The sequence below is a fragment of the Heptranchias perlo genome, chromosome 36 (assembly GCF_035084215.1).
Source record: "Heptranchias perlo isolate sHepPer1 chromosome 36, sHepPer1.hap1, whole genome shotgun sequence".
NCBI classification, from domain to species: Eukaryota; Metazoa; Chordata; class Chondrichthyes; order Hexanchiformes; family Hexanchidae; genus Heptranchias; species Heptranchias perlo.
Window position 1 is genome coordinate 13,143,840 of NC_090360.1, and position 70,778 is coordinate 13,214,617.

At 41.5% G+C, this 70,778-nt stretch overlaps 5 protein-coding genes across 9 annotated transcripts in view; 1 reads left to right on the forward strand and 4 right to left on the reverse strand.

Moving 5' to 3' along the window:
• kat6b (K(lysine) acetyltransferase 6B) overlaps positions 1 to 10,952 on the forward strand; it is a 212,973-nt gene extending 202,021 nt beyond the window's left edge. Inside the window, exons 16-17 of the mRNA XM_067972576.1 lie at positions 3,592 to 3,898; positions 7,188 to 10,952. Of these exons, the coding sequence (XP_067828677.1) occupies positions 3,592 to 3,898; positions 7,188 to 9,616 (2,736 nt within the window). The 3' untranslated portion in view covers positions 9,617 to 10,952. The remainder of the gene's footprint in view (positions 1 to 3,591; positions 3,899 to 7,187) is intronic.
• Positions 10,953 to 16,677: 5,725 nt separating this feature from the next.
• Positions 16,678 to 29,928, reverse strand: LOC137304094 (dual specificity phosphatase 29-like). 3 transcript variants are annotated; one of them, XM_067972570.1, is made up of 5 exons: positions 29,819 to 29,928; positions 27,531 to 27,661; positions 26,746 to 26,970; positions 23,299 to 23,519; positions 16,678 to 18,937 (listed from the first exon to the last, which is right to left on the reverse strand). In XM_067972570.1, exons 3-5 carry the CDS (start codon positions 26,922 to 26,924, stop codon positions 18,705 to 18,707), a joined length of 633 nt encoding a protein of 210 aa, XP_067828671.1. In that variant the 5' UTR covers positions 26,925 to 26,970; positions 27,531 to 27,661; positions 29,819 to 29,928; the 3' UTR covers positions 16,678 to 18,704. The 3 variants fall into 3 exon arrangements, with proteins under 3 accessions (XP_067828671.1, XP_067828670.1, XP_067828669.1); XM_067972569.1 differs by having other exon boundaries at positions 27,531 to 27,666; XM_067972568.1 differs by lacking the exon at positions 27,531 to 27,661 and having other exon boundaries at positions 26,746 to 26,975.
• A 3,574-nt stretch (positions 29,929 to 33,502) lies between these two features.
• dusp13a (dual specificity phosphatase 13a) lies at positions 33,503 to 43,007 on the reverse strand. Of its 3 annotated transcripts, none has more exons than XM_067972574.1 (4): positions 42,750 to 43,007; positions 40,908 to 41,043; positions 39,755 to 39,981; positions 33,503 to 34,419 (listed from the first exon to the last, which is right to left on the reverse strand). In XM_067972574.1, the coding sequence occupies exons 2-4, from the start codon at positions 40,976 to 40,978 to the stop codon at positions 34,220 to 34,222; spliced, it is 498 nt and encodes a 165-aa protein (XP_067828675.1). In that variant the 5' UTR covers positions 40,979 to 41,043; positions 42,750 to 43,007; the 3' UTR covers positions 33,503 to 34,219. The 3 variants fall into 3 exon arrangements, with proteins under 3 accessions (XP_067828675.1, XP_067828673.1, XP_067828674.1); XM_067972572.1 differs by having other exon boundaries at positions 40,879 to 41,043; XM_067972573.1 differs by having other exon boundaries at positions 40,879 to 41,057.
• An 86-nt stretch (positions 43,008 to 43,093) lies between these two features.
• LOC137304096 (dual specificity protein phosphatase 13A-like) lies at positions 43,094 to 47,532 on the reverse strand. Its single transcript, XM_067972571.1, has 3 exons — positions 47,234 to 47,532; positions 45,726 to 45,943; positions 43,094 to 44,244 (listed from the first exon to the last, which is right to left on the reverse strand). The coding sequence occupies exons 1-3, from the start codon at positions 47,401 to 47,403 to the stop codon at positions 44,009 to 44,011; spliced, it is 624 nt and encodes a 207-aa protein (XP_067828672.1). The 5' UTR covers positions 47,404 to 47,532; the 3' UTR covers positions 43,094 to 44,008.
• Positions 47,533 to 58,288: 10,756 nt separating this feature from the next.
• On the reverse strand, positions 58,289 to 68,972 carry si:ch211-223p8.8 (dual specificity protein phosphatase 13A family protein). Its single transcript, XM_067972575.1, has 3 exons — positions 68,701 to 68,972; positions 65,204 to 65,421; positions 58,289 to 58,941 (listed from the first exon to the last, which is right to left on the reverse strand). The coding sequence occupies exons 1-3, from the start codon at positions 68,868 to 68,870 to the stop codon at positions 58,742 to 58,744; spliced, it is 588 nt and encodes a 195-aa protein (XP_067828676.1). The 5' UTR covers positions 68,871 to 68,972; the 3' UTR covers positions 58,289 to 58,741.
• Between the last annotated feature and the right edge of the window lie 1,806 nt (positions 68,973 to 70,778).

A 70,778-nucleotide genomic window follows, 5' to 3' on the forward strand; every position in this document is an offset into this window, starting at 1 on the left:
TGAAAAAGGCACCTGCCAGAAGTAGGTAAATGCCAAATAAATATAGGCGAATGGGGACCCCATTATGTCATTGGGTCCCCACACTATTTTAACTGGATGGGACGGATGTGGCCCATCCAGCAGCCAGCCTACTCTGTAAAACCTCATGGGTTAAGTCTCAGAAACTGACTGACCAGAGCTGCTACAAAAAATTAAAGGGGAACTTACCTAAAGCCAGAAGATTCCCAGGGCATTGGTAAGCTACCACATTAATTTTTTCTCACTTGTTGACTTCACCCATCCTGAATAAGCACTCTCTGCTTGCAATGGGTGCCACTATTGTTCATGTACTTTGCTTGGAGGGACATTTGGAGGAACAGGAGCAGTACCAGCCTCAGCAACCAGAACAAGCAGCAGATGGGCCTGTTGGAACACAGCAGATGAAGAGGGCGGCCAGAGAGACCAGGGATCAGTTGAACAGAACAGAAGCTTTCTTGTTGACCTTCTCAATCTACTCACTTGAAGAGTGACAAGAAGCCCCTCTGCATTAACAGTCCTTATTAGCCCCTTCACCACTTCCTTCATTTTACATTAAAGAACAGTGAGATTGAATTTAAATCTTTTGACGCCCAAGTGCTCAAACCATAGTGCTTTTCTTAACACAAGGTTTCCTCACCTAGGAACAGGAGTAGGCCATTCAGCCCCTTGAACCTGTTCTGCCATTATATTAGATCATGGCTAATATGTACCTCAACTCCATTTATCCGTCTTTGATCCATATCCCTTGATACCCTACTACCCGAAGGAGATGCTCTCCCAGTTGCTTCAGCAGTGCTGGTAGAAAGCTGATATTGCTCATACGTGGACCATTGAGGTGATTGTGGCTGGTGACTCCTGGGTGCTTGAACTTGAGAGGGCCAAGCTGCAGACTGCTGCACTTCTGGGGCAGTCTAGCCCAGCTGGCATCTGGCACCGTACTGGTTGAGGGGGTGGTGAGGGAGCAAACGTGCTGACATCCCGTGCCACTCCCACTCCTGTGGATCTGAGGCTTATCACTTCCACTGATTTGCAGGAGGACAGACTGCAGAAGATGAGTGACTCCTTGAAAGCCCCTATCCACTTGCTTCATCAATATCACCAAGGTAGCTGTCTGTCTAGCCAGAGCAGAGCTCAGGTTTGAGCCCAGAGTCTGCATAACAGTTGTTTGAGTTTCCACCAAAGCTCAAAGTGTGTGAACACTGATTCCTGTGGTGAGAGCCCGACTGCAGCGTCCCTGGAGGTGGCCACACTCCCCAAGGTAATGCCATGTGACATCGCACCACTCAGGCTGGAAGTGAACTCCACACTTTCAACCATAGTAGTGAAACTCCTTGGCAGTCTTTCCAATACCGGATATCACTCCTTGTGTGAAGCAAGCAGTTTTCTTCTCATTGCTGGGCCCATGAAGTCCATATCTCTGTCCTCCTTAGCAAAGCTGGGAGAGGACCTCGCCCTGCGATGAGCTGTTTCCTGGGCTGTCCCTGCCACCAGTACCTGCTGCTGCTCACTAGTGCTGGGTGTTTTACCACATGCAATCCCCTCTACCTCACCCTCTAAGCCAGCTGCGGTGCCAATCTCTGTGCTGGTGCTTGGGAATGATGCAGTACATGACATTGCTTTCTCAGAATGATTCTCCTCCTCTGAGGTGTCATCAGAGGCTATTATTGCTGTGCAGGACCGAGAGAAAAAGAAGTTGGTATGGCATCGGGAGGCTGCACAATTGCAAAAGACGAGTATCACAATTTAATTTAACGTTGTGAAGCTGGCTGGCTATGTGTTTTTCTAGTGCTTAATGAAGGGCTACAAGTACTTGGCAAAAACCCTGTTCAGTGAAGCCCCCAGCCTCGAATTGCCCGATGTGCACAGCTCTGACAGGCCCACAAATTTCCATGGCTAACCGCACCAGCTCACTCAGGATCATGAGTTTAGCCGGTAGTCCCCCAGTTGTGCTCCTCTCACAATTGTAGTGTACCGTTTTGTCCTGCAGGAAGAAAGAGCGAGAGTTAGTGAATGGATGCTGAAAAGAAGAGTGCAGGTGTGTGGGGCTTGTGCTGGTCGAGGGAAGGTAACTGTTCAGAGTGCTGGGGAGGGGGTTGAAGGAGTGCTGCCACGTGTTCTAGAGAGCGAAGGATAAATGAAGAGCAGTACTCGTCCTTGGTACTCTAGTGAGGTCCTTGAAGCGCGTCCTGCACTGTATCCAGGTCCTGGGGTTGAGACACCTGGAGCTGACGACCTCCGCAGTCTCTCTATGCCTGGTGATCATGTTTGTTAATCCTCCTGGTACTGCTGGTGAACAGGAGTTCCTTCCTTGCCCTCACCTCTTCCAGAAGCACCTCCAGTGAGGCTTCTGAGAACTTTGGCGCCTGCCTCCTACTCTTTTCTCAGAGGATCCTTCTTCCACTACCGTGAAACAAGTCACAAGGCAAGGCAACCTCACTTTAAGAGGTGCATTCCCGCTTTAATTAAGCTTCAGGCCGACCCGCTGGAAATTACAGAATTGAGCGGTTTTCCCGTCTGGTCATAGGAACAGGTGTAGGCCATTCAGCCCCTCGAGCCTGTTCCGCCATTCAATCAGATGATGGCTGATCTGTACCTCAACTCCATTTATCCACCCTTGCTCCATATCCCTTGATTCCCTTACCTAACAAAATCTATCGATCTCAGTCTTGAAAGTTTCAATTGATCCACCATCCACAGCCTTTTGAGGGAAGAGAGTTCCAGATTTCTACTACCCTTTGTCTGAAGAAGTGCTTCCTGATTTCACTGCTGAATGGCCTGGCTCTAATTTTAAGATTATACTCCCATGTTCTGAATTCCCCCACCAGAAGAAATAGTTTCTTTTTATCTACTCTATTGAATCCTTTTATCATTTTAACACCTTGAGTAGATCACTCCTCAATCTTCTATATTCGAGGCAATACAAACCAAGTTTATGCAATCTGTCCTCATAATTTAACCTTTTAAGCTCTGGTGTCATTCTGATGAACTTGCGCTGTCAGCCCTCCAAGGCCAGTATATCCTTTTTGAAGTGCGATGCCCAAAACTGAACACAGTACTTCAGATGGGGTTTGACCAAGGCTCTGTACAATGAAGCATTACTTCCTCCCTTTTGTATTCCAGCCCTCTTGAGATAAAGGCCAATGTTCCATTTCCTGCTTTGATTGCTTTTTCTACCTGGGCACTAGCTGTTAGTGATTTGTGAATATGGGCACCCAAATCTCTTCCACAATTTAGAAAATGCTCTGATTTCCCTTTCTTCCATCCAAAATGGATGACCTCACACTTCTCCACATTGAACTCACATTTGCCACAGTTTTTCCCACTTACTTAATTTGCCTATGTCAGCCAATTCAGTAGGAAACCCACCAGTCACATTATAATGAGACCTGGGAGTTAACATACCCCGGGCCTGTTCTCAGCAGGAACAGGTGAGTTTTGAACTCTCCTCGCTACTAACCGGCCCGGAGTTAAAGTTGTTCTTTTCTGTATTCTTTTGCTGTGCTTTTTGTTTTCTACATGAAAATGCCGCAAATAAAATTGTTTTAATACTTGCTTTTTCCTTTGCTGTTTCAGAGGCCACTCATACACAGGAAGAAGAGGGGCCGCAAGCGCCGGAGACATAACAGCAGTGTTACCACCGAGACTATTTCTGAAACAACTGAGGTACTGCATGAAGCCTTTGAGAACTCTGATAACGAGGGGCAAATGCCCTGCTTGGAAGCTACTTGTGAGGAAGAGGAGAACGATGAATATGATGAAGTAAAGAATTATTTCAGGCATCATTGTGGCAGTTTGGACTTAAAAAAGAAGAATCAGTCAGATGAGGGAGAAGAATGCTGCAAAAGTGCAGATGAAACTCCTGAGAAAGAACAGCATACAGGTACAAAACTATCATGACTAAGTGTTAACATAATTCTCCATATTCAGAATATTAATAACAAAGACTTCAGGTTTTAAAAAAAGATTTAAAAGCTTTGAAGTAGCTTGTGGCAGTGAGAGAGAGGGCTGGGACTCTGGCACTTGGGACTTAAATGAAAAGGAAAGTGGAGGGGGAAAACTCCCCCGTTTAATTCATGTTTTGAAAGCAAACTTTTGGATGACATTCTAACTTTTCACTTCTGTTTTTGAACTGTATGGAAACCTACTATTTTGGGTCTCTTTGTTTAGCTGATGTCAGCAAGCAGCTACATATAGAATCCCACAGATCAGCACCCAGACCAGTCCTGGTCAATCAGGAAGCAACCCAATCAAAATCAATGCCAGCTGCATACACAGCAGAACTTGGCTACATTTGATGTTATTCAAAGCACTCTTTTTACTTCCTTCTTTATACACATATACACACATATACCTTCTCATACATACACACATATATCTATACATACATACACACCCCTCACATACACCCCTACGCACACGCACACACATACTATATACTAGCTTTCCTTCACCATTAAGAATCTATTACTATTTCCATCAGCTGCCAATTAAAATCAATCTTTGGACATACCACAAACCATTCCTGTCAGCACAAATAAGACCTTGAACCCTCTGCTGTTTGCTAGAGACTACAGTTTGGGGGTTGCATTTTTCACGTTTTCTGATTATATACAAAGATCTAGCCCTATTGGAATCTAAAGGATCACCAAGTACTCAATCAAGCCAGGCTCAATACACTGTCTAATAGGCCAGAGTGGTCTTCCTGGAACCAGATATGGGGAAATGCCTCCATGAAATTAAACTTGATGCACTATAGAAATTAAACTTGATGCACTATAGCCCAGTCAATATGCATGAGGAACATGCGCCAACCCACCTGCCCATGGAAATTCACAAACTAAAGTGATGCAGGCAAGAATGACCATTAACATACCTGCAAAGCAACACCATTCAGCAGAACCAGCCCACTGTGCCATCCGTACGCCACTATGTTAGGCTCGCTCCCCACCTCTGTGCATCTTACTGTGCACAGTGTATACTGTACTAACAATGTATAAATGAATTGCAGTGTACACTGTACTCACAATGTATAGATGTATGACAGTGTACACTGAGCTAATAGTGTGTAAATGTATGACCATGTACATTGTACTAACATGTATAAATGTTTGATCATGTACACTGTGCTAACAATGTAGAGATGTATGACAGTGTGTACTGTGCTAACAATGTATAAATGTATGACTGAATTGTAACTGTGAGTGGTTGCAATTTTAAAAAATAATGGGATTTGCAAAGGTCAAAATGATGGTCTGAAGAACAGTGCAGTACTGCAAGAAACGCAGTCAGGTCCATTTTTTTTAAAAGTTAATTCATTCTTCAAAAATGATTTTTTATAGAATTGATTTTAGATGCAATAGTTTTGTTCTTTTAGTGGATTTTCTCCCCCTTATATATCTGACAGTTTTGTCCCGTTTTGTGGTGGTGCGTTCAAAGATCTAACACATGGTGGAGCCGCATACAGTGCACCACGCGGTGGTAGGACATGGCTTTTCCACATGGTTCCCTCACAATCTGAATTCTAAATCGTAGTTTTGCCTCTGTGGGAAGGTGCTAAGCAGAGGCAAAGTGCTTTGCCATGGAGAGAGGAGAAATTGGAGGAAGAATCTATCTGGGCCACCATTGTCCACTTCTAAACCAGATTAAAGAGGCATCAGAGACCTCTGTTTCATTTGGGTAGTATGATGTGGTGAGAAAGTGAAGAAAATACCTTTTTTAAAAAAAAGGTCTTTTCCTTGACCAACCAAATATGCCAGTCCATATCCAAATATGTACAGTTTGAAATATCTTGTCCAGTAAACCCTGAGTTAGTTCAGTGGCATTGTCTCAGGCGTGTCCTCAGCCATGGCAGACACATGGGCCCCTGGAGCCCATAGGAACGGAGAAAATAGAGGAATTCACACCTTTGCCAAATGATTATTTTGATAGCTTAAATTTAACTAGCGATATAGAAGGAATGAAGCACTCAATAAATACATGAAATACCATCAGAATGTATCAAATAAATTCATGGATGTTATTTAGTCAGAGAAGACAAAATAATGGTGACTGAACATATGATTTTGTACATTCTTTACATAAAAGAAATCGGTACAAATGTCAACTCCTGTTGAATGATATTCTTGGATGCTTTTAAAATGTTCATTAGAGCTTGCATAATTGGCTACATGTACATCTTAAAAGAGAGTTATTACCTTACACATTATAACAAAACAAGCATTTATGGAAGTGAATACTGACTGCTTTTAGGTGTTTAGTTATTTTTATCTTGTCCTACTTAATGAAATATATTAATTTGCATTTGCATTGTATAGTACAGTACTTTTAATTATGTATAAGTATTCACCTCAGCCAAATATGACTTTCAGAAGCCCAAGAAGAATAATTACATTTGCATGTAATGCCAATGAACAAAAATATTTTTTTTCCTTTCTTTTTCCCCTTCCCTCCTTTTCTTGCGAAGGCATTGATCTGTTGGTGGGGTATGGTTTCATAGGACAGAGCAGCCTCTGGTACCTTACCCAAGAGAACCTGGACAGTAACTCGACAGGCTATCGAATCACAGTGGAGGGCAGCACAACCAAGCGATTCCTGTCTTAACCCATGTCCATACCACACTTCCAGCAGAAGTCACTGGATAGTGACCAAAAGCAAGAACCATGACCGGTCTTTTTTTCCTTCCCTAAATTGGGGACGCTGAGGATAGTATTGGTGCTCCCATGACTTAGTCAACAAAAAATATATTAAACAACCAAAATAGACAGATTCTTTGTAACTGATTTTAACAGGTCTGAATGGAGAGACTGCTTTACTTAATTTACTCCTTACTTTAGTTGGTGAACATCATTTAGCTTCAGCAGAAGCATAATGAATTTAGTGAACCGTTCGTTAAACTTTTACACCATTAATTGAAGTTGCTGGTCCACTTTTACGTAAGCCACATATAAAAATTTATTTCTATGTGAAGCGTAAAACTTCACACAGTTATGGTTTACCTTTATCTGAGCATAAAGTACTTTTTCCAACAATGGATTGTTTTTGTTATTCCTGCAAGTAATGCTTTATTTTAACTTACTACGTTAACATGAACTGTAGATATTTTAAGCACCGATGTTATTCAACTGGATAGCAGTAAACACTTAAAACAAGTTTCTTTTTTTCTTGCCCAGATAAAGCAAATACTGATATCTCTTCAAAAGAGAACACTGAGGAAAACTCTGTTGATTCTGAGCCTATAGCAAGAGTTGTGAAACGCAAAAAAGGTTGGCCAAAAGGAGTGAAGCGTGGTCCAGCTAAATGGAGACGCAAAGCCGAGAATAAAACTGGTTTTAAACTCAACCTGTACACGCCACCAGAAACTCCACTGGAGCCTGATCAACCGGTCACAACAGAGGAGAAGCAAGTAGTGACTGAGCAGCAAATTGTAGTTGAGAAGCACAATGATACAGCCCCTGCAATAACAGAGGAGGATGAACTTGAAAATGAAGAAAAACCAGAATCCCCAGATAAATCTACCTGCAGATTGAGTGAGGAGAAGGAACCCGTGGAAGAACCAACTGAAAAAGAGCATGACCACGTCAATGGAGTTCCTGAAGATGAAACTGATAATCTTGAACATGAGGAAGAGGAAGATGAGGAAGAGGAAGCAAATCAAAATGAGGATCATGATGCAGATGATGAAGATGACAGTCACATGGAATGTACTGAGATGGAAAAAGAAAATCCAGAGGAAGTATTGAAAGAAGAGTCCCAAAGCCAAGAACCATTCTTAGAGTTAAATGTTCCAAGCAATAATACAGAACAGAAGGATGAGATGGATCATAGTGATGACCCTGTGCCAGATTCTGATGAAGACCAAAACAATGATCATGAAAGGAATTCAGAGCACATACCAGATTCAGATGAAGATCACACAGATAACCAGAATCATAAGGACAATGGCAAGCAGACCCCAGAACTAACAGGGGGAAATGTAAATGCAGAACCTGACATAGAGACAGTCCAAGCTGTTCAATCATTAACACAAGAAAATGGTGAACAAGAAAATAGCGAGCAAGTAAATACATACCAGGACTGTGCAGAAACCATGGAGGCGTGTAGGAACCTGCAGAGTTACACACATACAGAGCAGAGCCCACAAATGACCACAATGGATGACTGCCATCAGTCTGACCATAGCAGTCCTCTTTCATCTGTTCATTCTCATCCTAGCCAATCAGTTCGTTCTGTAAACAGCCCTAGTGTGCCTCCCATTGAGAACAATTATGCTCAGATCAGCCCTGATCAGAGTGGTATTTCTGCACCATCTTTACAGAATGTAGAGACCAGTCCAATGATGGATGTCCCTTCAGTTTCTGACCATTCACAACAGGTTGTGGACAGTGGCTTCAGTGACCTGGGCAGCATTGAGAGCACAACTGAAAACTATGAGAATCCAAGCAGCTATGATTCGACTATGGGAAGCAGCATTTGTGGCAACAACTCGACACAGAATAGTTGCTCTTACAGTAACATATCTTCCAGTAGCCTTACTCAAAGTAGTTGTGCAGTGACTCAGCAGATGACTAACATTAATGGTAGTTGTAGTATGATGCAGCAAAATAGTATCAACTCTCCACCAAACTGCAGTGTTAAATCTCCCCAAAATTGTATAATTGAAAGACCTCCCAGCAACAATCAACAGCAGCAACTGTCACAGTGCAGCATGACCACCAGTTTCGCACCAGCAATACAAATGACAGACATTCCAGAAACTGGTAACTCAACCATCAGCATCTATGAAAGGATGGGCCAGGGTGACTTTGGAACTGGGAGTTATTCCCAGCCATCTGCCAATTTCAGCCTGGCCAAACTACAACAGCTAACTAATACAATCATGGATCATCCATTGCCTTATAATCATTCAGCTGCTGTTACTTCCTATGCAACAAGTGTCTCCCTGTCCAACCCACACACGGGCCTTGTCCAACTTCCACAGTCGCCTCATTCCTTATCTGGGGGAGCCCAAGCACAACCTACAATGACTCCCCCACCTAATCTTACTCCTCCACCAATGAATCTGGCATCACCACTTCTACAGCGCAGTATGGCAGCCCCAAATATTGGAATCCCTCATACCCAAAGATTGCCAACACGAATGGCAGCCAAAGGCCACGTTGCCATACGTTCCAAGTCGGTGCCCGTACCACCTGCTGCTGCTCACCAGCAGCAGATCTATAGCCGTGCCTCACCAGCTGTGGCCATGCAGCCAGCACCGCGGCCTCTGACCATGCAGCGGGGCATGAACATGGGTCTAATGCCAGCACCAACTTATAATGTCAATTCTATGAATATGAATACATTGAATGCTATGAATGGGTACAGGATGACTCAATCCATGATGAACAGTGGTTACCATGGAAATCCTGCATACATGAATCAAACTGCCCAGTACCCCATGCAAATGCAAATGAGCATGATGGGAAGTCAGCCATACACCCAGCAACCGATGCAAAGTACTCCACATGGTAACATGATGTACACGCCCCCAGCTCACTACAGTCACATCAACACTGGCATGTCTAAACAGCCTTTGAACGGCTCCTACATGAGGAGGTAGATTTTGCTGAGCATATAAGGTACTAAAAGGAAAATCTGCATAGCTGGAAGCAAATCCATCATATAAATAACTGGGTGTAGGGTGATCTACTTTCAAGACCAGCTATTTGGCTGAACTGTCATGATTAAAATAATTTTGAAGAAATTATTAATGGCACTTTGCATTCAATCTGTTGACAGAAGGAAGCCTTATTTATTTTTTTTTAAGTCAAGTTGGGTGGGGATTGTTTTCATCTTTGTACATTCGTATTTTTCCTTTCTGTGTTTGGCCTGGACAGAGCACGTCTTCGAAAGAAGTATGGAAACTGAGGTAGTACATTCATGCGATAGAAACTTTAAATGTGCCTATTTGCCCATGGAAAGGATTTTGCAAGTTATAAAATAGTGAAGAAAAAAGCCCAAATGGCAGACAGCTTAACCATACCTGGAGCTGGGATTCTTTTGTTCCTTGGACTTCTGTTATTATACAATACAAGTATATTTGATTTTGTTAAGTTGATGCCTAATTCAGCAAGCAGAAGAACATCATTGGAGAATTTGTTTGTGACAGTGTGTCCTTTAGTAAAACAAAAATGTGTTGTGTTTAACAGCAAGCCATTTGTTATGTTTTGCCTTTATTAGGTTTTACTAGCTTTGAAGTAAAATGAAAACTATATTTTTGTTAATTCTGAGACTGTAAAAAATTGTAAAAGCTAGACCTTGAGTTCATTTGGCAGTTTTGAAGAGGTTATTTGCAAAAATGTTTAGTGTATAATTGAAACATTTCTTTTTTTTGTAACTAATTTCTTTCCTTCAGTGAGGCAGCTTTCTGTTTTATAAATGCAAAGTATTCTGTTTGACAAATGAAGACACACATTCTGTTAACAGCATATCTGAATATTTGTACCTGTCAGTTTCATATAAAGCGTAGCTTTTTCTCAAATAATATCAGCAGCAAAAGTGCTGTCCAAGGGTAACTGTTCAGAGTTATGTTGGCCCAATGATAAACACCTTTAACTATTCATTGGCATTCCATCAGTAGATTTTTCTATCTTTAGAGAATATTGAAGTTATATTTTAAAAAAATCTTAGAACTGTAGTGTGTGAATAGACCAACATAAGCTTACAAAACGCATGTAAAAAGCAAAAGTATTTGTGTCTGTTTATATTGCTTACTTTTTGTAGCCTTTGTACTTGTACATGGTGACTGTAAGGACTGAGAGGAAAAAGCTGGATACATGTATAAAATAGGACACAAACAAGTGGGACACCCTTGTATTTATCAGTTATCCTTCTAGTCAGTCACTTCAAAGGACGCTGTACATTTTAACATGGAATAAATTATGTTGAGCCATTTCCAGATTTCCTACGCTCTGAAATTTTGGAGAGTTATTGATAACTGTTCATTTTTTAAAAAATTCTTATTGGTAGATAACATCAGTTTTGGGAAAATGGCACTCAGAGTCTACTGAATGATTACTGTTGGTCCAATCCTGCTGCTTTTTTGGGAAATCCTGTTTATGTAAATGGCACCTCATGGAAGACATCTCAAAGCACTTTACTGGGTGGGAAAATAGGGCACTAAGCAGGAGTGAAAAAGGGAAAACAAAACAAAACTTAGACCTTGGCCAAATCAAGGGTTTTTATGAGACTTTTGAAAGCAGGAAGGGAAGTGCTGGCAAGCTTGGAGGATTTTAGTAGAAAGTTCTAGAAGACAGGGACAAAGTGCTGAGAGCAGTAACTGGTGGGTATTGAAAAGGGAGAGGGGAATGTGGAGTAAAATGGTGTGAGAGAAGGGAGAGTGCATGCAGCGATGTATAACTGGAGGAGCTTGCTGAGATCGGGTGATGCAAAGCCGTGGAGGGATTTGAAAGCAAGGACAAGGATCTTGAAGGTGTGTTAAACCAGTAGAGCTTGACAAGGACCGGGGTGCTGGGAGTGCAAGCAAGACGTGGGCTGCAGCATTCTGAATGAGTTGTAATTTGTGGAAAGTAAAGGCAGAGGGGCTGGCTAGGAGAACTTGGAGAAATCAGCAGCAATGGAGTGCAGGGGAAACTTAGTACTGGAACCAGGTTGATGCCAGTCTTGTTATTTTAAACCTCATTTGTGAAAGAAAAAGTGCCATTTATTTCTTTGTATATGTTGCATCAATGCTGCTGGAGAGATTTGATATATTACGACTATTTCCACTGGAGCAGAGAAGGCTAAGAGGAGATTTAATATAGATTTTTAAAATTATAAAGGGTTTTGATGAGTGTGTAGGGAAAGACTATATTACTTTTGGCTGGGGTGTCAGCAACAAGGGATTCGTCAATTTAAAATTGTCCCTGAGCGTGTGAGAGGATAATAAAACTTTCTTTACACAAAGGATTGTTGGAGCATCAAATGCTTTGCCACAGTGATGGTTGAGGCTGAGACCATTGCAGCTTTTCAGCGAAAATTGAAAAATATTTGAAGCAAAGGAAGATAGAGGGTTGGGGGATAAAGCAGGGCAGTGGGATTAGATTTAATTGCTGTAGCATAAGGTCGGCACAAACGCGATGGGTCACATGGCCTCCTTCTGCACCATAAATGTCTGTGGTTCTGTAAATGTGGAGAAGAAAGTTCAATTTGAGGTTAAGCAGCTTAACTAGGTTCTACATCTCCAAAAACTTTAAGAGACAATATTCCAGGACAAAATTAATTGGCACTTGGAAACGTATGGGCTAATAAATTAAAGTCAGCACAGTTTTGTTAAAGGATAATTGTGTTTGACTAATTTGATTGTTCTTTGATGAAGTAATGGAGAGGGTTGATGTGTATATGGACTTTCAAAAAGCATTTGATAAAGTACCAAGTGATAAATGTAAGCAGAATTAAAGCCCATAGGATTAAAGAGACAGTGGCAGCATGGATACAAAATTGGCTAAGGGACGGAAAGCAGAGTAATGGTGAACGATTGTTTTTCAGACTGGAGGGAAGTATACAGTAGTGTTCCCCAGGGGTTGGTATGAGGACCACTGCTCTTTTTGATATATTAATGACCTGGACTTGGGTGTATAGAGGGTATAATTTCAAAGTTTGTAGATGACACAAAACTCGGAAATGTAGTAAACAATGTGGAGAATAATAATAGGACATACAGACTGGTGAAGTGGGCAGGCACATGGCAAATGAAATTTAACGCAGAGAAGTGTGAACTGATACATTTTGTTCGGAAGAATGAGGAGAGGCAATATAAACTAAATGGTACAATTTTAAAGGAGGTACAGGAACAGAGAAGTGGGACTAATTGGATAGCTCTTTCAAAGAGCCAGCACAGGCATGATGGGCCAAATGGCCTCTTTCTGTGCTGTAACATACTATGATAAATTTAATCAGGAAGGTGGACAGAGTCGAGCTCAGAGATGTGCAAGTGTCAGTGGAAGCCAAAGAGGATGACTTTGGTTTTGCCAATAATGCCTGGAAGAAATTTCAGCTCATCTAGATGTTAATGTCGGTCAGGCAGTTGGAGAGTTTAGCAACAGCTTGTGATCGATGGAGAAGGCAGGAAGTTGACCCATTGTTTTCAGATGATATTGCCGTGAGATTTTATATAAATGACAAAGAGGAGGGGACCAAAAATGGCGCCCTATGGTATATCAGAAGTAACCACGAGAGCAGGAGAAAAAGCCATTGGAGATGTAGTGTGTCTTCATTGCAGTGGGTATGAGTGGGACTGAATGAGAATAATGCCACTAAGATGAAATGTGGAGGAAAGATACTGGAAGAGGGTGGAATGGCCAGTGATACCAAAGGCGATGGGAGGAAACTGTGATCTATGGTCCAGATACATAGAACTTTCTTTGTTTCTTTCACCAGTGCAATCTCTATGCTGTGGGTGGGGCAAAGCTGGTTTGTAGGGACAAGTGGGAGTTTAGCTACTATATAACAGTTAAACTTCAATTGAAGTAAGCAGTAGTTAACTAGCTCCCAAATAAGCAGCTGAACGCTTCAATTATCTTCTGCATACTGTAGGTATAAGGTATGCAACCAATACATTTATTGGATGCCTGTTTTTTTGAGAGAATTTGTGGCTTTACAAAGGCCACACTTCCAACAATTCTTCTTCTTCTCTCTGCCTAAGTCACTGACACTCCTGTTCCTGTTAGAATTGTCAATGAGACTTGATCTATAGCATTGCATTTGATTGTTTCATGAAAAAAAAACAACTTCCATTTCATTCATTCATCACCATTGCTAAAGAACAAAGATTGATCTGAAGAAATAAGATGATGGTGAGCAGTCTGGATTTGTGTACAAATACCTAATTATGGCTAAACATGAGCTCAATAACCGATTTAACGAACAGGCAAAACTCTGCCTTTCTCTTACCAGGCAACAATGTAAAACAGCTTTTTCCCTAGCGGCCAAATATTTTTCCTGATTATTTGGGATATGCCTTTTTCTGGGAGTAAATTAGCTTAAATCGTATATCAAATTCTGAGTCTATAATATTTGTACTGCGTTTCCACATTGCCATTGATCATTACAGTTGATATAACCTAAAAGTCTTGTTATTTTAAACCCCATTTGTGAAACAAAAAGTACCATTTATTTCTCTTTATGTTTGCTTAGTGTATGTTGCATCAGTGCTGCTGGATAATTGTTCAATAGCACTATTTTTAGGTATATGAATAATCCAGGGAAATAACTGGTAACATGCACTTAGGCTGGGTGTATATAAAAGATATGAAACCCTAAGTAATGTTTGGCGTCATTAGTAAGGGACTGGTCTATTAATCAGCAGTTTATTTGGAACCAAGGACAACTCAATTTGCAGAACATGTCCATTTATTGTGCTTTTAAGCTGAGTTGATTGCATCTTTACAGGCTGCCAAAACAAATTATAGACTTCTTTGATAATTCAGACATCTGTAGGCTTATTTCCTATTTTTGCAGGAGAGAATGTGTGCTGGTAAATAATTAGTTGTGCAAAAACGGTGAGGAAATCCAAAATTAATTTGAAAGATATTCAAAAATCACACCAAACCGGGTTTTCTTCAATATATGTAATGAATTATGTAATTAGATGAGTATATTACTGCATGTGAAATATGTGCAGTTTTTATAAGCTCACTCTTTTGTATCTTACAGCTGCTGTGGATACTGTTGTGGCTTTATTGTGCAACATAACCACGTTCCTCTCCACTTCTAACCAATAAAGACGCATATATTAGAAAGGGGAAATTTATTAATGTAGCTCATGTCATCTCAGGTGAGCTATGGCTAATGATCCTTTGAGACCTCTGCAGTAGAGATACGGCAACATGAGCAAAAATCTTGAAAGGTGTTAAATATTTATAGTCAAATCCATGCTGAGCACTGGGGAAAATGGAGAACAGATTTGTTTACATTTTTTGCATGCTGTACATTTCAATTCAGAAGTTTTGTCAACAGTGCTTCATGCTCATTGGAATTCAAATGGCAAAACCTGTAGCGAAATATGGTTGAACTACATGAGCAGTGATTCAGAGTAGAAGGCAAAAAATCCCATTTTGGGAAATCTGCCCTCCCAGTGTAATTTTGTTTCCATTGTCACTGCAAATAGTGCCTCTACAAACTAAGGACACAATCTCATTTAGACCTGAGAATCGTGTTTTTGGGAAGATTAAGACATGTGGGTAAACAAGCATTTTCTGCATTTTTCATGGAGCTATTTTGTGCAAGTTTTGCTTGAAGGCATTTCTGACAGTTTCCTGATTGGTTACCAGCTGAGGTGCTTGAGAAACAGAAAAGTAGCATTATTACAAGGAGTTCCTGATTGGCTGCTTTTTGTTAATACCAGTTCTCTGAAACTTTAAGTAAAATTGCCTACATCCAGCATCTTGATTTGGGTTTGTTATTTTCTACAGTGTAAACCCAATTAACCCTTTCCTTGTTTAAAAGGAAAATTATGTCCTTCACCATCATTCAGGCATTCCTCACAAATGGTAGGAACTTGTCCAATCTTGATTGATTCTGAGAATTGCATTTTTTTTTACTGGTCCTGATATCATTGCACCCACCCTCCATGTAACCCCTGCATTTGTTTTGTGTCAAGACCCAGGACCTGCGCCATAGTTTTCCCCTCTCTCCCATATCCCAGGTTTTGAGACCTTCTCCAAGCTTCCAGGGTCACTCTTATTTGACTTCCAGAACCAGGCCCTGCAGTTTTTAGTGAGTTTTAGGAGATATAATTTTTCGATCTTTTAAGTACTTGCTATACTTTTAATCTGTTTTACCTTGTGCGTAAGTTCCTTGGGCACCGGTGCTATCATTTTATGCCTGGAATTTCCGCAGGGGATTCTCCCAACAATCCCAGCTGTTCACACCATTTCTCTACAGTTTCCAATAATCGGGAGAACCCCCCCTGGGAATTCTCCCCATTGTCCTTTTTTTTAAATCTGATCTGGCAAAATTAGCTGTTTGAGAACTGATAGACTGCTATGTCCTTGTGCATTCAACACTGCTCTGACATGTTGGACAGTTATTTATCATGGATACTCAGTCTGGTTATGAACTAAACCTTTATATCCCACTTTAATCTAACAATTTGAATCTAAATATGGAAACCCAATTGATTCTAATCAAATCCATCCAGGTAACCTGACCATGTAAGAACCAAATTCTGGTTGACTTATTTACAGAATCAAAAATGTAGCACTTTGTGTGCGCTTTTTAATTAATTAGTTAGGTGGTGAACAGATTATGTTATGAATTTGAATCCTTTTGGTTGTTGGGAGCACGGACGGATTTGAAGGAATTGTACTGAAGCACCAATGGGCATGAAAAGATTTTCCACAGCCTAATGCCTGTCCAGAAACTTAATGGGTTGAATTTAATGGGCTTAAACAGCTCCTAGCATTTTTATATTCTCACAGATCAACATAAGCTGACAATGTATCTGGTTTGGTTGTAGAGCTTTATGTATTGTATCTATCCATGTGTTTGTTAGTGTGAGAAAGGAATATTATTCTGAAGTGCTCAGCACAAGTCCTCGATCAATATTTCAACGTGAGCAAGAAGATTTGAAGGTACATATTTTTCAAATGAACCATTCACACAAAAAGCACGTGCACAGGCTACCAAGTGATAGTATTGTTTATTTAGAATAGACGGAGATTCATGTAGGAAAACAAATTGCTGTTAACCTTTTGGGACTGCAAAACGCTCAAATTAGCAACTACAAGTCATTACAAAATACTTGTGTTTGCGTAAGAAATGGAAACTTGTAACTAATTTTATAAATCATTGTGTCACAGGTGACCAATCAAAAGCAACTTTTAGTGATGTCTGATAGTGGTATTCGACCCTTGTTACACACGCTGACCTAGGCTCTTCCCAGCCCACCAATTTTTCACAAATCTGCGATAGGCAGAGAGGGTCTCCCCCACAAGCTGGTCCCATCAGGCTGAGCTACATGTTCCAATGAATCCACGTCTCTGCCATTGTTCCAACCATTTGTGCCGACCGGCCTCCCACCTTGCGTAAACTTGAGCTCATCCAAAACTCTGCTGCTCATATCCTAATGTGCTCGCTGACCTATGTTAGCTCACAGTCCGGCAACACCTTGATTTTAAAAATCTCATCCTTGTTTTCAAATCCCGACATGGCTTTGCCCCTCCCTATCTCTGTAACCTCTTACAACCCTCCGAGATCTCTGCACTCCTCCAATTCTGGCGCCTCATGCATCCCCGATTTTCATCACTCCATCATTGGCGGCCGTGCCTTTAGCTGTCTAGGCCTTAAGCTCTGGAAGTCCCTCCCTAAACCTCTCAGTCTCTCTACCTTTCTCTCCTTTAAGAAGCTCATTTTAAAAACTACCTCTTTGACCAAGCTTTTGGTCACCTGTCCTAATATCTCCTTTTATGACTCGGTGTAAAATTATGTTTGATAATACTCCTGTGAAGCGCCTTTGGACGTTTCACTACGTTAAAGGCACTATATAAATGCAAGTTGTTGTTTTCTGTTATGCACCTAAATGACCTGTTTTGCCGCTAATGATGTTTTGGGTGCAGTTTATTGATACTGTAGGCACACCATGCCTCTCAGTTGTTTCATGCCATTATTTAGCGCTGCCAAAAATTGTTTCTGGTTGGTCAAGAAAGAAAACTATTTATAAAATTGGTTTTCATCACAGAACCCTTCTAAATCAGTATTTCATTTTCCCTGCCTCTTTGCAAGTCTCCCTGATTGTTGAATTAGAGCACTAGGCTTTTACTTTTAAGCCCCTTCAACTTAGGCATAATTAGTGCTGTTGTTTTGTCGATGCTGTTTTAAATTAAGTTTACAGTTTAAAAATAATATCTTTTATTGAGAGTGTAGCCCCAAGATTTGTGCAATAGAATCAGGCAACGTAAGTCAAGCAGGTATCGGAGGAAGTAATGAGCTAAACACTTTCCAGCTGATTTTATCACATTCTATAAGTTGTCTTTTGTTAACTGCAATTGGGACTCAATCAGACCAAGCATGAAGTAAAAAAAAATACCTCCTTATCATTTTTTTCCTGTTGCCTTGCAGTAAGTTATCAATACTTTGTTACCTGATGCACTTTATCTTCATGTAACTTTTTTGAAAAAGTTTGTAAGTAATAGCAAACAAAATATAATTTGGTTGCACAAAAGTTGCTTACATAAGAAATATTACAAATTCTACTGCACATTCAATTATGTAATTCTGTTCTATGTATCTGGTTTAGACATAATTTTCTTTGAAGACTACGAGTTACTTTGCGGATTTTTTTTATCATTGCTGGAGTATATTTGAAACTTCAAAGCATAGACTGCTATACTTTTAGAGGATGTTTGTCGACTATATGTTATATTTTAGTCAAAACACATTCAAAAGTAATTTTGTCCATTTTGATTACTTGTTGGCATTTGTTTTGTTTCAGGATTTCCTGAAATTCTTTCATATTATAAAATTGTGTGCATCTTTGGTACTGTGAGATGCTCATATTAGGAACTATTAATCTGCTTAACTTGTTAAAACCTTCCTTACATATCAGAAAATAAGTATTTATATTTTTATATTTACAGCCGAATGCACTCTTCTATATAAAAAAAAGTTCTGTTGTGTCTGTGTAATGAAAGAAACGTTAACAGATTTCTTTATCCATCACCATTTGGGCTGATGCCATTCTTTGCAACACTTCTCTCCATCGCCAGCTCGATATCAAGTGCTCTCAGTTGCTTCAGGAAGCCACGATTTGGTAAAATGCACCGGTGTTTAATTACTTGTTGAACTGCATCCACCACTGTCATATTCTTGTAGATCATCAGGTAAGCCAGGACAAGTGAAGCTGACCGGCTCCGTCCCATTGCACAATGGACTAAGAGCTTAGCTGGATAAGCAAAAAAAAAATTATATTACTTATAGGATAAATTGTTTTTAGCTATTATAAGCTTAGTGGAAGATCCCACTGTAATATCAAAGCCACTGAATCCACGTGCACCAAACAGATCCCAAGCAACCAGCAAGAGCTACAGACCAAATTCATGTTTTTTTTAATGCCCACATATGGTATAGAATATTTCGACCTGGTTTTTTAACATTCATATTTAAACTTAACATAAGACTGCCATCTCTGCTGCCTCTGATCAAACAATTTGCAATTGCTGACAGTCTAGGCTCACGCATGAAGAATAGCCACTTGATTGGGGTCCAAAGGGCTGCCAGTATCCATAACCGCCATAGTATCTGACACACATGGTGCATCAATCAGAGGATAGACATGCTGATCAAGAGCAAGACCGATTGGTACAATGCAGAAAATTCAGAACCAGTTCTGATGAAAGGTCATCAACCTGAAACGTTAACTGTTTCTCTCTCCACAGATGCTGCCTGACCTGCTGAGTGTTTGCAGCATTTTCTGTTTTTATTCCAGATTTCTAGCATCAGCAGCATTTTGCTTTTCGTACAAAGCACTTTGGGATTCTAGATAATTATATCCTGCCCTGGCCCCATCAAAAATTTAAATTTCTGAGCGATTTTGGATGGACAGTTATCAAAAACACATACCCCAGAATGTCAAGACCTTCATTTGAATAAGCTGACTGCAAAATTTAATGAAATGTTACAGGTAACAACATTAAGAGCTTCTTAAAGCATGAATGTCAAATACTGGCAAAACTAATCTTGAGTTAAAGTTAAAGCTGAATCTAAACAAAATTACTACGCAAAAATTAATTTGGAACTCAGTAAACGAAGGATAACCAGTCTAGAGAAATTTAAAAACATGTTCCTGGCCTTAACATTTCAATCTGTGTGCTCTCTACTAATGAATGATATTTCTAGTATCTTACACTGTCAATGATATAAGTTACCATTGTAGAATCATAGAAAATTTACAGCACAGAAGGAGACCATTCGGCCCATCGTGTCCGCGCCGGCTGAGAAACGAGCCGCCCAGCCTAATCCTACTTTCCTGCATTTGGTCTGTAGCCCTGCAGGTCACGGCTCTTCAGATGCACATCCAGGTATTTTTTAAATGAGGGTTTCTGCCTCTACCACCCTCTCAGGCAGTGAGTTCCAGACCCCCACCACCCTCTGAGTGAAAAAAAATTTCCTCTTCTCTGCTCTAATCCTTCTACCAATCACTTTAAATCAATGCCCCCTGGTTATTGACCGCCCCCCCCAGCTAAGGGAAATAGGTCCTTCCTATCCACTCCATCTAAGCCCCTCATAATTTTGTACACCTCAATCAAATCACCCCTCAGCCTCCTCTGTTCCAAGGAAAACAACCCCAGACTAACCAATCTGTCATCATAGCTAAAATTCTCCAGTCCCAGTAACAACCTCGTAAATCTACTCTGCACTCTCTCTAGTGCAATTACATTCTTCCTGTAATGCGGTGACCAGAACTGTGTGCAGTACTCAAGCTGTGGCCTAACTAGTGTTTTATACAGTTCCCGCATAACATCCCTGCTTTTATATATGATGCCTCGGCTAATAAAGGAAAGCATTGCATATGCCGCCTTAACCACCTTATCTACCTGTTCTGCTACCTTCAGGGACCTGTGGACATGCACTCCAAGGTCCCTCACTTCCTCCCATTTATTGTGTATTTCCTTGCCTTGTTTGCTCTCTCCAAATGCATTACCTCACACTTCTCCGGATTGAACTCCATTTGCCACTTTTCTGCCCATCTGACCAGTCCATTGATACCTTCCTGCAGTCTACAGCTTTCCTCCTCACTATCAACCACACGGCCTATCTTTACGTCATCTGCAAATTTCTTAATCATGCCCCCTACGTTTAAGTCCAAATCGTTAATGTATACCACAAAAAGCAAAGGACTTAATACCAAGCCCTGCGGCACCCCACTGGAAACAGCCTTCCAGTCACAAAAACACCCGTCAACTATTACCCTTTGCTTCCTGCCACTGAGCCAATTTTGGATCCAATTTGCCACATTCCCTTGGATCCCATGGGCCTTTACTTTTTTGACCAATCTGCCGTGTGGGACCTTGTCAAAACCCTCGCTAAAATCCATGTAGACTACATCAATTGCACTACCCTCATTGGTCCTCCTTGTCACCTCCTCGAATGATTCAATCATGTTAGTCAGACACGACCTCCCCTTAACAAATCCGTGCTGACTGTCCTTGATTAGTCCGTGCCTTTTTAAGTGACAGTTTATCCTGTCCCTCAGAATTGATTCCAATAATTTGCCCACCACCGAGGTTAGGCTGACTGGCCTGTAATTACTCGGTCTATCCTTCGCTCCCTTTTTAAACAATGGTACAACGTTAGCAGTCCTCCAATCCTCCGGCACTATCCCTGTATCCAGTGAAGTTTGGAAAATGATTGTTAAAGCCTCCGCTATTTCCTCCCTGGCTTCTTTTAACAGCCTGGGATACATTTCATCCGGCTCTGGTAACTTGGAACCTAAGGGCTTTGAAATGTCTTTCACCAGGGATGGCAAGATCTGCTTAATGGTTTACTGCTGCTATTAATAACCGGGTTATGCTTCTTCTGGCCCTTAGTCATCTGAATGGACTTTATGATTTTCCAATGGGTTGCCAATGACTCACCTCTCGGGTAGTATCATTTGCTATTGGAAGCTGACAAAAGTCCCATTACTGGTCAGTATTTATAGATTATATAACCAATTCTGTGACTCTCACTGGAGTAATGTTACATTACTGTTGAAGGTTGCTGCAACACGACGACAACAACAACTTGCATTTATATAGTGCCTTTAACATTGCAAAACGTCCCAAGGCGCTTCACAGGAACATTATCAAACAAAGTTTAACACCGAGCCACATAAGGAGATATTAGGACAGGTAACCGAGAGCTTGGTCAAAGAGGTAGGTTTTAAGGAGCGACTTAAAGGAGGAGGGAGAGGTTTAGGCAGGGAATTCCAGAGCTTAAGACCGAGGCAAATGAAGGCACGGCTGCCAATGGTGGAGCGATTTAAAATCGAGGATGCGCAAAAAGCAAGAATTGGAAGGGCGCAGAGATCACAGAGGGTTTTAGGGCTGGAGAAGGTTAGGGATAGGGAGATGAGGAGAGGCGAGGCCATGGAGGGATTTGAAAACAAGGATGAGAATTTTTTTAATTAAGACGTGCCTGGACCGGGAGTCACACATCAGATTAAAGCATAACTGATGATAGCTATCATTTTATTATAGGTTTTGGGTCATGATGTACCTAACTACTTGAGAATATTGCTGAAGATTTCAATTTGTGTGGAGACCAGGACAACTAATGCCTCAACTTCCATAACTGTGTAATAAAGTTACAGCTATTTTTAGGACCAATATAAAATCACTTCAGTGCAAACAACCCGAAGTTGGTATTATTGGCTGTAGAACCCAGCATTTGTGGTTTGTGAGACAGAAGATTGAGACATCGAATCATACAGCACAGAAGGAGACCATTCAGCCCATCATACCTGAGCCGGCTCTTTGAAAGAGCTATCCAATTAGTCGCACCCCCCTGCTCGTTCCCCATAGCCCTGCAAATTTTTCCTTTTCAAGTATATATCCAATTCCCTTTTGAAAGTTAATATTGAATCTGCATTCCAGATCATAACAACTGATCGTAAAAAAAAAAGTCTCCTCATCTCCATTCTAGTTTTTTAGCCAATTACGGTAAATCTATGCGCTCTGGCTACCGACCCTCCTGCCAGTGGAAACAGTTTCTCCTTTGTTACTCTGTCAAAACCCTTCATAATTTTGAACATCTCTTTTAAATCTCCGCTTAACCTTCTCTGGTCCAAGGAGCACAATCCCAGCTTCTCTATCTCCCCACAATAAACAATAAATGAAAAGAAAGGTAAATGAGAAGCATAAACACTGCCTCTCATTCATCTTGGCAAGAAATACTTCGTGAAAGTAGAGAATTCTGAAAGCAGAGAATGCACAAAAGCACAATGGGCAGGAAGCTTTAATGGAGCAGTGGAAGATAGACGGAATTTTTGACCCAACATTTGCAAGTTTACAGCAATATAAATTGAACTTTAGGCCGTATGTGTAAGGCATATCAATCACCGTTTTTAAATAACTTGTTTGAAAATATTCATTTTTTTTTATCATTTCAGTTACTTTTGATCAGTGTTCCTTTGAGGAGTTGGAAAAGTGGAGGTAAGTTAATTGAGGGCAGTTGATGGCGCCATGCCAGTGGAAGGATATTTAATATATCCTGTGAGATTTTAGTCTGCAGTGATTGTAGTCAAAGATGTCTGGTGTCACTTACATTCTGGTGTGCTTAGTGCTCTGTCAATGTACTGGGCAGCTGGATAGAAGAATTCGCTCAGATCAAACCTTGGCAGGTCTTCAGCCTCGACACCATAGTAATCAATAGGCATGTCCCTATAGTATTCAGATCCTGTGTCCACATTCCAGCGACCATGGGCTGCATTTAGTATGTGAGTGAAACCCATCTTTTCAATTGTATATCGATCCAATGCTGTCACTCTGTGATAAAATATACAGGATTCATCAGTTTTGTAGACTGGAGATATATTTACTTCGTGGAAAATGTTTAGGTTTTTAAAGCAAAACACATTTTGCTTCCTCCAACTTAAAAAAAAGATTTGTCTCCTCTTAACCATTTCTTCAGGATGTATCATCTGGGTATGAGTGTGACTACTCTCAGATCTTTATAATTAGTCGATAGGAATGCACCAGAGCAACCAAATTTGACTCTTCCACTTGCACTCCCCCCTCCCCCCCTCAAATTGGGAGCTGCCTCACCTACATTCTGTGCCTGTCTTGCTGGCCCAACTGAAATGGGGAAATTCAAGGTGCTTTTATGACCAGTAATGTTTTTTTGAGGGAAAAAACAAACATTTTGTAAAAAAAAAGTACTTGTGTTCTTTGTAGAAAACAATAAATAACTTTCAAAAGGGAATTGGATATATACTTGAAAAGGAAAAATTTGTAGGACTATGGGAAAAGAGCCAGGGGAGTGGGACTAATTGGCTCGCTCTTTCAAATAGCCAGCACAGGCACAATGGACAAAATGGCCTCCTTCTGTGCTGTATGATTCTATGAAATGTAATGGATGGAATTGTCCAGATTTAACTTCAGTTAGCTGAGCGGAGGTCATTTCACTAGTAACCAGGAATGTTCCTAAGTCGATTTAGTGTTCTACATTTTATTGAATATTTCCTCTTGATACTTTTAACAAAATGTGAAGGTTTAATTTTAGCCAGACAGGGTTACCCACTGTAAATTACATATCAATATTTTTCCCCAAAAGTAACTAATTGGGTCTAGCTTGTGATCATTTCAACACTGATCTGTGTTTTGAGACACAACTTGACACACCATAGAGAACAGACAGAGGTTCACTGCTAATACCAAGAGATTGCCTTAACCTGTGTAAGCCTCCCTTTGCAACACTGACAGAGCTAATTACAGTCATTAATGCTAAATCTCTGCTTATCCAGACATGAGAGCAACATTAGAAAATGCTGGAGTGAGGCAGTGCCCTCTCGTGTGTTGTGTCCAGTGTGTTGGGTTCTGGGCTTGAACCTGTTTACCCACACCTTGGCTTCCTGTTCTCAGGCCAGGTACTATCCCATTGGAAGGGAGAACACTTCTCCTAGCAGCTGGCCGTACCGTGGCATTACTGGGGTCTGGGAGCAAGGGTGGGGAACAAATGGCAAACTAGCATTGCACTCAAACACTAAAACAGTGCTTCAGGCTTAACCCAGTTGTTTCATACTCTGCATCCATTACCCCCCAACATCAACTATTGCTGCTTCTAAACCTTATACTATAACAACTGATAACCAATTTACCCAAAGCACAACAGTACATGAAGTTAACCTGGATTCTTGTGTCTTCCAAGCAAGAAAATAGATCTTCAAAATGATTATTATATCTATAAATGTCATAAATGTCCCTGAAATTATTAAATCATACCTAAATAGATTTACCAAATCTGAGTGGGGAATGGAAACTGTTTCATGTGGGAATGACTGTAATTCCAGTCAACATTTCTGTGCAATGCTGAGAGCTGAACTCTGCTGAAAGCACAGAGTAGTGACTGCATACTTTTGTAATGTGTTGGTCATGTGTAGTGTCAGCTGGCAGGACAGGACGACCTATACTGAAGTAATAAGTGGTCTGCATGCAGTTACAGTGTGTTGTAAACAAGAAGTTTTTGCTGGGCAGGATGCGTTTAGCTAAAGATCAGTACCCTTGGAGAGCAAGGAATGGGTTCCCACTGGGAAAAACCATGTAGAAAGTCTAAAAAGAGATGGTGCAATGCTGCACAAGAAGAACAATGTTAACAGACAGACAACCTTGAGAAGTGGCAGAGAGGAGAGCACAAAGGCAAGCTCTCTGGTGTCCATCGCCAGCCTTGTTATGACATTTGACTGACTAAATAATGATGGGCACTAACTGTTTTGTTCTGTACCTTTATTCATTTTTAAAATAATATATAGAATCACAGAAACAAGCCATTTGGCCCTCAAGTCTGTGTCAGTATTTTTCTCCATAAGCCAACCAGTTTATTCCCACTCCATGCTCACTCCCCGTACCCTTTAATATTCCCCTTTTTAAACAACTATGTCATTCCCTTTTAAAAGGATTTACAGATTCTGCTCCCACAGTAGTTTATGACACTAAATTCCACATTCTAACCAACTTCTCTGTAAAGAATTTTTTCTAATCTCCACTTTAATTCTTTCTATGTCTCCTTAATTATTTCTTATCATGTTAAGTCTATGGTGACCATAGAACAAGAAGCAAAAACAAGCCCATTCAAATGGATGACAAACCTCTGTGATTTGAGTCATATGATTTACAGTAATTCAAATTAGTGATGTTTGGTGGTTTTATTTTACTGCATGGTACAGGGCAGATATATATTTAATATAGTGTATATTATGGGCCAGAACTAGCGCAGAGCAGTGTGGCAATGATCGCCTCAGCTCCTGCGAATTAAATTAACAAATGTACTTACTGCGGGCTCTGTTTGATTTTGAACTTTCAAATAAATTGTGCGCTATCAACCCAGCCTCTGAGCAGCATAAGTTGATTCACATGGAACAGTCTGTGAGAATAGAAGACACGCTCACAAAATCTGTCAGGAAGAGAGGTCACACCCACAAGCAGGCGAGCAAACTTAATTCATTTAAAGTTAGCATTCTGGAAGTCATTGTAAATAAAAATTTTAATTTTTTTTTTATAAAAGCAAAAGAAATAATTGAATTAAAGAGACAGAAGGGAAAATTAATTTTTAATTTTTTTTAATGACCAAAAACTATTAAAATAAGGAGTAATATGAGACTCCACATTTTTAAAATTTAATTTGGCAGTCATTAAGACTAACCGCGCTTTTAAAACTTAGTTTAGACCTGGTATTTTTAAGTGTACCTGTTTGGTGGTGTAATTAGTTACTTTCCACTGGGCAGATGAACAAGTTTGCGAATTTTCTACGATTGTAGTGTGCGATGGCCCTTTAATTCGCAGCTGTCAAATCGCCAGCGAACCAATAGCAGCAAGTTCACGATTTCTGCGTTTTAGTGCGCATGTCCAAATGTGGGAACTTGCTCTTTCAATTCGCTATTAAAAACGGAGAGCACTGTTGAGCTCCTCTGTTATTTGGGGAGCAAGTACTGCCCCCCATTATACAGGGTTACCTGGTTGAATACCAGTGGGTTTTGCAGTTTAACCTGGAACTTACTCATCTCCTATGTAAAGGTCCGGCCAGACTTCGTTGACGTGAGCGAATTTTACAGAGCCTTTCCAGAAGAGACGCTCCAGTTCAAATGCCCCTGGCGTAACATAATCATCATTGGGATCCACTTTCACCGCCGAGTAGGCGTTTGTTTTCTTGCAAATCTCTGTACCTCCAGAGGACATCCTGCCACTGCGATGTTCCTGAACTAGAGAACTTCTCCGAGTATCACTGACCTGGGTGTTTGGTACAAAATAATATTCACAGAAACCTTCACACAAAGAGATGGGACCAAAACGCTGACCCAGCTACCTCGAAACTCACAGTTAATCCCTATTTTTTTTAAAAACATTGAAGATGATATTACCCATAACTACAGAAACTGATTATAATAAAGGTTCATAACAGGATTACATAATGAGTTTGGGTTTTTAACAATGCCCGGCAAGATTTCTAATATGTGTTATAAAATTATAAAGCCTTTTATGGAGAATAGGTTTAATATTTCATTATATAGGGAGCCCAGAGGAAATCTTTTCTTGCGATTCACATTCTGGATGTGCCTTAAAAGGTCTAGAATGTTCACATCCTGTTAAAAACAATCTGTGAAACATTCCCATGATAATCCTTCACTGAGCACAGTCATGTTCGAGCAACAAAAAAATAGATGTAATGTATTCCCTCATCTGTATTTTATATTTTTTAGCTCCTTTATATTTATCTATATACCCATGACTTCATCTAGATAGATATCGATCCTGCAAGTATTATTCTCCAACAGGGTATGTGACCTGACCTTTTCAATGCTCTACTTCATTGGTCCACCAGGAGTTGTGTGTCAGGAACCTGGGGTGACTGCACCTCACACCAAGACGAGAAGGGCCAGGCTTCCACTCAGTTCTTCCCATTGATGACACAGCAGCTGAACTGAGATCAGAGTATATGAACAGCCAACAGTGTCAGCCTTGGCTCAGTAATAACACTCTCACCTCTGCGTTAGAAGGTCTGAATCAGAGATGTGAGCACATAATCTAGGCTTACACTTCACTGCAGTACTGAGGGAGTGTTGCACTGTTGAAAGTGCTGTGCTTTGGACATAACGTTAAACCGAGGCCCCATTTGCCCTCAGGTGGACGTAAAAGATCATGTGGCACTATGTGTCCTGGTCAACATTTATCCTTCAACCAACACCAATCAAACCGATTAACTGATCAGTTATCTCAGTGTTTTTTGTGAATCCTTGTTGTCCACAAATTGGCTGCTACATTTCCCTACATCACTTCAAAAATACTTCACTGGCCATGGAACACTTTGGGACATCCTGCAAGGGCAAGTTCTTTGTTTTGTTTTCTTTCTATTCTTCCACTCGGTGCTTAGTGCCACCATACCAGCCTCGTTCTAGTTAACATTGTTCAAAATTAAGTGCGTATGTATTTTGTAATTACTTTACAGCAGGAGCTAAGTATTTATTTTGATGATATTCTGGAGAACACAGTGCGGAAAAATTCTTTGCAACTGAACAAACTCGATTACTTTTCCAAAAAAATTTCTATAGTTTAAAAAATGTGTTGCTTGTTTTGTGAACATAATTACTAAAGTTTTTGTGCGTCAAAGACATTTCGCCACCTTTAAGTATCTCTCACAGGAGAGCAGGGCAATTTTTGAGTTCATTATTATTTGTTTTCCCCGAGAGGTCCAAAGTGAATTTTTGTCCCCATGAGAGCAGCAATATCAATGCTGAAGAATGGAATCTTTTTCCCCAGTTTTTGGACCCAATATCGGCAGCAAGCTCTCCCAGGTCAGACAAAGCATAAATTAGATCCAGGATACATCTCTCTTCACCATGCCCTCAATATTGCACCTTAATTCAATCTCCCAATCGCTCATTACTATAAATAGCACTCCCTGAGTAAGGGTTTGACAAACAAGAAGTGTTTAATGGGGTGCTGCTCAAGAGGTTTGTTGCTAAAATTAGGGCATGTGGTATTAATGGGAGTGTAGCAGCATGGATACAAAGTTGGTTAAAGGACAGAAAAGAGAGAGAAGTGGCTAATGGATCTTTTTTAGACTGGAACGATATAAACATTGATGTTAGTGTTGGGATCATTGATCCTTTCATTTTTTTAATATATATATATATATATCAAAATTTGGATACAACACAGGATTAGGGGACATGATTACCTGTGAAGAGCACAGTAAGCAACTTTAAGAGGACATAGACAGATTAGTAGATTGGAAAGATAGATGTCAGATGAAATTTGATGTGAAAAAATGTGAGGTGATACATTTTTGCAGGAAGAGTGGAGAGAGAAAATATTCACTAAGTGGTTAAACCTTAGAAGAGCAGAAAGACTTTAGGATTAAGAGATGCAAGTCTTCAAAAATGGGAGGACAAGTTGATGAAACTGTACTTTAAAAAAAGCATATGGGGTCCCAGGTTTTATAAATAGGGACACAGAGTACAGAGTTCATGTTAAACTTATTCAAATCATTGGTTAGGCCATAGTCAAAAGATTGCATCCAGTTTTGGGTGCCTTTTTAGAAGGGGTATCAGGGACTTGGAGAGGGTGCAGAAGAGATTCACAAAGATGATTCCAGGAATGAGAGGGTTTAGTTATGAGAAGAGACTCAAGAAAGTGAGGCTCCTTTCATTAGAGCAAAGAAGGTTAAGAGGAGATCTAATAGAGATTTCAAAATAATGTGAGTGTTACAAATTTCAGCTCTACACTAAATATTCTCTTGCTTTGGTCATTGCAATAAGTAGACCCTGCGTTATAACACTATAACTAAAAACCTATCTGCAGTAAAGCAACAAGCTTCATTAAATATCATATACTGATGCATTCAGAGACAATATTTGTTTTAAAGAAACCATAAAATTAGTACACTCAACTGACTGCAATTAAAGGGCTAATTGTGACAATATTTTTTCTTAAAACCACAAAACAGTCGCCAGAAAAGAGATTGTGCAGCGACCAGTGAACTAATAGGTGATTATTTCCTCATTACTATCGTATCAACAAAATAAATACATATTGTGAAGTAGTCAAACAGAAAATCTGCCACCATTACTTACCGATAGTGCTCCACTTGGTGGGTAGGGACAAACGTGAGGTAAGAGACAGGTCCAGCATGAGGATCAGAGTCCTTTTCTCTTTCTATCTCTTCCATTCTCTGTCTCTCAATCTCTCTCGTCTCTGTATATTTAGGATGGGAGCTGCTAACTTTGACCTTTGCTGTGGGTGAGGTCAAAGCCGACGCAAGATCATCGTTGCACAGGTGCTTGGACTATTTTTAAACAGTGCCTGAAATCCTAACCTCGGGCCTGCATTCTGACTCCTACTGGCACTGCAAAAATCTACACATAATACAGCCTTAGGCGTGTCGGGGAGAGAGGGGTCCACATATAATATAGCCTGAGGAATCATAGAATCTTACAGCACAGATGGCAGCCATTCAGCCCATCGTGCCTGTGCTGGCTCTTTGAAAGAGCTATCCAATTAGTCCCACAACCCTGCTCCTTCCCCATAGCCCTGTAATTTTTTCTTTTCAAGTATATATCCAATTCCCTTTTAAAAGTTACTTTTGAATCTGCTTCCACCACACTTTCAGGCAGTATTGCCTCATATGGCCTCTGGTTCTTTTGTCAATTATCTTAAATCTGTCTCCTCTGGTTACTGACCCTTCCACCAGTGGAAACAGTTTCTCCTTACTCTATCAAAACCCTTCACAATTTTGAACACCTCCATTAAATCTCCCCATAACCTTCTCAGCTCTAAGCAAAACAATCCCAGATCCTCTACATGACAGCGGGCCCTATATCTCAGGTATCATTCTAGTAAATCTCCTCTGCACCCTCTCCAAGGCTTTGACATCCTTCCTAAAGTGTGATGCCCAGAATTGGACACAATGTCATGAGGGGGTTCATATAATGCAGCCTGAGGCATTTTGGGGAGAGGGGGGGTCCACATATAACACAGTCTGAGGTATGTTGAGGGGGGTTCTGTACATAATATGTATTACTGACAGGTCCATGACTGTTAAATGCATTGTTTATTAATAACCAATTTATAAAGATAATTAACCACCAAACTACAAAGTGATTTTAAAAATGATTATAGTTGTATTTTTGTAAACCAGTGGTTATGTTAACTATCACTTGCTGGTATAGTGTGATTACTGTATTAGACCAGCTATTGATTATTGACTTGTCGGCATACAAAGAAAGTCTAACAATGCAGAGAAATTGCACAGTGCTGATTCATTCTTCCATTCAGGTCATGGCAGGAATTTGGTACCATGTCATGACATTACAATGTGTGGAGGTGACAAATGGTATCTGCTTCCATAGTGACTGCAGACCATCCAGCAGTTTTTTATGATGATGTAATCGGTATTACAGGACACATGCAGTGAGTGACATTCCCAGAGGTTTGCAGATAGTCGTATTGAGTGGTGTGTCATTATTCCATAGTAAGCAAATCCCTACTGCTTTTTAAATACCATGCCAGTGCTGATGGAGAGTTGAGATCATCAAAAACAACTCTAGATGTCAACGCCACATGGTCAAAGATCTCCTCATTTCTTTCCCTTCGCACTCCCCTTTTCAAAAAGGATTCTGTAATTTGTTTTATAAGATGAAGTAGAGAAATTTGAGAAAACATAAAAAATCAAATAAGTATAATATTCTTGGATCAAAGAAAAATCTCAGAATCTGGTTGCATTGTGGGATTTGGTGCAGAGTTGTGATCTCACCAGCCTTGAGAACAAGACCGTGCAGGTGTTTTCACTGTTGCTCTTACATAAACACACAGCTCAGCTTTCTCTCACTTAGAATCATTTTTTTTTAATACTGCAATATTTGGCTGAGTTTCAATTAGACTAAAAAGAGGGAAGCTGAACTGAGTGAAAACCAATAAAGTAGCCAAATCTTGACTGACTCTTTCATCCCTATATTGGGTTCTAATGAGTCTGGACTATTACATTATACCATTGGTGTCTAGGGCAGTCTGTGGTGAATAAAAATATTATTGAAATGTTCAGCCTCATCATGCTCTTTTAACAGATGTTAAATTGCACAAAGTTTCAGATTTTGAGACTCCGAAAACGCACCTGTGAAACTTTGGTGTACTCAGCCAAGAAAATTTAATATTAATACTGAAATTGTGTACCTTCTGGACATAGCTGACAGGCTGCCTGAGGGAATAATCCACTTAACCTCAGATGGAGGAACCTACTTGACCTTGTCCTAACCAACCTACCTGTCCACAAGAGCATCAGCATTGACTGGATGACCACTACAGAGTCTTTGTGAAGATAAAGTCTCATCTTCACACTGAGAACTCTTGTGTAGTGTGGCATTACCTCCATGCTAAGTGGGTCGGACTAAGGACAGATCTAGCAGTCCAAAGCTCAACATCCATGAGGTGCCCTAAGCAGTCAGCAGCAGAACTGTAAACATCTACAATCTATAACCATCATAGCATGGCATATTCCTCATTTCTCCCTCACTATCCAGCTGGAAGACCAACCCTGGTTCAAGGAGGATTGTAAAAGGGGATGCCAGGAGCAGCACAAGGCCTACCTTAGCATGAGGCACCAACCTAGTGAAGCTACAATTCATGCTAAACACAAACAGCAACAAGGTTATAGACACTTCTAACTGATTTACAACAAAGGGATCAAAGGAAAGTTCTGTAGTCCTACCACATCCAGTTGAAAATAGTGGTGGACAATCAGGTAACCAAGGAGGGGGAAGTGGGTCCATGAACATTCCCCATGTTCAATGATGAGAAACTCAGCAAGGGACAAGACTCAAGTGGTTGCAAATATCTTCAGCCAAAATTGCCAAGTGGGCGATCCCACTTGACACCCTTCTGAGGTCCCCACCATCATAGATGCCAATTCACCAAATCAGTTCATTCCACATTATATTAAGGAGCAATTGAGTGTACTCAGCACAGTGAAGGCTATGGTCCTGACAACATCCTAGCTGTAGTGCCAAAGAAATATACACTAGAGCTAGCTGGCCTCCTAGCCAGGCCATTCCAGTGCAGCTATGATCTGGCATCTATCTGACAATGTGGAAAATTCCTATCCAGAACAAGCAGGACAAATCTAATCCTGCCATTTGCCACCCTGTCAACTTCTCAGCTGCAGATCTCATCATTGCTTTGATACAGACATGGACACAAAATCTGAATGCCAGAGGAGAGTTCCTGCCCTCCACATCAAGGCAGCATTCAACCGAGTATTACATCAAGGAGTCCTAGCAAAATCAGTGGTGGTCGAGGGGAAAACCTTCCAGTGGTTGGAGTTATACCTGACACAAAGGAAGATGGTTGTGGTTGTCACAGGTCAGTCGTCACAGCTACAGGACAACTCTCCGGGAGTTCCTAAGGGAAGTTTTCTTGGCCCAACCATCTTCAGCAGCTTCATCAGTGACCTTCCCTCTATCATAAAGTGAGGAGTGGGGCAGTTCATTGACAGTTCTACAATGTGGAACTCCATTCACAACTTCTCCAAGTCATGGAAATATTACCATTCCTTCATTGTTGCTGGGTCAAAGTCCTGGAATTCCCTTGTTAACAACTTTGTGGGAGAACCATCTCACGGGTTCAAGGTGAAGGCACACCACCACCACCTCCTTGGACCGACGAAAGAGAGCATTCAATGCGGCCTTGCCACATCACGAGAGCAAAAAATAAATAAATTAATAACAAAATTTTGAACTTTGTACAATAAATTGGAATTACTGAACTTTAAGGTTATTCATAACTCATTGTGATTTATTAATACTTTTATTGATAAATACATGGTACTAGTAAACATGCTGCAAACCAATTAGAAATAACAGGAGAAATATAATTTTGGACATCCTGATATTTACTTTGGCTCTTTAATACACCAGTCAATTCTTCAAACCTCTGACTCTTAATGTAATGTCTATTTGTTGACATTCCAGTTGTGTTTATGGAAAAGCAGCTCTCTCTTGGAATGCTGAGTGGAATTTCCTCACATCTCTAATCTAGTCAACATTAACTTAAAACAAAAATGACTACGCTCACATTTCTGTTATATTAACTCTGCAAACTTTATAAACAAGGAGTACTGCCTTTGATGCATTACCGTCAAACCATCATTCTCTGAATGATTTATTCCACTACATCAGTGTGCAAGAATTCTAATTGAATCCACCGGATTCCTACCCTTGTTACAAAATGTACTCTTAATACTTTCTGACTCGAGTTATAAACTTAAGGTGTAAAAACTTAAGCTTTGGTGCCAATAAAGCCATAGTAACCTGATAAACAACTGTCTATCAGTTCTCAGGTGTCCAAGAAAGTGCTGAGCTAAATTGAAGGTCTAAAGTTCATGAATGTCCATCTATTTTTGTTGTGTAGCATTCCTTTCTACAGAGTTTCTTCTTCGGTGAAGCCTCAGTGAGATGACCGCATGTTTAGCATTCAAAGTCCAGTCATCTTCTCCTTTCTTTCACGAAGGATGTGTCGAGCTCCCGGAGTTGACTGAGGAAACCGATGTTAGGTGAAATATTTCTATGAGCGCTCACAGTTTTAATAGCTTCGACTAGAGTCATCTTTTCACAGATCATTAAAAACGCAAGGACCAGAGTTGCTGCTCGACTGATTCCCATAGCACAGTGGACAAACACTTTACCTGCAAAGGAAGATAAATAGCCATATCAACACACACTGCACAGGACACTGTATATAGGAATGACTGATTTTCTGAAACGAGATGACCTATGATGTATGAGACAGTTACTTTGCCAATTTATGCACAACATCTCATAATAGTAGCATGATTGAAATCTCTTATTATTTTTAAATCTTTAAATACACAATGGGGATTTAAGTGCTGCGATGGTTTAGCTATGCTGTCCTTTCACCGCTGTGATCTGGGTTTGAAACCAGCCCAGGTTGAGGGGTAACTCTTCAGTGGGTGCAGCTGGCAGAGAAATTAGTTCAAGCCGCCTCTATCCAGTTACTAATTAGCATAGCCCCAAAACTGCCCCTAACTTGGTGCTGAATTGGTAATCTCACTCACAAAGCTCACAAGGATGGTGTGAAAAATGGAAATGTTATAATGGTGCAGTAATGGGTGTTCCTGGTTTGGATGTGGTTGCTTTTTAGGTCGGTAATTACAGAAAAGGTATGAATATTAAATTGCTGGTTACAACATTCAAACAGATATTGCACTGCAGGATACCGTGCAGTTCTGTATATGCCTATAAAGAGAGAGTGAGAGAGGGCAAAACACAAGAGTAAGATGGTACTAACTCCTTCAACCTACCTTTTTGTTTGACCTTTTGGTCCCCACTCCTAGTCTTTCCTTCTTTGGCCAGCATCGGTTTTTCCTCATGTCTCTGTGAAGCACCTTGGGACATTTTTCCATGTGAAAGGTGCTGCATAAATGCAAGTTATTGGTGCAAGGAGGTCCAGGTAAGCAATGAAAGAGCTGTAGGGTTGTGTAAGGGCTTTGCATGGACCGGCAGTAAATATGTGAAACAGAATGGCAGGTTTGTGATATACACGGTTGTGCCATCCACCTGGTAAGTGATACTGTTGTGCAGCCATACCTTGGGTGGTTTCCTTGGGGTGGGTCATCTTCTTTTCCAACTGTTCCCAGGTCCTATTGGGTAGTGGACACATCATTGACGCTGTCCACCGCTTCCTGCCAGACATGTGACACCACTATTCTCTGGGGCGGACACCCCAGTTGCTAAACAAGAAAACTCTCCTCATACGCAGCACCTCCACTTCACCAACCATCAAACAAGGAACATGGATGCTGCTCAGCTCAGATTCTGGCTCCTGCCGTCGTGTTCATTCTGCCGCTCACTGCTTTTCCCTGACAACCTTTTTTGCCTCATACAGCCTTTGTCACTTTAAAATACCAAATGCTGCCCCCTGCCTTGCGGGGGTGCATTTATTTTGTAATACCCTGGTCCTGTTAGTGATTTTCTGCCATAAACATGAAGTTTGTTTATTTAAGGGGCACTCTGGTCGTCATTCCTGCTGTTTGATAATTGTATGATAGTCAGCCGTGGCTCAGTGGGTAGCATTATCGCCACCGAGTCATAAGATTGTGGGTTCAAGCCCCACTCCAGAGACTTGAGCACAAGACCTAGCTGACACTCCAGTACAATACTGAGGGAGTGCTGCACTATCGAAGGTGCCATCCTTTGGATGAAACGTTAAACCGGGACCCTGTCCGCCCTCTCGGGTGGACATAAAAGATCCCATGGCACTATTTTGACGAAGAGCAAGGGAGTTCTCCCTTGTGCCCTGGCCAATATTTATCCTTCAACTAGCACCTAAAACTAATTTATGGTCATTGTCACATTGCTGTTTGTGGGACCTTGCTGTGCGCAAATCAGATGCTGCATTTCCTACATTGCAGCAGTGACTATTCTTCAAAAGTACTTAATTGGCTGTAAAGCACTTTGCAATGTGCTGTGGCCATGAAAGGCACTATATAAATGCAAGTCTTTCTTTCCAGACTATCAAGGGCAAAACTGCAATAATTGAAGAAGCCCACATGGTAGATAGCTCGATAGAGGCACATGGAACACTTCTGATGGTCATGCTCATGATCCTATTCCTTCACACTCCTCACAGGGTCCTGTCTTCACTCTAACTCCGTCTGTTTGCATCTGCCTGGCGATCCCTGGACTCCTGTGGGACTGATTCAGTCACTCACGCTGTGCCTTTCTCCTGGTCTCGAATTCTCCGACACATCTTACTATATGTTTCCAGCAGGTGTTATATTTACACTCGGGATCAGGCGGGCAAGTGGAGTTGAGGTCAAAGATCAGCCATGATCTTATTGAATGGCGGAGCGGGCTCGAGGGACCATATGGCCTACTCCTGCTCCTTTTTCTTATATTCTTAACAGATAGGGATCAGTGTCTCAGTAAATCTATATAGGCCCTACAAAAAGATAGCACTATATCAGTCAAGGGGTAGCACTGCCCTTTGGCCACTGTTGTTATATTCAAATAAGATCCGACTAATTGTTTTAATTGTTTTCTGGTGTGTGCCAATTCTTTCCTCTGAGTTTGGGAATTATCCTATGCTGTTTGCCCGTATTTATAATAAATGTATCAAGAAAATAGCAACCTCTCCCCCAAAGTGCATATAAAAATACATGGGACTTGCTCCCTCCCCACACTCCTATAGTGCCAGTTGCAAATTGTACTGTACGGCCTAGAAATTCGTGCACAGGGTGCAATCCCGCACCTGAAAGTTGAGGCCCGAGGTGCCCCCCGGAAAGATCGGCAGACAGAGCGCGGGAATCGTTAGCCGGGACGGGGGAGGACACTGGTAGCCAGAGCGGCAGCGGCCTGCATTTTTAAAATCTGGAGCCGGGAGAAGTATTTCTGCTCCTCCCGGCTCCACGTTCAGTTAAGTAAATTTATTAAACTTACCTTGTTGGTTGCGGCCTGGTTTTCCTGAGTGCAAATGGTACCGGCTGTCTCAGCCCAAACCAAGCTTTGCAGTGGGGGCCTCAAATAGGCGTTAGGCCCCTTATTTGCATATGTAAAGGTCGTAAGGCCTGTTTGAGGCGTGGGCACTGCACGCCAATTGTTTGGCCGTTACCAATGTGGTGGGTGGTGCACTTCCAGCTTGTAATCAGCATGCGCTTTCTGCCCGCCATATTGGAGGCTTAGTAGGCCGTGTAGCGCCCGAAAAATGGGACTGCGTGGCCGAATTTCTAGGCCTATAAAACACCTGTTAGCGTCTAAGTTCTGGAAGCAGACTGGTACAGTCACTCATCCTGCATTTTATATTCCTTCAAGTTCAGGGATACGTCATAAATTAATAAATGAGCAACTATTGTGGATTATCTGTGTGGACAGGGGACACCAGGCTTGGGTTTCATACTTGGTTTGTGCTTAAAAAGAACTCTGTTACACATCAACGCTACGATAGGTTCAGGTAAAAGCTGCTTTTATCTCCATCACCTCTCACTATGCCAGTGAGAATAGACATTTAGAGCCTGGGTTACTCCTATTAGAACAGAATCATAGAATGGATACAGCACTGAAGGAGGCAATTTGGCTCGTCGAGCCCGTGCCGGCTCTCTGCAAGTCCCACTCCCTCGCCCTTTCCCTGTAGCCCTGCAAATTTTTTCCTTTCAAGTACTTATCCAGTTCCCTTTTGAAAGCCACGATTGAATCTGCCTCCTCCACCCCCCTCGGGCAGTGCATTCCAGATCCTAACCACTCGCTGCGTAAAAAAGTTTTCCCTCATGTCACCTTTGGTTCTTTTGCCAATCACCTTAAATCTGTGTCCTCTGGTTCTCGACTCTTCCGCCAATGGGACAGTTTCTCTCTATCTACTTTGTCTAGACCCTTCATGATTTTGAACACTTCTATCAAATCTCCTCTCAACCTTCTCTGCTCTAAGGAGAACAACCCCAGCTTCTCCAGTCTATCCACGTAACTGAAGTCCTTCATCACTGGAACCATTCTAGTAAATCTTTTCTGCACCCTCTCTAGGGCCTTCACATCCTTCCTAAAGTGCGGTGCCCAGAACTGGACACAATATCCAGTGTTTTATAAAGGTTCATCATAATTTCCTTGCTTTTGTACTCTATAACCCTATTTATAAAGCCCTGGATCCTGTTTGCTTTTTTGACCGCTTTCTCAACCTGCCCTGCCACCTTCAACGAATTGTTCACATATGCCCCCAGGTCTCTTTGTCCCTGCACCCCCTTTAGAGATGTACCCTTTAGTTTATATTGCCTTTCCTCATTCTTCCTACCAAAATGTATCACTTCGCACTTCTCTGCATTAAATTTCGTTCACCAGCCTGTCTATGTCCTCTTGAAGTCTATCACTATCCTCCTCACTGTTCACTACACTTCCAAGTTTTGTGTCATCTGCAAATTTTGAAGTTGTGCCCTGTACACCCAAGTCCAAGTCATTAATATCTATCAAGGTCCTAGTACCGACCCCTGGGGAAGACCACTGTGTACCTTCCTCCAGCCTGAAAAACAACCTTCACCTCTACTCTCTGTTTCCTGTCACATAGCCAATTTCCTATCCATGCTGCCACTGCCCCTTTTGTTCTATGGGCTTCAATTTTGCTAACAAGTCTATTATGTGGCTCTTTATCAAATGCCTTTTGAAAGTCCATATACACCACATCAACCACATTGCCCTCATCAACCCTCTCTGTTACCTCATCAAAAAACTCAATCAAGTTAGTTAAACCCTATTTGCCTTTAACAAATCCATGCTGGCTTTCCTTAATTAAACCACACTTGTCCAAGTGACTGTTAATTTTGTCCCGGATTATCGTTTCTAAAGTTTCTCCACCACCGAGGTTAAACTAACTGGCCTGTAGTTGCTGGGTTTATCCTTACACCCTTTTTGAACAAGGGTGTAACATTTGCAATTCTCCAGTCCTTTGGCACCACCCCTGTATCTAAGGATGATTAGAAGATTATGGCCAGTACCTCCGTAATTTCCACCCTTCCCTCAGCAACCTAGGATGCATCCCACCCAGACCTGGTGACTTATCTACTTTAAGTACAGCCAGCCTTTCTAGTACCTCCTCTTTATCAATTTTTAGCCCATCCAGTATCTCAACTTCCTCTTTTACTGTGACTTTGGCAGCATTTTCTTCCTTGGTAAAGACAGATGCAAAGTGTTCATTTAGTACCTGTTCAGACTGTTCAGCCCACTTCAGGCTCCAAAAGATATCTTATCTGCCTTTGGGACAGAAAGAAGGGTTAAAGTAGCGCGGTTGATGGAACAGCTTTTATTGAGCTTGTGCCAGATGAAATTCCAATTTGTTTTTGTGTGTCAAGAAGGGCCACTTCCACTGAGAGGTATTTCTTAATCACTGATTCCACTGCAAATGGAAATGTGACAAAAAATAGAAAGGCCGATTGGGAAGTGACCATGTGAGGAGATAGCTTTCTGACTTTACTTTCAAATGACATTGGACATCGACTATCACAGAGCATTCCAGCTACTTACCACCAAGTGTGCTTAGTCCAGCTCTTATGAATTTTGCCGCTGGGTCAAAAAAGGTACTAAGATTGAAATCTGGGGCATCAAATGCCTCTATTCCATAGTAATGTATGTCCATGTCCATGTCCTTGTAATATCTGGCTCCAGTGTTAATATTGAAAGTTCCATCAGCAGCATTGAGGATGTGTGTAATTCCCAGTCTCTTTAGAGTCGACTTATCTCGAGCTGTCCACCTGGAGAACATTAAATGGTTATTTGAATCTTATTTGGCCCTTAAACAGGCATTAGGCCCTCATTAGCTTATGCTAGGGGCTTAACCTCTGTTTAAGGCAGCCACCAGGGACACCTGAATATCACCTGAGCCTGTATATTATCAGGTGTATTTCAGGCACATTAGCATTGGTACAACTATTGGGGATAATGCATCGAAACAAAAGTTAACACAATATGTTAAAGTATGAAAATAATGTGTAAAATCCAAATAAATCTTAGTGATAGTTTCAATTATTTCTTTAAGTGACAGTGAACATTTCTAAGGATCAGTTTTAACCCTCCCGAAGGAAACTGGGCAGGTGGGAAGTTAGAATTGAGCAGATTTCTTACCTGCTCAGACCCTGACCATTTCTGATTTTAACATGTAAGGTTTCGCAGGCAGATGAGGCAGCCGCCTAAAGCAAGTGGAAGCCTCATAAATTTACGCAAATCGGAGTCCTATTATGTCAATAGGATCCTGATGCAGTTTTCACCAGGCCTGAGCGGAGAAGCCGCCGAAAGGTAAGAGGCCTGTTCGGTAAGTTTTAAACTTTCCTTTTTGCTCTTTTGGGTTGCACAAGGAAAGTCACCTCCCCCAGACTCATTCCTGCTGCCCCCTCTTCTGTCCTGCGAGACCCTCACAAAACTCCCTGCCCACCACTTAACTGGAAGACAGTGAGCGGCCTTGGCCACCTGACCTTCCCTGCCGGCAGTGTAAGTTAAATGAAGCCCAGCGGTTAAAATCAGCGTCGTTGCTGCTGCAGGCGGGAAATGAACTTGTCACAGCAGCAACTCACAGGGCAGAGGCAGCAGCATCCACTAGTTTCAGTGCAACAAAGTTGGATCATTGAACAATATTTTTTAGGCTGTGCTCTTACGCATCTCCCAGGTGAAGGTTTGGCCAAACCTGATCCACATGTCCACAGTCTGCGTTAGTCCACAGAAGGCGCTGGAGCTCTGATACAGTTGGAGGTTCATAATTATCCTTACTTCCACTCCCCAAACCAGATCGGGATACAAAGTTCTTGTCTAATGTTTCCATTCTGAAATGCAAAGCCTGTTATATAATACGCTGTATTTCTCTGTTACTGTCGACTGTTCTTTTCCTTTTCAACAACAGAATAGATACTTGGCCCTCTATTAATTTTCTTACCAAATACCAGTAAAATGCCCTCTTAAAATTATTGATGTAATCATGGAGCACAGAGGAAATCATTCCCCAGTGCGACTTAACCTAAACTTTAGAGAGGCGCCCTCAAACCACACTATAGTGTGGAACTTCTCATTTGTCAGACCACCCATCCTTATGGGTACTCTGTCCCACTCCAGAGACTTGAGTACAAAACCTAGGCTGACACTCCAGAGCAGTACTGAGGGAGTGCTGCACTGTCAGAGGTGCTACCTTTCAGATGAGACGTTAAACTGAGGCCCTGTCTGCCCTCTCAGGTGGAAATAAATGGTCCAATGGCTCGATTTGAAGAAGAGCAGAGGAATTTTCCCAGTGTCCTGGCCAATAATTATCCTTCAACCAACACCTAAAACAGATTATCTGGCCATTTATCCTATTGCTGTTTGTGGGAGCTCGCTGTGCACAAATTGGCTGCCGCGTTTCCTACATTACAACAGCGACCACTTCAAAAAGTACTTTATTGGCTGTGAAGCACTTTGCGACGTCTTGAGGTTTTGAAAGGCGCTATATAAATAAATGCAAGTTCTTTCCCTAAAAGAGAGTATTAGTAGAGTATCAAATTATGGACACACTTGTACCCAAGTTTGGTCCCCTCCCCAGGTCTGTGCTGAGTTCGATGGTCTCAATCAGTGCTGTGGTAAGGGCCCTGAGGGCTGCTATTTATTACGTGTGAAACCTTAGAAGCCAGATCAGAGATACAGTAAGTGTAACTGTAGCCAACTGCAGTATTCTCTCCCTGACTTTAATTACCACATGCATAAAAATAAACCTGCTGTAAGAAATCTATATTCATTTCTCCAGACCTTTCTGTTGAGTAAGATATAAGCAACATTAAAAACTTGTCAAAGAATAACTTGTGAAAACTATACTAGTCATTTGTTCGTGACTCAAATTCACTCGATGAATATTTTGCTTACATGAGTCATTTTCAAGTGTATCTTGTTCCAAACCATGGATGGTTAAATGACTATTAAAGTCATAAAGACATGGGAGGCATTTTGTTCTCTCACCAAGCAAGATACCTACAGGTGCTTTTGCTCTGGGGTTTTTTTTGGTCCTATCCCAGGACCTTAACCTTGACATTACCTCTCCTTCAATTAGTATCTGTTGACACCCCAGATTACATCAGGACATCCATGCAGGAATTGAGGTGTGAACCTGCATTATGATGTTTTGTGGCAGTGTGATAGTCCATCAAATCACTGAATCATGGGCTGTCAGCATTCACTGACAAAAAACTTGGTTTATTCATTTGCTTTTGTGGGGCATGCTGTGCACAAATCGCCACGTTTGACCACATAACAACAATGACCACGTATCAAAAGGTGACTCATTGACTGTCAACGAGTGATAATAAAAAGAGGTGATAATAAAAACCAGTCTTGACCAAATCAACCACATTCAGCTTTCTATCTACAAAATCATCAAATACCTGTCTGATTAAACACAGCTACCAGCTTCTGAAATGTAGAATTGTTTCTGACAGCAGGTAACAACAATTAAGCTAACACAAACACGGTCTCTATCCCCATTACAGAGAGAAGTAATTTGTGAACTTACCGTCTTCAGTTTTTATGTAATGCTGTGAATTTTATTTTACGAGCTGTTCTTCTCTGTTAATACTCCGTTCCCCAGTTATTAAGCGACACAATGTACACTCCTCTCCGATCAGTTTACTGAGCATAACATGTGACACTGTGTCTCTGTGTGATATCATCTTCCAACCCGGACTATACCTCGGGCAGTTGCCACATTTTAGCCCTGGTTCCTGCCAGTAGAGATTCAGCAGCAGCAGAGTGTAACGTCTCCTTAAACCAGATACGGTGAGACTTTAACAATTCCTCCCATTGCATTTCTTAAAATTTCCACTAATTTTCAAGAAAAATCATCACTCATGGAAAAAGTGCTGGAAATGACTTTCTTTTTAGTTCAAGAGAGAGGACCCGGAAGAGACATTTCATTTTCATCATAATGACATTACAAGCAACTGATAATAATGGTGTGCTTTATGCCATTATCTTGTGAGTTGCAAACTACATTAAAAACATTTTGCCAAACAGCGTGGAAGGCACTGAATATTCCAACTGCCACAGAAAATCTCGGACTAAGCAATAACTGTACTTCAGGCGGGGAAGGTCTCCGCTAACCAATAAATATGATCGTTGCAGTCTGAGCAATGACAACAGCTAGGCAACATGTACAATTATTTTTTTCAGTGTTCAACAATAATGTGACACGTTCTTGAATATCGTGATGTCACTACACACTGAATCGTTCACAATAACTTGTACTTCAGTTTTGATCATTTAGTATCTCTAAGTTCCTTATCACAGCTGGGGTACAGGAGGAGGTGGAGAGGAGAGACACCTCCCTCCAGGGAGGAGGGAAAACTCAGTTTGACAGCAATGGCTGCTGTCAAACACCTCCTTGGATTGGCCTGGGATCAGACTATAGATGCTGCTCCCTTGGGTGCAGAGTGCACGGCTCATGGGAGGAATCCTGTGAGAGATGGGGATAGGAAATAAGGAGCTTCTGACCTTGCAGAGCAATGTACCTTTACAAAACTAAAAAAAGTTGGATAGATTAAAGTGACTATGGTGCTACAGAAGGGCAGATGGGCACTTTAACAGTGCAGAGGGGATGCAGATGATCATTTTTGGAGTAAGCCATTGCAAGAACTCCGCCTGCCTGGAAACTCTCTGAAAGGTTGGCAATGTCCCTTTTAATAAATATTATGATCAGGCTGTCTTTGGACTTCTGCAGTTAAGAAATATTTAAAACCTTGAACAAGAGGCACTGGTGCAGCATCAGTCGGTTGTCTAACAGCAGGTCGAGCAATATGTGGCCCCTTTTGTGGACTTTCTTTTCTTTTCGTTTAACTTTATGTCCAGGTTGCGTAACTGTTCCAGAAATCCCCGATTGGGTGAAATAGGCCTGTATAAAATGACCCTTTCGGCTGCATCGCGCAGAGAGCGATCGTGATAAATCATAAGATAGGCCAGTACCAGGGAGGCTGATCTGCTCATTCCAAGGATACAATGTACCAGGAGCTTCGCTGCAAGAGAAAAATATAACTGCTTGAGTGTTTGGATTCTTCAATTACAGGCAGTCAGAATGGTGACACATAAATTTTGCATTGTAAATTCCAAACCATTGAAAAGAACTGTACTGGGCTCCCTGATGACTAAGTGGGTAAGTGTAGCACTGATTGGGAAGGCCCAAGCTCCCATCCCATTCCGTGCTGAGTTAGCTGATTTTAGTCGAAGAGGTAAAGTTGAGCACAGTGCCCCAGGACTGGGGAGGGGAAAGGTCAGTCAGGATTCCTGCTCTCGGTTGATATTCAATAACTCATGCGAGCAGGTTTACACGTGTTGACGTGAAGTGAGGACAGGATCAGGTTCAGCTGTGACACTCTTCACAGTGGATCGACCTGCTGACAGTCGCTGTAAAGGCTTTCACATGGGGAATGGACTCTAGAGTGAGATACCACGTGGCTGTTGGCAGCTGTGAATGATGCCCAGCAAGTCCCCCACCTTCAGGGAGGAAAGCAAAGAAAAAGGGAAACTTTTTAAAAAAAAACTCCATCCAATATTATTTTGTGAATTTCTCTTTATTCACTTTATTCAAAATATCTTTGTTTAAATAGATATCTATGACATCATCAGGACAATTGTCTTAAGGGAGTTATTGACCAGATTAATCAAAACTAGCAGACATGTACGTTAACCTCTGGCTTTACACTATTTGCTAATGCAACTTCCTCGGGCATCATGTGAAGTAACTCCTCCGACTTAGATACATACTGAATTCAAAACAAAATAACAAGGGTGTTAAAATTAGTCATAATTCTTTGTCACTGATTTTTAAAGGGTGACTGATTGTGAAATCCTGATCCCAACGAAGGGATCAGGAAACAACTGGTCGCATTGAGAAAATCCCGAGCGAGCCTTCGCCTGGCGCAGCACTCCATTAATGCAAGATGCTGGGACAATAATACTTGCTTATATCTCTCTTTTCCAATATACTTACTGTGTAATTAGTGACCAGTTTGTGGTTCTAATTTGTAGTGTGTGCATGCATTGCCTACGCATACAAGGGTAATGTACACCCTTGGATGTGCTGCTGGTGGAATTTGAGCGTAGCCACTGCAAAAGGGATAATTGCAGGCCTCACAAAATTTCATCAGGCCTCTACCTCTTTGTAGCTGCACGACAGTCACTAGGGTGACTTTCCCTCTAGTTCTCCTTCCCTCCCTAAATGTAGGGAGCATTTAGCCTTTGCTTGGCTCCTCCCCTTGAAATCAGGAGCTCCATGTGCAGATGCAGACCCTCTGTATCACAGCATGTTGATGGACCACACCACATGACTGCTCCTTTTCAGAACAGTTTTAAAAAAGGTCAACGGTTATATTTCACAAACTATGACATCCTTCTCTTCTCTACTAATTGGGTGGATCCATATAATGAGCAGATTTACCTACAACTACACAGTCTACTTAGTGCATCTAAATTCAATGGACATCATAACATGCCTTACCATCTGGAGTATTCAGTGTTTGATGTATCTGTTCAGCAGCAGTGTAGAAATACGTACTCAGGTCAAAGTCTGGGGAATCGTCAGCTGCTATTCCGTAGTAATTTATTTTCTTGCCGTAAAAGATTTGATCTCCTTTGCTACCCCATTTGGAATGTGCAGCATTTAACACATGAGTGATCCCCAGCTTCCTTAATTGTTTTCTGTCATGGGCTATTACCCTATAACGAGAACAGAATGATCATGTAAGTTTTCAGTTTTAGAAGAAAATAATGTAATGTTGTACTACTTGCCATAAAGATCAGGAAAATCTCCAGCTCAATTCCCTAGTGTGTGCTGAGTTAGTCAATTGCTCAGTCAGTGATATTAGGTCCTCTGCAATTGGGAGGAATTGATCAAGGCTCTTGTTCCTGATTGTAACCCCAGTGGAAAATATTCGATAAGCTCAGGATTGGCACTGATACCTCCCTCGGTCAAATGGTCTGCTGACATTCACTGTCTCACCTCATGTATAAAATAATGGTGACTTAGCAGAATACTGGAGGACTGACACTGCCTGTGGAGCTTCCGGTTAAAGAGGGTGAAAAATGGAACAAAATTTGAATATTTTTATCAACGAATGTGTATGTTTACATTTCAAATTTGCTGTTGGTCCAGGAAATTGAAGCCTACATTTGAATCTTTACCGAGTACCTACAAGATATTGTACACACAGGTAGGATTGACACAAGGGCAGGTCTAGTCATAAGAATTGAACTGTGGTAAAGTGGTGGATGGCTTGTTGATGAATCAAGTCTGATTAAGCTATTGGGATGTTGTCCTCTCATCCCACCACAGGGAGTCTCCTCTATGGAGGCCATGATCTAACTGAATAGGCACAAGTGGCTGAATGGCCCAGTAGTTCCTACGTTTCTAACCCAGAGTTATGTATTTAAGTGCCAGATTTGGCAGATGTTTACGTTTAGTGAACCTCATTGGGAGAGCTTTGATGGATCTCATCTGGTCCACTAGATGGAGCCCTATATGGGAGTGCAGTGATATTTCACATGGAGTAAAGCAAGCAGGATCAACCTGACCTCACAGGAAAAAGGGCAATGTGCTCACACCCTCCCCCACCAATTATCATAGGTCACTGGAAACCAAATAAAGACATCTCTCCTCCCATTACCACAGACTACCTATTTAAAAAATTACTAGACAAACAATCTTATTGCTTTCATAAGTTGATCCTAGTCTCAGCCACAGTCAGCACCTTTTTGAACTGTGGAAGGTTTAGAATTTCTTCTCAATTTATTCTTTAACCTATTCATTACATCCTTCAGACAGAGATACCATCGAGTACTTCCTATTCTAGCACTGTAATGCGGTTTAAAAGAATGCACTGAAGCTAATTTCATTCCTTCCTGTTTTTAACACCAATGAAGTTGCTTAAATAAATCTGTGCTGAGTTCCTTGCCCTGTGCTGTTTGCTAAAAGTGTACTATCTCTGTAGCAGGTGCATGTGTACTTACAAGTCTCCAATGTATAGGTTAGGCCATACTTCATCGACGTGGTTTAATTGGACTCTGCTACTCTCCAGGATTTTCTCCAATTCTGTAACAGAAGGAGTTGTTGAATCACAGATTGAGTTACTATTAGAGAGATCAGGACTGCCTCCGGGTAGAGATTCTTCCGCTGACATGGGTGCACCTCAGTTTCTCCTGAAATATTGCTTTTGAAGGCTCGTCAGCCCTTCCCAACGTTCAGTGTTTAAATATTTATTGCTGTGAAAGTGATGATGATGCATTTCCTCAATCTCTCTTTGACATTTACAAACAGCTGTGATTCCTTGCTCCATTTCACACCACCATGTGTCTGTTAGGAACAGACTCCATTTTATAGAATCATGGAATATTACAGCACAGGAGGAGGCTATTCGGCCCATCGTGCCTGTGCCGGCCCTTTGAAAGAGCTATCCAATTAGTCCCACTTCCCTGCTCTTTCCCCATAGCCCTGCAATTTTTTTCCCTTCAAGTATTTATCCAATTCCCTTTTCAAAGTTACTATTGAATCTGCTTCCACCTCCCTTTCAGGCAACGCATTCCAGATTATAACAACTCGCTGCAGAAAAAAAATCTCTTCTCATCTCACCTGTGGTTCTTTTGCCAATGACCTTAAATGTGCGTCCTCTGGTTACCGACCCTCCTGCCAGTGAAAACAGTTTCTCCCTATTTACTCGATCAAAACCCCTCATAATTCTGCTTTTAAAACAAAGCATAACACAGAAGACTGAAATAAATTCTACTTTAAGTTTACAGTTTAATTTAAAACAGGTGAAAAATGCTGCAAAGGGGCAGTGTCTGCATCCACTCAAGCCTCATGGTACTCTTTCATAGAATTATAGAAAGGTTACAGCGCAAAAGGAGGCCATTCGGCCCATCGAGTCCATGCTGGCTCTATGCAAGAGTAATCCAGCTAGTCCCATTCCCCCACCCTATCCCTGTACCCCTGCAATTTTTTCCTTTCAAGTACTTATCCAGTTCCCTTTTGATTGAATCTGCCTCCACCACCCCCTCAGTGCATTCCAGATCCTAACCACTCACTTTGTAAAAAAAATGTTTCCTCATATCACCTTTGGTACTTTTGCCAATCACCTTAAATCTTTGTCCTCTGGTTCTTGACCCTTCCGCCAAAGGGAACAGTTTCTCTCTAACTACTCTGTCTAGACCCTTCATGATTTTGAATACCTCTATTAAATCCCCTCGCAACCGTCTCTATTCCAAGGAGAACAACCCCAGCTTCTCCAGTCTATCCCCATAACTAGAGTCCCTCATCCCTGGAATCATTCCAGTAAATCTCTTCTGCACCCTCTCTAAGGCCTTCACATCATTCCTAAAGTGCGGTGCCCAGAACTGGACACAATACTCCAGTTGTGGCCGAACCAATGTTTTATTAAGGTTCATCATGACTTCTATACTTTTGTACTCTATGCCTCTATTTATAAAGCCCAGGATCCTGTATGCTTTTTTAACCCCTTTCTCAATCTGCCCTGCCACTTCCAACCATTTGTGCACATCTACCCCCAGATCTCTCTGTTCCTGTACACCTTTTAGAGTTGTGCCCTCTAGTTTATATTGCCTCTTCTCGCTCTTCCTACTGAAATGTATCACTTTGCATTTTTCTGCGTTAAATTTCATCTGCCACGTGTCCGACCATGCCACCAGCCTGTCTATATCCTCTTGAAGTTTATCACTATCCTCCTCACTGTTTACTACCCTCCCAAGTTTTGTGTCATCTGCAAATTTTGAAATTGTGCCCTGTACACCTGTACAAGTCATTAATATATATTAAGAAAAGCAGTGGTCCCAGCCATGACCCCTGGGGAACACCACTTTACACCTTCCTCCAGTCCGAAAAAAAAACATTAACCACTATTCTTTGTTTCCTGTCATTTAGCCAATTCTGTATCCATGTTGCTACTGCCCCCTTTATTCCATGGGCCGCAATCTTGATGATAAGCCTATCATGCGACACTTTATCAAACGCCTTTTGAAAGTCCATACACACCACATCAACTGCATTGCCCTCATCCACCCTCTCTGTTACCTCATCAAAAAACTCTATCAGGTTAGTTAAACACGATTTGCCTTTAACAAATCTGTGCTGGCTTTCCCTAATCAATCCACACTCATCCAAGTGAGTGCTAATTCTGTCCTGCATTATCGTTTCTAAAAGTTTCTCCACCACTGACTGGCCTGTAGTTGCTGGGTTTATCTTAACACCCTTTTTTGAACTGGAAAAGCTGCAAGCTCAAACCAACCGCCTCAACCGGCCAATGGAAAGCGGCGCTTCGCATGCTGAGAAGAGAAATGAAAACTAGAACCTCTCCTCCGCTCCATGTTCACATCGATGAAACGACTCCATGTCGTGTCCATGTTAAGAAGAGTCCAAAGCCAGCAAAGAAAGTCCAGCAAAAGCTGAAAGGAGCATGGGAATGTGGGAACCTACGAGCAACCAACAAGGTGAAGACCAAAGCCCCAGTGGTGTAACATTTGCAATTCTCCAGTCCTCTGGCACCACCCTCGTATCTAAGGATGATTGGAAGATTATGGCCAGTACCTCCGCAATTTTCACACTTACTTCCCTCAGCAACCTAGGATGCATCCCATCCGGACCGGGTGACTTATCTACTTTAAGTACAGCCAGCCTTTCTAGTACCTCCTCTTTATCAATTTTTAGCCCATCCACTATCTCAACTATATCTTCCTTTACTGAGACTCTGGCAGCATATTTTTCCTTGGTAAAGACGGATGCAAAGAACTCATTTAGTACCTCGGCCCCACCCCTCCTCTTACTACCCATTTACTGTTTACATGCTTGGAGAAGACTTTTGGATTCCCTTTTATGTTAGCCGCCAGTCTATTCTCATACTCTCTCTTTGCCCCTCTTATTTCCTTTTTCACTTCTCCTCTGAACTTTCTATATTCTGCCTGGTTCTCACTTGTGTTATCAACCTGACATCTGTCATACGCCCCTTTTTTCTGTTTCATCTTACTCCCAATCTCTTTTGTCATTCAGGGAGCTCTGGCTTTAGTTGCCCTACCTTTCTGCCTCATGGGAATGTGCCTGGACTGTACCCGAACCATCTCCTCTTTAAAGGCTGCCCACTGTTCAATTACAGTTTTGCCTGCCAATCTTTGATTCCAATTGAATATTTTTACTTTAGAGTGGTCCGTGTCCTTTTCCATAGCTATTCTAAACCTTATGATCGCTGCTCCCTAAAAGGTCCCCCACTGACACTTGCTCCACTTGGCCCACCTCATTCCCCAGAACCAGCAATGCCTCCTTCCTCGTTAGGCCAGAAATATACAGGTCAAGAAAGTTATCCTGAACACATTTCAAAAATTCCTCCCCCTTTTTTCCCTTTATATTATTATTGTTATCCCAGTCTATATTGGGATAGTTGAAGTCCCCCATTATCACTACTCTATGGTTCTTGCACCTCTCTGTAATTTCCCTGCAAATTTGCTCCTCTATATCCTTCCCACTAGTTGGTGGCCTATAGAATACACCCAGTAGTGTAATGGCACCTCTTTTATTTCTTAACTCTAACCAAATAGATTCTGTCCTTGACCCCTCCAGGACATCCTCTCTCTCCAATAGTGCAATATTCTCCTTAATCAATACTGCAACCCCCGCCTCCCCACTCCTTTCTTTCCTTCCCTATCTTTCCTGAACACCTTGTATCCAGAAATATTTAGTACCCAATCCTGCCGTTTTTTGAGCCAGGTCTCCACTATCGCCACGACATCATATTCTCATGTGGCTATTTGCGCCTGCAGCTCACCAACCTTGTTTATCATGCTTCGTGCGTTCACACACATGCACTGCAAAAAAACAGTCCTAGACTTTCTTTTACTCTCTCTTAGTCTGATCCTACCTAATACTGCACTATTCCTTGCTCTAGTGCTATCTTTCTCTCCCAATCCTTTGTGCCCCTTGTTTCTCCTTTCCAGTGCTACATCCAGGAGGTGCCCATCCCCCTGCCAAATTAGTTTTAAACACCCCCCCCCCCACACACACACAGCACCAGCAAACCGCCCCACGAGGACAAATTGGTCCCAGCTCTGTTGAGGTGCAACCCGTCTGGGCTGTACAGGTCCCACCTCCCCCAGAACCGGTCCCAATGCCCCAGGAATCTAAAGCCCTCCCTCCTGCACCTTCTCTCCAGCCAGGCATTCATCTGTTCTATCCTCCTATTTCCTACACTCGCTAGCGCGTGTCACCGGGAGTAATCCTTCAGACATGCTACTCTGGAATAAGGTTGGAACATTCTGCCGAGTGCAAAAGTGAATACGGATAGGGTTGAGGCAGGAGCTGGGATTACAGCTTTGGCCAGGAGGCTTGCTTTACTGCTGTTCAAAAATCATTGCAAGTCTTGATAAATTTATTAATTAATGGCTCAAAAGTAAGTGGAAAAAAACCTGGACTTTTATTTTAAAAACCAGATGGCAGATTTTCCTGTGCTGGCATACATTCCAGATATTTCCATATTATCCAGTCTGAAGCTGGCTGGTGTCATCCCTACACAAGAATCTGCATATGATTGTTGCAAAGTTAGATGACAACAGTGGCTAATGAACGAAGACTCAGTAAATGCCCTATGTCTACACTTCCACAGCTCCTAGTCCCAGCTCAAGCACTTGTTTCTCAGGGAATGACATGAGGGGCTCGACGCTTCAGACAGTCTAAGGTCACATGATGTCACAGACGCAGGCCATGTATATTGTATCGAGTGGTTTCACGTGACATCACACTGAACCTGTGTAAGAGGCAGTGTTGATTTCTTGCACATACCACGTACAATTTTCCCTTCCATATTTTAGATCATCTCCTCGGGAAGATGATTAACCACAGGAAAAACTTCAAGACGATAATGCAGTAGTGCGATCGATGTGTATATGGACTTTCAGAAGGCATTCGATATAGGGCCACATAACAGACGTGTTAGCAAAATCAAAGCCCATAGGATTAAAGGGACAGTGGCAGCGTGGATAGGAAATTGACTATGAGACAGAAAGCAAAGAGCAGTGGTGAACGGTTGTTTGTCAGACTGGAGGGAAGTATACAGTGGTGTCCCCCAGGGGTCAGTATTGGGGCCACAACTCTTTTTGATATATATTAATGACCTTAAAATGATAATAAAATTTCAAAGTTTGTAGATGACGCAAAACTTGGAAATGAGGTTAACAGTGAGGCGGAAGGTAATAGACTTCAGGAGGACCGAGAGAGACTAGTGAAATGAGCAGACACATGGCTGATTAAATTTAATGCAGAGAAGTGTGAAGTGTTGCAGTTTGGAAGGAAGAATGAGTAGGGGGAAAATAAACTAAATGGTACAATTTTAAAGGGGTTCACGTGCTCAAATCGTTGAAGGTGGCAGGAAAAGTCGATAATCCTGGCCTTTATAAATAGAGGCATAGAATGCAAAAGCAAGGATATTATGCTAAACCTTTATAAATCACTGCTTAGTCCTCAGCTGGAGTATTGTGTCCAATTCTGGGCACCACATTTTAGGAAAGATGTCAAGGCTTTGGAGAGGGTGCAGATGAGATTTACTAAAATGGTACTGGGGTGAGGGACTTCAGTTATATGGAAAGACTGGAGAAGCTGGGATTGTTCTCCTTAGAGCAGAGAAGGTTAAGGGGAGATTTAATAGAGGTGTTCAAAATTATGAAGGGTTTTGACAGAGTGAATAGGGAGAAACTGTTTCCAGTGACAGAAGGGTTGATAACCAGGGGACACAGATTTAAGATCATTGGCAAAAGAACCAAAGGGAAGATGAGAAATATTTTTAAGCAGCGAGTTGTTATGACTTGGAATGCTCTGCCTGAAAGGGTGGTGGAAGCAAACTTAATAGTAACTTTCAAAAGGGAATTGGATTTATACTTGAAAAGGAAACATTTGCAGGGCTATGGGGAAAGAGCAGGGGAGTGGGACCAATTGGATAGCTCTTTCAATGTGCTGGCCTCTTTCTGTGCTGTAAGATTCTATGATTCTATGATAATACTCCTGAAATGTTTCCCAGATCCCTGAATGGAATCTATAGAAACTCTAGGATATCAATGCGGCACTGCAGCCACTAATATTTAATCCTGACTTTTTGCGTACAGATGACACATTGATTGTTCTAGCAACACAAATTCCATTGTATTCTACAAAGTATTTGAGCATCTGTGTCTATATTTATGTTAATGGCCTTCAATCCCATTCTTACTGGGTTCTGATGACACCCAGCTCTACCTCACCAACACCTCTCTCGACCCCTCCACTGCCTCTGATTTGTCATTCTGCTTGTCCGACATCCGGTCCTGGATGAGCAGAAATTTCCTCCAATTCAATATTGGGAAGACTGAAGCCATTGTCTTCAGTCCCCGCCATAAACTTCATTCCCTAGCCACCAACTCCACCCCTCTCCCTGGCCACTGTCTGAGGCTGAACCAGACAGTTCGCAACCTCGGCGTCCTATTTGACCCTGAGCTAAGCTTCCGACCCCATATCCTCTCCTTCACCAAGACCGCCTACTTCCCCCTCCATAATATTGTTTATTTCCACCCCTGCCTCAGCCCATCAGCTGCTGAAACCCTCATCTATGCCTTTGTTACCTCCAGACTCGACTATTCCAATGTTCCCTTGGCTGGTCTCCCACCTTCCACCCTCCGTAAGCTTCAGCTCATCCAAAACTCTGCTGCCCGTATCCTAACTCGCACCAAGTCCCGTTCACCTATCGCCCCTGTGCTCGCTGATCTACATTGGCTCCCAGACTGGCAACACCTCAAATTTAATATTCGCATCCTTTTATTCAAATCGCTCTATGGCCTCGCCCCTCCGTGTCCCTGTAACCTCCTCCAGCCCTACAACCCTCCGAGATCTCTGCACTCCTCCAATTCTGACCTCTTGCGCATCCCCTATTTCCATCACCCCATCATTGGGGCCGTGCCTTCAGCTGCCTAGGTCCTAAGCTCTGGAATTCTCTCCCTAAACCTCTCTACATCTCTCTCCTCCTTTGGGACACACCTTAAAACCTACCTCTTTGACCAAGCTTTTGGTCACCTGTCCTAATATCTCTTTACATGGCTCGGTGTCAAATTTTGGTTTTGTTTGATAATGCTCCTGTGAAGCACCTTGGGACATTTTACTATATTAAAGGCGCTATATAAATGAAAATTGTTGTTCTAAAATATCTATTGAGCTGTTTTGAAAACACTGTTTGTTACTTTTGATGGGGATCTGTCTATTCCATGTATTTACCAATCTGCCTGCGTGGAATGGATATTATAATCTGTAATCCTTTTTATACTTGCGTTCTCTAGCTCTATGGTCAGAATTTAAATAAAATAACCTGCCTGTATTTACATTATCTTGCTTTTCAGCATTTGAAAGATCTGCATTATCTCCTTCCTCAACCTTTTCTTTCCTCCAAAGAAAATAAATTCAATTCTGTGTGTCTTCATATCCCAGAATTCTGTGTTCTGGAATCATCCCTTTCACTTTTCTGTGAACAATCTCTAAAACAGTAAAGTTCCTTTGAAGGTAGGTTTTCCAAACTTGCGCACTGTGACTTCACCAAGGAGTTATATTGGATTATAATAATCTATTTCACTTATAAATCAAAGTCACTTATAAAGTAAATTTTTGTACTTGATTGATCTTTTCAAAATTTTGGTCTTGGGATGTCAGTGACATGAGCAAGGTGGCATTTATTGCCCACCAGTAATTGTCCCGAGAAGCTGGTGTTGGGCCTATTCCTTGAACCGCTCCACTCCTTATGGTGATGGCGCTCCCACACTGCTGTTAGGCAGGGAATTCCAGGATACTGACCCAGCAACAATGTAGGAATATTGTCCAAGTCAGGATGCTGTGTGACTTGGGGGCGATGGTATTCCCACAGCATTGTTGCTCTGGTCCTTGGTGGTAAGGTCACAGGGGCTGTTGAAGTCTTGCTGGTAACATCTTTCCAGTGTATGACGTGAGATTGAATGGTGTGGTGTGATATCTTATTGTAACATATTACAGGCCATTACATTGTGTTATTTGATATTGTATGGTTGTGAAAGTCAAGTGTGATAGTTGTTAGTAAATGATCGAATACTGATGTCCCTTGATTGACAGGGTGCACCAATAATGTATTAATTAACTATTTCTGCATAGTTTGCATTTTAAAGGTTTTGTGTTAAATTACTTGTTTTGGTACAATGGTCGCACCCTTCTGACAAATAGTATTTTAGAAGTTATTGTTTGTGTTTATAATGTGTTTAACCCACAATTTAGAAGAAAAAGATATGTCTGAATGACCCTAATTCAAAGGTGTAGTGTATGGATTGAATATTTTTTGGCGTGTTATTACAAAGAATTACATGGAATCTACAGCACAGGAACAGGCCATTCAGCCCAACTGGTCTCTGCCGGCGTTAATGCTCCACACGAGCCTCCTCCCACCCTGCAGTATATTGCTTTTAAAAAAATAGTCTCTGCAGCCTGTGAGTCTTAGAGGCTGAAAGTAAACATTTCTATGGAATTGGTTAATCATCTGTCTCCCTCTATGCACTTGCCCTTGATAAGGTACAGAAAATGAAAAGGAACTTCAGCGTGAGGTAGAGTAGAGAGACCCTGTGGTTATTAACAGGGTTCACTCGAAGGCTAGACTGTGTGACACTGAATCATGATGGCAGGAAGCCAAGTTTGCTGGTCATTATTTATTAAGGAAGAAAAACAATTTGAGTTGAAATGTTTTTTTAGTTGGGAAGCGCCAGGTGCTCAAATCAATGCCGGCAATTAGGTAATTTGGCGGCGATGCTTTAAAAATGTTTTCTTTCATTATTGATTTAATATATAATGTGCATTTTAATGAAACCTGATTGGAATGATATATGGAGATTGCAGACTCTCGACAGAAGCTGCAGTGCTGAGAATAAATAATCTTGCATCAGCATAAAATGACTGTGAGTTGTGTCAAATTAAAGTTCAGTGCCTCACAGATGTGTCACTAGGATCTTGGTTAGGAGTTGAAGTCCTGGAGCTGCCTTGAATCTTGAACCAGTAACATTTGTATTGAGTATTACAATCTGCCAGGTAGCGGCAGAGGAACAGTGATGTATGCTGAAGTCAGACTAACGGTACGGCCAGTTTGCCAATGTTGCAATGAGAGCTGAAGTGGAGCAAGGCATGTGCTTGATGGCATTGAAAAAAACAGTCCAATTGTACCGGAGTGGACATCTCAGCTTCTACATACACCAGTAGAGCAACTGACAAGGAAAGAAATAACTTGCATTTATATGGTACCTTTCGCAACCTCAGGAAGTCCCAAAACGCTTTACAGTCAATGAAGTCCTTCTGAAGTGTAATCACCGTTGTAATGCAGGAAACGTGGCAGCCAGTTTGAGCACACGGTCCCACGAACAGCAATGAGATAATGACCAAGATAATCTGTTTGTTTTTTGGTGATGTTGGTTGAGGGATAAATTTTGGCCAGGACACCTGGCAAACTCCCCTGCTCTTCTTCAAAATAGCGTCCACCTGAGAGGGTAGGTGGGGCCTCGGTTCAATGTTTCATCCGACGGACGCACCAGAATTTGTGTTCTGTGCTCAAGTCTCTGGAATGGGACTTGAACCCACAACCTTCTGAGTCAGAGGTGAGAGTGCTACCACTGAGCCATGGCTGCTCCATAATTTCAGATGAAAGCACGGAACAAGAATTAGCTCTCCACACTCCACTGATTAGATACAATCTGCTCTTCTCTACTGTCCGAGAAAAGGTTCTGCAGGTTTCTCGTTCCTAAAGAGAACCAGCAAAGCTCAGAATAACGATCCAACAGTACATGTTATATTATTCAGTTTGGTCCAGTCGCCCTCCAACAGTTCAGGAACCAGTGTGTTCCACACAGCGTTAGTCATCTCATTGGTTATTCACTTCTGTGGAGCTGAGTTCCTGTTGGCCTGTGGCCTGATCCAGCAAGACACTCCCTATCCCCAGGAACTCACAGCAAAATCCTAGCAGTACAACAGGATTGCTTGGCCAGTAGTGTTATAGCACTAGTTTATTTTTGTGCGTTAGTAAATGGGTCTGTCAGTAATACCAATCTCCTCTGACAGCACTTCATAGAAAGTGAAATGCTGGCTTCTAAGCAGCATTGTGTGGTGGTACACCAACAGGCATGACCATCACACCAAGGACTGGAACTCAAAACCCCACTGTGCTAAACTAACCTCAGCCATGCTCGTGTTTTCAGGGAAATTTGGTTAACACATTGAAATAGACCAGTATTCCTGACTCAGTTCAGACTTGAAAGTTCCCCTTTGTGCTCTTGTTAGTTATTGATATCCTGTGCTAGTTTCCCTCTTTCCTGTCGCTCCTCATTGTTCCCTCCATTTATCAGGAGGATGGGAGTTTTCTAAGCCCTGGAGTTCTTTCAGCAAGTGCCCTCAGTGTTTCTTTGTGATTGGCCAGGGAAAAGGCTGTTCCTATCAGATGTTCGCTCCCTCTTCTCTCAAAAGGGGCATCACAAGCAATGAAATACTTTTCAATTGTAGTTACTATTGTTATCTAGGCAAATGTGGCAGCTAAATTGCACAGCAAGGTCCCACCTACAGCAATGAGATAAATGAGCAGATGAACTGTTTTTTTCAGTGTTGTTGGTTGAGGGATAAATGTTGGCCACCTGGGGAACTCTTCTTTGAATAGTGCCATGGGATCTTTTATGTCCATCTGAGAGGGGAGATAGGGCATCAGTTTAACATAGCCAAAAAAAATGGCACTTCCAACACTGCAGCACTCCCTCAGTACTGCATTGACGTGCCAGCCTAGATTATGTGCTTGGGTCTTTGGAATGGGACTTGAACCCACAACCTTCCAACTCAGAGGCAAGAGTGCTACCCCTGAGCCTTGATTAAAACCACTAGTCTTAGCTGTTTGAGCTGACATGTGACAACAAACCATTGTGGATATGTGGCATTGGATTATTAAATACAGAAAGCATTCAACAAGTGACCTCGCTACATAAACCATGAATGACAATGTCCCAAATGAATTTTGACAGTTCATGTGATAAGCTGAATATTTATTCATATTTTTTGCGAGGCTGTACAAAATTACCTATTACATTTAAATCGAATATTAAACAATCTGACAGGCCTGTATAGTTGCTAAGCCAAGGATATCATAACATGCTGATCATTGCTGCTAAATTGATGTTGACGGAGGCCATTTTATGTTATGAAGCAGGTCGCGTTGCTAAGCTAATGGTGAAATAAAAAGTAAAAATTGTTTACAAATAGGATAAAAGTTAATTTTGACTGAAATAAGAATTGAAGTGAACCTGTATCCCTGCTAATGATAGTGGGATTTTAAGCCGATTTAGTTACAGCCACAGTGGTACACAGATGTAGGGTTGTAATAGTGAATACTATCAGTGCTTCACACAAGAATTATTAAGTATTGTCAGAACCTTGGTGACAGTTCACATTTAGTAGGGGGGAGAACTTCACACTTTCCTTTCTTCTTGTAATTTTATGTCAAAGTTCCGTAGCTGTTTTAAAAAACCTCGATTGGGAAAAATTCGTCGGTGCATGGCCACTGTCTTGACTGCGTCAAGCAATGAAAGGTGATGATAAGTCATCAGGTAGGCCAGCACCAAAGAGGCTGACCTGCTGTATCCAAAGGCACAGTGTACGAAGATCTTCCCTGGTAAGAAAACCAAAACACAACGTTTAAGCTTCTGGACTAATTCATTTTGCACTTTGTACCATCTTTTGTCATTTGTAGCACTGTATTTACGTGTCCTAGCGCAGTATGACAGCACAAAACTTATTAGTAACGATGCATCTAAGTAAAAACAGGCAAGCCATAGGCACCAATAACCAATCACAGATGAAATATGACACAATTTCACTTTGTTTTGGTCCATAAGCCACAATGTATAAAATACAGGAAATTACATCACAATTACACATCTGAACATTAAGTATTTCCTGTGCAGTGACCCATTAACATAAAGCAGGATGTTCCCCCAATGGAGCATCCTGTTAGTAATTGATCATATACAGGCCAGGAAGGCCCCCGGCTTTATCCCCAGTCTGGGCTGAGATAGCAGATCTCAACCAGGGCAGCAGTATGGATGGTATAATCGGCTCAGAGCTGCTGGAGGAGAAAATCACCAGGCCCTGCTTGAAGAGTGCAGCTGATGAAAGCAGCGTATGGTCAGGCATAGGTTTGATGATCCACCTGCTCAAGAGCCTGGTCACTTGGGCAACATACCAGAAGGCAACCAGTGTCTGTGGAACTATCCCAGCAGGAGATAAGACGTTCAGAAGACAAGGGATGGAGAGAAAATTAATGGGGGAAAATTATATCAGGATCTGGTCTATGAAATCCTGCGGATGTTGCTCTAGTGCTCCCTCTGCTGACCTGGCCCGCCAGGTGATTAAAAGCCACATTTCAATTGCTTTTAATCAGTAGCTCAGTGTATCAATATGTATTTTTAAAACCTTGGCCTTGAAAATCCATGGCCATTCTGACATACAAGTGTGGCACAATGGCCATAACTAGACCAGGATCCAGATATGCCAAGTCCCAACTTAGTGCTGAATCTTCTGGATGGCTTTTGTGGGGGGAAAAATCTCCACTAATGTCTCACAAATCCATGAGTGTGGGAGTGGGGAGAGCCTGGGGCAGGGACTCCCTTTGTCAGGAGTTCCTGTGACCCTGATCTTTAGTGAGACCCAGTGTATGGTCAGTGGAGGTACGCCAAAGATACGCCAGGACTTTGGGGAGAACTTCCCTGGTCTTCTTCAGATTGTGCCGTGGGATCTTTTACACCCACCTGAACAGGCAGACTGGCCGGAGTTTAACATCTCACCTGAAAGGTGGCACCTCTGACACTGCAGTACTCCGTCAATACTGCACTGAAGTGCCAGCCTAGATTATGTGCTCAAGACCTGGAGTGGGGAATGCAATCCCCAACTTTTTGACTCAGAGGCAAGAGTGCTCCCACTGAACCAAGGCTGATACTCAATCAAAGTGTGGCACATCATCAAAAGTGTACATCATACTTGGAACTGATGAGCTCAAATAATAATATTCATAAAATGCCAACAAATCAGAATTGAACAGGTAGCAAATATACTAATCGGAAGCAGCAGTGAAAGATGCTAATCAAAAAGGCATGAAAACTACAAAGCAAGATCCAGCAGTCAACAAACAGGCACAAACAAAACAATTAGCGAGGTGGACAATGAAATTGCTCAAAATATTTTTTTCAAAACCTTTTTGGCCACCATCTTGTTGTGTCGTTTACCTCAGGAGAGAATAATAATAAGATTCCTAACATTTTTTTAAAAACATTTTCACAACACCATTCAGTTTGCTGAGATGACTCTTTTGTGTTTGTAAAGTCTTCATAATTGTTTCCATTTGGAGACCTATCCCTGTGTGAGAAGCCTAAAGAATGAGTTTTGCTAAATTCCCCGGGTCTCTGAGTGAATTGATTCAATTGTATAGCAGACCTCCAGAATGCACTAGTGGACAACAAATCCCAGCACATATCTTAAGGCTGCCTGTCCCTATCTCCTCGTGGTCTCTTACAGGACTGGAGAGGTAGAATAGGTCTTTATAAACAGGAATTCATGGCTCACTCTCTCAATGGTCATTCTTGCTGTTAATCAATATAAAAAATTTGGAACATTTGATTTTATTTGATTGTGCAAACAAATTGTTTTTGTCTCACATACAGCTTTCTGACTACAAATCAGGTCCAGGGAACAAATATTCTAAGAATAACTGCTGTCACAGTTCACCATATTCGCTTTGCAATTAAATCAGCTCTTAACTTCTCTTGAGATCCAATGGTTTTAATTTTAATTTTCTGTACTTTTCCTCCCTCCTTGCTGGGGTCTACTCCACTTCTGTCTTGGGCTGTGCTTGGCCTTTGACCTCCCCCCCATTTCCCTGCTGTGTGCCATTTCTTGGGTCAGAATGAGACCGTGTGTAAGTATCACAACTGCACTCCATGACAGATCAACTGGTGTGTGTTTTATGAGGAAAGATTACACAAATTGGGGTTTTATTCTCTAGAGTTTCGAAGGTTAAGGGGTGATCTGATTGAAGTTTATAAGATATTAAGGGGAACAGATAGGGTGGATAGAGAGAAACTATTTCCGCTGGTTGAGGATTTTAGGAGCAGGGGGCACAGTCTAAAAATTAGAGCCAGACCTTTCAGGAGCGAGATTAGAAAACATTTCTACACACAAAGGGTTGTAGAAGTTTGGAACTCTCTCCCGCAAACGGTAATTGATACTAGCTCAATTGCTAAATTTAAATCTGAGATAGATAGCTTTTTGGCAACCAAAGGTATTAAGGGATATGGGCCAAAGGCAGGTATATGGAGTTAGATCACAGATCAGCCATGACCTTATCAAATGGCGGAGCAGGCACGAGGGGCTGAATGGCCTACTCCTGTTCCTATGTTCCTATGATAGGAGCATTCAAACATTCTACTGCTAAAGTGCAGGACTGTGTAACTTGTGTGTCCCTTTAAGTCTATAATAATGTAATTGCTGTCCTTTCCCGTGATCTATTAGATACCGATTGTTCTTAACCAGATCCTCAAACCCATTAGAGGTCAGACTGGTTTTTAGTCTTAATTTTTTTTAAAGTATTATTGCTGAAATCAATTCGAAGTTCTTTTGGTGAGGAGCTTTCTATACGGAAATAATGGAAATAATTGGCCTTATTCTCTTTTTTTAATACTTTTTAAAAAGTGACACAGAAATTTGCACAGGTACTAATGCGACACCTGTAGTGAGATGGACACATTTCAAAACCTTTATAAAAAACTGAACAAAGTGTAATGTTTAAAAGCAAATTTTAAAAAGTACTACAGCTTCAAAGTGCGAAGAGATGTTTTACACCATTGCACTACAGTTGACTATTGGCTCACAGAGTCTCATCTCTGTGATGAGACTCAAATCGTGCTTACATTACTTTGAAGAAATCTGTAACTTGATTTTTAGTTGTGGTATGTAGAAATATGCAGCTTTTATTGATTTATTTATGTGTGTGTGATGTACCTGGTCTTCTGAACGGTTTGAAAGGTTCCTTTCATGATACTGAATCAAAGTTGATCCTGCCATGGTAACTCAGCTCTTTAAGTCTAAAGTGCATTTATTAATATTAGTTTATAGATTTTGGAATAAACTCCAAATAAATTGAAAGTAATATTTTTGAGGTACTAAAGTCTTCCTTTGTGAGAGCGTTAGTAAGTGTGGCATCACCACATTTAACAAGCAAAAGAGAAATGTCAGAACATCCCTATTTGTCCATACAAAGAACATGTGTGTGACAGTCCTTACTATCTGTACCTAACATATGAACATTTCTAAAACCAGTCACAAATAAACGAGATACATTCTTAACAGGGACGGTTTTCTTGTTCAACACCAAAATGTGACTCTTATTCCCTCTACAGGCGGTTATGTGAACAATATTAGTTGTTTTTAAAATGTACTGAACAGGCAAATGTCAAATTTCAATAAACTCTTCCACCACTGCTGATTTGCATGTAATTGCAACAAAAGATGCCACACCACGGTACCCATGGAAACCAGTAGCATGGAGAAATCTACATTTCTGGGGAGGTGCAGGGGTGGGGGTTGTTAAAATGGAGATTGGAACTTGAATTTGGATTCAAAGAATCTGGCTCAGCTCAACTTTGAGAAAATAAATATTTTCAACTAAGACAATGCCTGATTGGTGTTACCTTGTCTGTTTTGCGTACCTTCATGAGTGAGATACACACAAAAGCAATGCTCAGTGTAATACATTCTTAGTGCCACCTGACTCAACTCTGAGAATTGGTTAGCAGTGAGGCCAAGTGTCAAATTGTTTTTGTTTAATGTATTCATACGCAGCATGACTCACTAATCTCATGTGAATGATAGTACTGGAGTAGAAGCTTTGTGATTCAAATACCAGCTGCAAAAATAGAAGAGAGGTATTGAACAAAGTGAGTTATTCACAAGGGAATTAACTCATCAACAATCCATACCGTTTCTCAAAACAGCACAGCCATTCCAGAAATACACTTTCACACAGTTTCTGGACATTTTGGGGGATTGTCCAATCTGTGCTTGCGTTTTTACACCATTACTGCTCAGCCTTAAATTGACTTTTGGCTATTGTGTCGACTTGCATGCTGTTATAACTAAGCCATATTTTGCGGTGTGAATTAATTGCAAACGCTGAGCTTTACCAGCCAAGGAGAAGGTCATCAATCATTTTTTTTTGAGCACTAATCATGAGTGCAATTAAGGCATATTTGGGATAGAGCTGAATTCTACCCCTCCACAAGAGGACTGCTTTGTCATAAATCTGCCATATGTTTTCCGTTACATTTGAATGTTCTACGATTTATGGAACATAAATGTATTGATAGTGCCTGCAGTAACACACAACTAAAAAAAACTTTTTGGATTTATAAAAATGTGTATTTGTTACAAACTAGATACATGACTAAAATACATTAGGGTAAACTCAATGAGGTTGTGCCTTTGGAGCAGAGCCTTGCTATGCATGAGTGCAGGTCAGAGAATTGAGGCTATTGCATTATTGCTTTATCTCTAGCTCTTGTTGATATCCAGTGTGGCTCTGCTCCAGGTGCATAGCCTTTCAGAATTTGCCCTATTATTAGGTACATATAATCAGGTAAATCTTTAGATCTAAACATCACGGTTTTATTTATTTCAGAGAGAGAGAGAAAATCACTGATTACATCTGCTCTTTGTTTCTGCTGAGGAATCCAATTATTGTTTACAGAAGATGTCTTTATTTTTCTAAAGACAAATGTTTTCACAGTCAAGAGTAAATTCCTGATGCACCTTAACATTGCAATGGCTTCAGATGGAGTGATGTGCATTTATAAATATACAGAAAGTCAGTAGCAAACTCCATTCAGTTACCATTACAGAAACTATTTTTTCCCAGCTTTGGCTTAGCTAAAATGTTATAGAAGAAGTTAAAATATTAAATTTTCTGTGAATTAAAAGTGGATTAATTTCAGGCCCACCACATCCATCATACAAAAAATCCTGAATTTGTGAACCATAAATGTGAACCATTCCCACTCCCCGCGCCCCCAACAGTGCAACCTCAAATCACCATTAGCATTGTCACAGGGGATTTGTCAGTTCTCGTATCAAGCATTATGCTGAAATAAAGTCTCTCTCATTTATAATGGTTCAGTAGTTTGTCCCCTGTTGTCAAGCTGTTTAATTTGCGTGATTATTTCTACTGTTCCTTTAGATGTCTTGAATTACTGCAGTGGTAAATTAACCTTTGGTGCACTGCAGATGAGTTTACTCATCTGAATGCACTGTGTCTTCAGAGGTCATTGTTCACTAGCAGCCCTTCCTGTTTTGACACATTTGTACACATCAGTCTTCATTGTTTGGGCTTTCAATTAGCTAAAAAAAAATGAGCCTTCATTTGAGACAATGAAAGTCCAATTATTTTTAGAGGTTGCCCACCTCCAAATGAGGAAGGAGGAAGCCTCCGAAAGCTTGTGAATTTCAAATAAAATTGCTGGACTATAACTTGGTGTTGTAAAATTGTTTACAATTGTCAACCCCAGTCCATCACCGGCATCTCCACATCATGACCTCCAAATGAGGTTTAATAGTGTTCTTTGGGAAAGAAAAAAGATTAGGTTAAAAAAGAGAGAGAACAATAGACTAAATCTGGAAATGATTGTGAAGTATGGTGGATTTCAACCTTGGATTCAGATTCAAACCCAGTTAATGGATGGACTGATGGTCTCTTTTTTGTTGATGAAACCCGGCCAATTAAAATCGACTGAGTTATTGGGGGAGCATGTGATCTTTTTTCTTTTGTAATCCAATTAAGAATCAAGACAGCTTATAGGTGTATTTTAAATGTTCGAATGGTTTCTTACCTCCCATTATATCAAGTGCCTGATGTATGTATTCACTTGCAGAATAGAAATAGGCAGCAATGTCAAAATTTGGTAAGTCACTGGCTGCTATACCATAATAATCCATACCGGTACCATAGAAATCTTGACATCCACTGGACGCAATCATTTTGTGTGCAGCATTTAACACATGAGTGACACCCAACTTCCACAGGCAGAATCTGTCATGGGCTACCGTCCTGATGAGGTAAGAGATACCAGAAGATGTTACGACTGTACAATTATATTTACGATGCACTTTGCTTACTGTTTCCTGTATTGTTGTTGAACTTTTCTGCTTATCAAGGTGAGGGATGTCAGTTATGAAAATGGGACTCATTGAGTGGCAGCTCTCTTGTCAGGCGTTGGACGCCTGGATACAAAGTAATGTCCATTTTACTCTCACCAGCCCACGTTACAAAATACCTCTCAGTGAGAATTTTTCTCTTTCCCACACCATCATATTTTGCAGCCTCTCTGAATGACTATCAACTTGTACCAGTTTCTGAACAGTTTAATGCAGTGGACCCACAGCCACAAAGAACTGATTTAAAGCTGTCAAACCATCACAATATCAGCCTGGCTTGAATCGAGTCAGATCTCAGAGATAAAACAATTGTCCTAACTTATTCTGCCACCCAATCACTCTACATTTGATTCAAAGTATTTAGTGTATGTTTCAGATCACTATAACCAATGTCACTGCTGCTTTGTTGAAACATAAGTTTGCAGCCTTCTGGTTATGGTTCATTTGGTTGAGCAGCAGACCTGCCACTTTACATCTGTTGTTTTATTTATTGTTACTTTAGCAACCTGGTGTTCCCTTACTCACTTTGACATACATTGATTGCATGTGATACACTGGTAATTACCTGAGGATCCTGAGAGAATCACACGTCTGCTTATCTCTTGAACTCCTAGTTAAGAATTCCTGAAATGTAACTCTTAGACCATTGAGGTGTTCCGTTCAGTGTAACACACCGTTTAGGGGAGGAGCGTTTAATGCCCCCTGCTCAACAGGAACTGGCGGGCAGTTAAAACGAAGCTGACTCCAATTTTAAACCCGCTGGTTTTAGTGGCGGATGAGGTGCCCGTTGGACTCAGGCGACGCCTCATGCATAAATGCTGATCGTGCTCTTAGAACGTTAGAAGGACGTTGATTGCATTGCAACTGAGGCCTGAGCGGGGAAGCCACTGCGGTTTTCCCACCAAGCTGAATCAGGTTGGTGAGGAGGATAAAGAGGCCCTCCAAGGTCAGCATGAAACTTTCCTTGGCAATTTGCCACTCGGCCAGTGAGAGTGGCAAGCATTGGCTGAACATTCTGATTTTCCTGCTTTCCTTGTGAGCAAAGGTCTGGTCCCTGCTCAGCTTCTTCCCACGGGTTCTCTCGGCTGATCTTGGGAACTCACCCCATGGTGAATGGTGAAGCAGAATCCTGAAGTGCTGGGCCAACTGTATCAGACAATGATCTGTTTTTACTGTGTTGAAGAATGTTTGTAATTTCTCGCAACAGCTTTCAACAATTTTCTCATCGACTGACCTTCAATTTGATACACTGGCTCCCTGTCCCAAAACTATTAATTGTAAACAATTTTACAACACCAAGTTATAGTCCAGCAATTTTATTTGAAATTCACAAGCTTTCGGAGGCTTCCTCCTTCCTCAGGTGAACGATGTCGAAATGAAATCGAGGATTTCATTTCGACATCGTTCACCTGAGGAAGGAGGAAGCCTCCGAAAGCTTGTGAATTTCAAATAAAATTGCTGGACTATAACTTGGTGTTGTAAAATTGTTTACAATTGTCAACCCCAGTCCATCACCGGCATCTCCACATCAAAACTATTAAGAAATAAATCCATTTCTTCAATGTAAAAAGTCGGATAGCCAGGTGGTGAAGAATAGAATACTGGAGCCTCATCTTCAGTTGCTTCCAAGCTTTTATTCACAGAGATCACCCTTACACATCATGCACCCCCTGGGTAAGCTCCTTCCTATAAATGGATACAAGAGACTCCCCAATTGATACCCACCACATGAATACAATTAACACTAATTGATATAAACCACATGGATTAACATTCAAATCCCTCTGCGGCCTTGCTCCTTCCTGTCTCTGCAACCTCCTCCAGCCTTATATCATTCCCACTCCCAGCATTGCTTGGTCCTTTGCTTCTGGCCTTTAGTGCATCCACCCTCATCAGTGGTAGCACTCTCGCCTCTGAGTCAGAAGGTCGTGGGTTCAAGTCCCACTCCAGAGACTTGAACACAGAATCAGGCTGATACTCCCAGTGCAGTACTGAGGGAGTGCTGCACCGAAGGAGGTGCCGTCTTTCGAATGAGATGTTAAACTGAGGCCCCGTTTGCCCCCTCGGGTGGATGTAAAAGATCCCACGAGCACTATTTCCAAGAAGGCTTCTCCCCGGTGTCCTGGCCAATATTTATCCCTCAACCATCAACACTAAAAAACAGATTATCTGGTCATTATCACATTGCTGTTTGTGGGATCTTGCTGTGCAGAAATTGGCTGCTACATTACAACAGTGACTACACTTCAAAAAGCACTTCCTTGGCTGTAAAGAGCTTTGGAACATCCTTAGGTCATGAAAGGCACTATATAAATGCAAGTCTTTCTTATGTGAATGTGCTCATTTTATAAACCAATAATGCTTTCTATTGATGGGTTTCCAGAGATATCTTTTGAACCTTATTCTAGACAAACACGACAGACACAATTGCAATCATCTCCCAGAGCTACCGATGACCGAACTATTGCTGAAGAGGTGGTCGACTGTGACTTGTGGACACCCATTGCTCAGATCTGCAAACTGGGAAATCCTTATCCACAAGCAAAGACAGGTGAGGGTAGGGGCAAATATGCCCCCTTGGCTCATTAAGGCTATTGCCCCTCCAGGCAGAATACGAAACATCATGTTAGTCATTTCCTTACTATTATCATGACTTTACCTTTGGTTTTATAAGTTATTTTTATTCCTCCTCCTTAGAAATCACTTTACCAATCATGAACTTGCTGGTAGGTGTATAACTTGCCTTGCTATTTTTTTCTGCCCTTTTTAGCCTTTACGTAAGGGAATAATGCGATTTCTGTGATCGTGCGAAATAGCCCACATTTAGCACAAAAAACTAAAACCATTTCTTAAAATCCCTTATTTTCATTCTTTTTTTTGAAATACAGCTGCTAAAATAAAAGAAAAGCACATATCAGGACTGGAAGTTTGACAAAAAGATTAATTAAGTTCCCCTTGTTGTGAGGACACTGAAGTCTCAATGGAAGTTTAAACCACTCCACCAGTCTACACCGAACAGCTTAAATTCTACTGATTGATTAGACACTCTTAAGAGATTTTAGCTAATTTATCCCGCCCACCCACCCACAAGTTTTCTGTAATCAGTGTTTCTCAAAAACATACTAACACTGAGCTTGTCATTACTATTACTGCTGTTTGAAGATGTACTTACATGTCTCCTATGTATAGATTAGGCCAAACTTCGTCTATGCGGCTAAGTGGAACTCTGTTGTTGCGCAAGATTTCCTCCAACTCTGCAACTGTGGGAGTGTTGGTATCTGGGCTGGGGTTTTTGGAAAAAGTGGGATCACTCCTTGGTTCAGTTTCTTCATCTGACATCATTACAGTAGTGTTTTTTTTTGTTGCTTTTTGTGGTTCAAAAGACTGTTCACTGTCTGCTGTGTGGAACCGCTCTCTGTCAGCCCTGGCTCATCTCCACACAATGTAATGATTCTGAACAGGTGCAAGTCCAGATTCTGCAGAGCAACACTACATTTTAATTCAGTATCTAATTAGACCTTACAGGTTCCAAATAAAATGCTATCCAGGAAACAATAAAAATAAAAAAATGTACAAATTCTAACAAAAAGTTTGTCTTTTCAATTCAGAAACTATTAGTAACAAAATATTGATGCAAAGTAGTCACAAAATGACTTGAGGGATCATAATTTTTGTCACTCTTTCGAGCATAATATCAGATCACTCCTTAAACCACGTTGTCTTGTACAGGCATAAGCTAGGTTACAACTTCTTAAGAATGATCATATTGTTAAATAGTCAATTTATTTTTGTGAGATCGATCAATGACAGAAAGGCAATACGCTCACAAGCAAAGTTCATTTTATCTTAGCATAATACCTTAAACAAAGTTAAGTACTTACAACCTAGTAAGCTTAGTTAGGAAACAATGTCTCTTGAGTTACTGTTCTTGAGTTCAATCTTCCCGGGACAAATCCAAATTCCCATCACAGTAGCTGATTTATTTAACTTAGTTGCTTACAAGTTTATTATCAAAATGTCTTTTTATGGCGTTTTCCATATGACATGACCACGCCTTGCTCACATGCATAAGAACATAAGAAATAGGAGCAGGAGTAGGCCAATCGGCCCCTCGAGCCTGCTCCGCCATTCAATAAGATCATGGCTGATCTGATCCTAACCTCAAATCTAAATTCATGTCCAATTTCCTGCCCGCTCCCCGTAACCCCTAATTCCCTTTACTTCTAGGAAACTGTATATTTCTGTTTTAAATGTATCTAATGATGTAGCTTCCACAGCTTCCTGGGGCAGCAAATTCCACAGACCTACCACCCTCTGAGTGAAGAAGTTTCCCCTCATCTCAGTTTTGAAGGAGCAGCCCCTTATTCTAAGATTATGCCCCCTAGTTCTAGTTTCACCCAACCTTGGGAACATCCTCACCGCATCCACCCGATCAAGCCCCTTCACAATCTTATATGTTTCAATAAGATCGCCTCTCATTCTTCTGAACTCCAATGAGTAGAGTCCCAATCTACTCAACCTCTCCTCATATGTCCGCCCCCTCATCCCCGGGATTAACCGAGTGAACCTTCTTTGTACTGCCTCGAGAGCAAGTATGTATTTTCTTAAGTATGGAGACCAAAACTGTATGCAGTATTCCAGGTGCGGTCTCACCAATACCTTATATAACTGCAGCAATACCTCCCTGTTTTTATATTCTATTCCCCTAGCAATAAAAGCCAACATTCCGTTGGCCTTCTTGAACACCTGCTGCACCTGCATACTAACTTTTTGATTTTCTTGCACTAGGACCCCCAGATCCCTTTGTACTGCAGTACTTTCCAGTCTCTTGCCATCAAGATAATAACTTGCTCTCTGATTTTTCCTGCCAAAGTGCATAACCTCACATTTTCCAATATTGTATTGCATCTGCCAAATCTCCGCCCACTCACCCAGCCTGTCGAGATGCCCCTGTAGGTTTTTTATGTCCTCCTCACTCTCCACTTTCCCTTCCATCTTTGTATCATCTGCAAACTTTGATATGTTACACTCGGTCCCCTCCTCCAAATCGTTAATATAGATTGTAAAGAGTTGGGGACCCAGCACCAACCTCTGCAGAACACCACTGGCTACTGGTTGCCAGTCCGAGAATGAACCATTTATCCCAACTCTCTGCTTCCTGTTAGATAACCAATCCTCCACCCATGCCAGAATATTACCCCCAATCCAGTGATTCTTTATCTTGAGCAATAATCTTTTATGTGGCACCTT

Bases quoted from the DNA above. Each gene is read 5' to 3' on its own strand.
- LOC137304094 (XM_067972568.1), bottom strand. From the start codon at position 26,924: ATGTCCTCTGGAGGTACAGAGATTTGCAAGAAAACAAACGCCTACTCG. The intron at 23,520-26,745 runs GTAAGTTCCAGG...ATTTTATCACAG, and splicing joins GACCTTTACATAGGAGATGA to AGTGACAGCATTGGATCGAT. The intron at 18,938-23,298 runs GTAAGTGACACC...TTGCTTATCCAG, and splicing joins AGCACTAAGCACACCAGAAT to CTAAGCTCTTAGTCCATTGT.
- dusp13a (XM_067972572.1), bottom strand. From the start codon at position 41,042: ATGGAAACATTAGACAAGAACTTTGTATCCCGATCTGGTTTGGGGAGT. The intron at 39,982-40,878 runs GTAAGAGCACAG...AATGTTCTCCAG, and splicing joins AACCTTCACCTGGGAGATGC to GTGGACAGCTCGAGATAAGT. The intron at 34,420-39,754 runs GTAAGTAGCTGG...CTTCCTTTGCAG, and splicing joins TGGACTAAGCACACTTGGTG to GTAAAGTGTTTGTCCACTGT.
- LOC137304096 (XM_067972571.1), bottom strand. From the start codon at position 47,403: ATGTCAGCGGAAGAATCTCTACCCGGAGGCAGTCCTGATCTCTCTAAT. The intron at 45,944-47,233 runs GTAAGTACACAT...TTCTCGTTATAG, and splicing joins AACCTATACATTGGAGACTT to GGTAATAGCCCATGACAGAA. The intron at 44,245-45,725 runs GTAAGGCATGTT...TTTCTCTTGCAG, and splicing joins AACACTGAATACTCCAGATG to CGAAGCTCCTGGTACATTGT.
- si:ch211-223p8.8 (XM_067972575.1), bottom strand. From the start codon at position 68,870: ATGATGTCAGATGAAGAAACTGAACCAAGGAGTGATCCCACTTTTTCC. The intron at 65,422-68,700 runs GTAAGTACATCT...TTACCTCATCAG, and splicing joins AATCTATACATAGGAGACAT to GACGGTAGCCCATGACAGAT. The intron at 58,942-65,203 runs GTAAGAAACCAT...TTTTCTTACCAG, and splicing joins GGCACTTGATATAATGGGAG to GGAAGATCTTCGTACACTGT.